This window comes from Oncorhynchus gorbuscha, linkage group LG13 (assembly GCF_021184085.1).
Source record: "Oncorhynchus gorbuscha isolate QuinsamMale2020 ecotype Even-year linkage group LG13, OgorEven_v1.0, whole genome shotgun sequence".
NCBI lineage: Eukaryota > Metazoa > Chordata > Actinopteri > Salmoniformes > Salmonidae > Oncorhynchus > Oncorhynchus gorbuscha.
Window position 1 is genome coordinate 78,005,506 of NC_060185.1, and position 72,089 is coordinate 78,077,594.

The window sequence follows — 72,089 nt, forward strand, 5'->3', positions numbered from 1 at the left end:
GAATGTTGTAATAGTAGAATGCACAAGGTGCAATTTCGAAATTGGGAAGTGCATCATCAGTTCCTCTTGTCAGGTCAGTCATTGCATTACTTACAGTGCTATTAATAACTTGTTTGATATGTCCAGATCAACAAGCCCATGTCAGCTAACGTTTTTTATATTTTGTTTTTTCAGGCCATAGATATTGTTTTAATTTTAGTCACTCAAATATAATAATAATATATAATAATATATGCCATTTAGCAGACGCTTTTATCCAAAGCGACTTACAGTCATGTGTGCATACATTCTACATAATATCACATTACTACACACTATACATGGCAAAATGTATAGAATTGCAAGAACATTTGCTTTAAAACTATAAAATGTTCTTTGCACCCCATGACAAAATGTGTAGAACTGCAGGAAATAAGCTTTAAACTTGCAAAATTCTCTCCACCAACAAGAGGGGTGTGAAACGTTTGTGTCATGAACAGTGCTTGTGCCCGTAGAAATAGACATGGTGGGTGTTCAGTTGATGAGGCTGGTAACTCATCAACTGAATGGACCTGTTCGTATTCATCCATAAATCTTTGTTAGATATCTATTGATTTGTTCTTCACACAGAAGTGTGACACAGAGAAATTGCCTTCCTGGTCTGTATTAGCAGTGACTCCTTCATTTATACTTGAATTATCTGTTTTACTTTTGCAACATAAAAACATATTTCTAAGTCAGTCTCAATGCTTCCTTAAATTTTTTTTATTTAGGCAAGTTTACATGATGTCTATACAGTACATGTACTCAGAGGCAAGACAATGGTGAGTCTATGTACAGAGTAGAGAGCGAAATGTGACAATTTATAGTAAAATATAGCACATTACAAAACAGATAAATACAGACAAATCCAGTGGATCAACTCAGACAAAATGTGATAGTTATTGCTTGGGCACAGAGGGCCTTTCATTCCAACAGTTGGTTGACAACCTCTTTTGTGATTGGGAATGTCAACACACAGTTCACCTGATATCTGTTAGCTAATTGGTTCCTCCCATTGATCAGGATGACAGGGAATATGGAGTGAAATCTGACGATGTCTGCCACAGAATCAAACATCTAGGGAGAAAACAAAGCATTAATGTAAGCCATGTAAGGATAAGCTTGATACTTAAAGTGTCATAGAGTGATACTTATAGCAACAATCCATATCGATGAAACTGCCACGTCCGTTTGCAGTATTACAACAACAAAGATGTTACTTTAAAACAACAAACACAGTTTTTGTTCATTGCACGTGTGGTAGAACAGCAGCGTATATAGGCCTACTACCATGTTTTGTTTTTTACTGTGATGCTGGAGGCTCATTTCCTCAAAACAAAAACAATAACAAAGCGGCCTGCGGCGGCCAGTGGCGCTGTTTCGGCCATGGCAGATCTCTGCGTTAAAGTCAATTCAAATCTACTCAAGCAAAGTTAAAGTAAAGTCTACTAAGGTAAAGTACTCATTCTTACTTGTCTACTCACATCATTGGCACTTTGCCCAGTCCCAAGGACATACTTGGAGGTGCTATCAATGAACCGAATTTTAACGTTGAAAACTCTCTTGTCATGAAACACTGCTAAGACAAAGGGTTCGCTCTTCGTGTTCCTTGAGCAATTCCGCACCAAAAATGCCCCATTCTGTTAGGGAGACATTTGGGTAACACTTTATTGAAAGAGTACATATACACTGACTTCATAGTTACAACCCATACATAACACATTCATAAGCAGTACGTAATCATTTTATATAGATTGTATTATTAATATTACTTAATTACTACTGTACATTAAAATATACTGTCAGAGTTGTGTGTATAGGTGGCAGGGAAGTCAGGCGCAGGAGAGTCAAACGGAGTGTAAATGGAGTCTTTTAATGTAAGTCCACTTAACATGCTCCAAACACTAAATGCGTACATACATAAACGAACATGGGTACGAGGACCCGTCGCACACCTATACAACATAAAACAACACTTGACATAAAACAATCTCTGACAAAGACATGAGGGTAAACAGAGGGTTAAATACACAACAGGTAATGAATGGGATTGAAAACAGGTGTGTGGGAAGACAAGACAAAACCAATGGAAAATTAAAAATGGATCAATGATGGCTTGAAGACCGGTGACGTCGACCGCCGAGCACCGCCCGAACAAGGAGAGGCAACGACTTCGGTAGAAGTCGTGACATATACAGTGCTCCCTTTGTGCCTCGTTACATAAATAACACCTCACATTACAAACCTTATTCACCAGGTGTAAGGCATGTTCAGCCTCTGCTCGATCACAAGCTCCTATGTACCAGTCTTGTTCATTGTATGTCTGGAAAAAAATAAAGCATATTGTAATTTCATAAACGGGCCAATCATGTAAGCTACAGTACATTGGCATTTTCTGTCATAGTTTTGGTTCTTTCATTACTTCCAAGTAATCTTCAAGCACATCATTGTCTTGTTTGATTTGGTGGATATCACCCATTTGGAGATGTGCCTGGTGTATTCAGGCAGCATACCTGACACGGTCTTTCCTTGGGGACAAAGTCATGCTGCTCCACGTCATCTTTGGTTTGAGGCCACTCATGGTGTTGTTGGCGCTTCACTGAGGACTCTTCTACATGGCATAAAATAAGACAGGCTTTCAATTGCATTCATCATACCCGACACAGTAGTTTATTTTCTATAGGTACATTGGAGATAAATGCAATTAAAATATACAAAATGTTGAGATGACAAGGTCTTATTTACCTGGGATATGGTGCCTTTGTTGTAACCTAATTCAAGAATCAAATAATGTGTTATCTTAAACATAGAAAAATACTCATGAACTATTGTAGTGGTTGTAAAGACCTTCACGAAAATTCCTCCCTAGTACCTTATGTCTGTGTTGAGTTGAGATTCAAGGTTCAGTGAATATCTTTGGATAGTTTGCTCTCTCCTTAAACAATTACCTAAAATATGTTAACATTTCTATTATTATTACAACCTTAGAGTGTTTGGTTTCTTTAATATGGAATTTAAATAGTACTCACTATTTGAGGGTGTATTGCATTCCACCTATAATTAATTTGAAGCATACGTTATACGTGATGAACGTGAAGCAACCATCCTTAATAGCTATTCATTTACGTGTTAGTAAGTTTGAGCAAGAATGTTTTATGGACCGCTAACACTGCATCCATGTAGATAGATTCACCCAAAAATAGACGTTTAGCTAAAATTAGGCATACAATATGTGATTTAACCTCTTACATTTTCTTGTCCTCTCTGTCTGCTGGAGAGGAAAAGAGACAGACCCATTTTACAATTCTCTTTCAATTGGAAATATAACTATAGGTGAACGTAATTTCTGAGATGGGTCATGGTGGAATCACATTCAACCAACAGGTGGCACTAATACTCCATATAACATTGCATTAGTGTCCCCTTAATGTCCCTATGGTGTTAGGTAGATGGACAATAACTCACTCTCTCCTGCAGGGCCTCTGGAGGTTCAGCCCAGACAGCTTGTTCATTAGGTCCTTAGGTAAGGATGGTGGGGACCTGGAACCAAACAGTATTAAAGTCTCAACAAAGGTTTCAAAACGAACATACTGGACTTAGAAACATAATACTGATAAATAGATTAGAGGGACTATTACCTTGGTGGGAGTAGCATGTTCTGGAAAAGAGGAATATCAAGAGGAATGTATTTTAAATTTGGCACTCTTTTCCAGTTTGGAAAATGTTTTTTTGTTTGTAAATCTTACGTGTCAGCCTCTTGGTCTTTCCCAGAGCTTTTTAGTTTCTGCCTACAAGACAGAAACTAAAACAAGAAGCTCCCGCGTTCAGGTCTGTTCAACGCTGGTCCGACCAATCTGATTCCATGCTTCAAGACTGCTTCGATCACTCGGACTGGGATATTTTCCGCATTGCGTCCAACAACAACATCGACAAATACGCTGATTCGGTGAGCGAGTTCATTATAAAGTGCATTGATGATGACGTTCCCATAGCAATGATTAAAACATTCCCAAACCAGAAACCGTGGATTGATGGCAGCATTCTCGTGAAACTGAAAGCATGAACCACTGCTTTTAACCAGGGAAAGGTGACCGGAAACATGACCGAATACAAACAGTGTAGCTATTCCCTCCGCAAGGCAATTAAACAAGCTAAGAGTCAGTATAGAGACAAAGTAGAGTCACAATTCAACGGCTCAGACACAAGAGGTATGTGGCAGGGTCTACAGTCAATCACGGATTACAAAAAGAAAACCAGCCCTGTCACGGACCAGGATGTCTTGCTCCCAGGCAGACTAAATAACTTTTTTTTGCCCGCTTTGAGGACAATACAGTGCCACTGACAAGGCCGCAACCAAAACCTGCTGACTCTCCTTCACTGCAGCTGATGTGAGGAATACATTTAAACGTGTTAACCCTCGCAAGGCTGCAGGCCCAGAAGGCATCCCCAGCCGCGTCCTCAGAGCATGCGCAGACCAGCTGGCTGGTGTGTTTACGGACATATTCAATCAATCCTTATCCCAGTCTGCTGTTCCCACATGCTTCAAGAAGGCCACCATTGTCCCTGTTCCCAAGAAAGCTAAGGTAACTGAGCTAAACGACTACCGCCCCGTAGCACTCACTTCCGTCATCATGAAGTGCTTTGAGAGACTAGTCAAGGACCATATCACCTCCACCCTACCTGACACCCTAGACCCACTCCAATTTGCTTACCGCCCAAATAGGTCCACAGACGATGCAATCTCAACCACACTGCACACTGCCCTAACCCATCTGGACAAGAGGAATACCTATGTGAGAATGCTGTTCATCGACTTCAGCTCAGCATTTAACACCATAGTACCCTCCAAACTAGTTATCAAGCTCGAGACCCTGGGTCTCGACCCCGCCCTGTGCAACTGGGTACTGGACTTCCTGACAGGCCGCCCCCGAGGTGGTGAGGGTAGGTAACAACATCTCCACCCCGCTGATCCTCAACACTTGGGCCCCACAAGGGTGCTTTCTGAGTCATCTCCTGTAGTCCCTGTTCACCCACGACTGCGTGGCCATGCACGCCTCCAACTCAATCATCAAGTTTGCGGACGACACTACAGTGGTAGGCTTGATTACCAACAACGACGAGACGGCCTACAGGGAGGAGGTGAGGGCCCTCGGAGTGTGGTGTCAGGAAAATAACCTCACACTCAACGTCAACAAAACAAAGGAGATGATTGTGGACTTCAGGAAACAGCAGAGGGAGCACCCCCCTATCCACATCGATGGGACAGTAGTGGAGAGGGTAGTAAGTTTTAAGTTCCTCGGTGTACACATGACAGACAAACTGAATTGGTCCACCTACACAGACAGCACCGTGAAGAAGGCGCAGCAGCGCCTCTTCAACCTCAGGAGGTTGAAGAAATTCAGCTTGTCACCAAAAGCACTCACAAACTTCTACAGATGCACAATCGAGAGCATCCTGCCGGGCTGTATCACCACCTGGTACGGCAACTGCTCCACCCACAACCGTAAGGCTCTCCAGAGGGTAGTGAGGTCTGCACAACGCATCACCGGGAGCAAACTACCTGCCCTCCAGGACACCTACACCACCCGTTGTTACAGGAAGGCCATAAAGATCATCAAGGACATCAACCACCCGAACCACTGCCTGTTCACCCCGCTATCATTCAGAAGGCGAGGTCAGTACAGGTGCATCAAAGCTGGGACCGAGAGACTGAAAAACAGCTTCTATCTCAAGGCCATCAGACTGTTAAACAGCCACCACTAACATTGAATGGCTGCTGCCAACACACTGACTCAACTCCAGCCACTTTAAAAACGGGAATTGATGGAAATTGATGTAAAATATTTCACTAGCCACTTTAAACAATGCTACTTAATATAATGTTCACATACCCTACTTTACTCATCTCATATGTATATGTATATACTGTACTCTATATCATCTACTGCATCTTTATGTAATACATGTATCACTAGCCACTTTAAACTATGCCATTTTGTTTACATACCCTACATTACTCATATCATATGTATATACTGTACTCTATACCATCTCCTGCATCTTGCCTATGCTGTTCTGTACCATCACTCATTCATATATCTTTATGTACATATTCTTTATCCCTTTACACTTGTGTGTATAAGGTAGTAGTTTTGGAATTGTTAGGTTAGATTACTCGTTGGTTATTACTGCATTGCCGGAACTAGAAGCACAAGCATTTCGCTACACTCGCATTAACATCTGCTAACCATGTGTATGTGACAAATACAATTGATTTGATTTGATTTGAGCTTTTGTTTGAAATGCTGAATAGTATTATATTTTTAACAGTGTAAAACATTTACCTGTTCTGTAGGCTCCATGACTTGTGCTCTGTCATCTGTAAAACAACAGCTCTTGAACTGGATTACCTTTGCTGTGCTATATCACCATCTTGACATCATGTTTATGAATTGGAATAAATGCAGTCATTTTCTGCATGCACCGATTATTATCAATTATCCCAATCAAAACTCATATTAATGGATGACATTATTATCACCAATGGTTACTGATGAGTGGCGCAGCGGTCTAAGGCACTGCATCTCAGGGCAAGAGGTGACACTACAGTCCCTGGTTTGAATCCAGGCTGAATCACATTCCACTGTGATTGGGAGTCCCATAGGGCGGTGCACAATTGGCCCAGCGTCATCTGGGTTTGGCTGGGGTAGGCCGTCATTGTAATAAGAATTTGTTCTTAACTGACTTGCTTAGTTAAATAAAGATAAAATGACAACTCCTGTTTGGTGATTATTACCTAACTGGGTCCTCCTTGGTTTTCTGGGCTTCAGTTGGCGGTTGACAGAAGGTCCGGTATTTCCTATTCAAAACAATGCCATGGATCCATTGACCAAACTTGAAACATGACCAAGGAATGTCTGTATTGGAACTCTCTACCAACTCTTATATGCACTTCAATCAGTAATTATTTGGGTTTCAGTTACCTGGAGAAGTACAGGGGAGGCCTCTTTTAGGATGCCGTGGGGGTATGATAGGGCTGCCCTACAAGCAAGACAAAACATGGCAATAAACATTAATATCATGTTTAAATAATGGGTTTAAACTCACTGTTGATTGGATGTAAACTGGCAAATTGTGCGATGTAAAAGAAGAACTGAGTAAAATCACGTACACTTGAAGTGGAGCTGATACTCTGAGCGTAGGAGGATCTGGAAATGTCCCTATCTTTAAAGAAAGAATATAATTATTATTAATCTCAACATTATTATTAGTAACATTATTACTACAGAGCAGCTGTGGGGCCCCTGACTGTGGTATTACTACAGAGCAGCTGTGGGGACCTTGACAGTAATATCACTACAGAGCAGCTGTGGGGCTCCTGACTATCATATTACTACAGAGCAGCTGTGGGGCTCCTGACTGTGGTATTACTACAGAGCAGCTGTGGGGCTCCTGACTATCATATTACTACAGAGCAGCTGTGGGGCTCCTGACTGTGGTATTACTACAGAGCAGCTGTGGGGCTCCTGACTATCATATTACTACAGAGCAGCTGTGGGGCTCCTGACTGTGGTATTACTACAGAGCAGCTGTGGGGCTCCTGACTATCATATTACTACAGAGCAGCTTTGGGGCTCCTGACTATCATATACTACAGAGCAGCTGTGGGGCTCCTGACTGTGGTATTACTACAGAGCAGCTGTGGGGCTCCTGACTGTCATATTACTACAGAGCAGCTGTGGGCCCCTGACTGTGGTATTACAATATAGCAGCTGTGGGGCCCCTGTGGTGTTACTACAGAAAAGCTGTGGGGCCCCTGCCTGTGGTATTACTACAGAGCAGCTGTGTACCCCTGCGGCCCCTGATTGTGGTATTACTACAGACCATCCATAATCCATGAGGAGTTTACTGACACAACTCATGCTATTCTCTCCCCGTTAATTTCAGGATAATTGTATCTCTCCCACAGTGTGGATTTGATTGGCCTACAGATGGCTCTAGAGATCCACACAGAGGCCTCTCTCAGCAGCATGAGATCTCACTTACAGCTCCGCTTTCTGTCTCACATTGGGTTTGGATGTCACACTTGTTCTTGCCCACACTTTATTTACTTACTTCTTATTAGACTGGTGCACAATGGAGCTTCTAATCTAGACTAAATCTACTTTGTGCTTGAATGTTTTAAAACGTCTCGTAAAATACACAATGCAAAGTAAAACTTTTTTTAATTTTTTTTTTTTACATATTACATTTTAAGTTTAATTATAGATATACAGTATGTTAATTATAGGTACTTTGTATTTGTCATGTGTGGATAGCTAATCATACCTTTAATACAAGATGGAAGAGCAACTTCTCTGTTTTCTACTTTTTACCTGCTCTAATTCTATTATTCTATCTAATAGATTGTCAGGGACTAGAGTTCGTACCTGCATAGTCTCTGTCTGACTCGGAGGCTCTGGCAGGAAGGATGTGCACCAAGAACTCTTCTTCATGGTTATCAGGGACATGATACTCACCCTCCTCCATGTTGCTATAGCGACCATATCTCTGTTTGGTCATGTTGCCTCTCTTCTAAGGTTCCTGTGGAGAATGAGAAGGAGCTACTTCAATGTGAGATTCTCACATACTGTAGACTTCACACAAACTGCATGAAACTGGTGACTCGTTACCTAATAGTTTGTTTTTGTCTGGTGTATAGCAGAGTCATCATTCGCTCCACATAAAGTACCATCAGGATGTTTCAGTAAAACCTTTGCAGTCTGATCAGAAATGTCTCAGAAACGTCATTATTCATTTACTGTAACTGAGTCTACTGTGGTGTGAGTGCTGGTGTTGGGCCATGTTTTAACATGACTGTGCTGCAACCCAGAAGAAGACAATGCCCTCTTCACGCGGCCCACCACATTAATGCCACAATAATGCTTTACGCTCACTTCACCCACTTTGACTAAACACGCCACAATGTGACAGATGGTGGAACTGGCAGCGTGGGTGGTGGAGGGTTGGAGGGCAAAGGACATTAACAGAATTTGAGAGGCCTTGACCGACAATACAGTGATATCTCTCCCGCGTCTGAAAATATATGTCTGAAATGAAATGGGACTAGACAAACAGACACACAGACAGTTGGTAGAAGGGACAGACTGACTAACATGAGAGAAGAGATGCATAAGGGAATTTACACTATACATTCACTCTCAAAAGTGGTTGAATGTAGTACTTCACCGAGGCCCTATCAGTAAAGACCTACAGTTGAAGTCGGAGGTTTACGTTCACAGCCAAATACATTTAAACGCAATTTTTAACAATTCCTGACAATTAATCAGAGTAAAAATTCCCTGTCTTAGGCCAGTTAGGATCACCACTTTATTTTAAGAATGTGAAATGTCAGAATAATAGTAGAGAGAATGATTTATTTCTGCTTTTATTTCATTCATCACATCCCCAGTGGGTCAGAAGTTTACATACACTCAATTAGTATTTGGTAGCATTGCATTTAAATAGTTTAACTTGGGTCAAACGTTTCGGGGAGCCTTCCACCAGCTTCCCACAATAAGTTAATTGTGAAGGCATGGTCGCAAATGGGTCTTCCAAATGGACAATGACCCCAAACATACTTCCAAAGTTGTGGCAAAATGGCTTAAGGACAACAAAGTCAAGGTATTGGAGTGGCCATTACAAAGCCCTGACCTCAATATTTGTGGGCAGAACTGAAAAAGCATATGCTAGCAAGGAGGCCTAGAAACCTGACTCAGTTACACCAGCTCTGTCAGGAGGAATGGGCCAAAATTCACCTAATTTATTGTGAGAAGCTTGTGGAAGGCTACCTGAAACGTTTGACCCAAGTTAAACAATTTAAATGCAATGCTACAAAATACTAATTGAGTGTATGCAAACTTCTGACCCACTGGGAAGGTGATGAAATAAATAAATGCTGAAATAAATCATTCTCTCTACTATTATTCTGACATTTCACATTCTTAAAATAAAGTGATGATCCTAACTGCCCTAAGACAGGGAATTTGTACTCAGAATAAATGTCAGAAATTGTGAAAAACTGAGTGTAAATGTATTTGGCTAAGATGTATGTAAACTTATGACTTCAACTGTATGTTTTATAGGCTCCTTTATACGCAGCCTTGTTGATTAGATTTTACACTTCGCAGCCACCGGAGTTGAACACGTGACTACAGTTAGCATTGAATTGTGGGTTATATCAACCCCACTAGTGATCAAAGTTCTTCACTAGCTCCCTCGACCTAAATCTAGGGCCGAGGGGGCAACGTTTGTGAATTGGACCTCTACTTAAGACGGCAATCAAACTGCATCCGGTTTCGACGTGGAGTCCCCAGAGGGAAAGTCGCTTATGCAAGGGTTGAGGAGGTAAAATTAACGTGTTTGGACTACAGCCCTCATCACAGGAAGGGTTGCAAGCTCTAACCCTCCCCCCCCTTCCAGGTTCATTGAAGTGGAACCAACAGGTCAGCCATTACTAACCATAATCACAGCAGACTCATAGCTGGTCCCTCTCTTCAGCTAACGATGAGGCCAAGCACATAATTAGCTTGGCATTTAACACAAGGCTGCACGTTCCAAAACAGCCCGTCCTTGGAACCTTTCATCCACTGACCACATGCAGAAGTACTGTGGGAACGTCCCAAATGGCACCCGCACTATAGAGGGAATAGGGTGCCATTTGGAACGTACACTTAGTATTCTTTATGTTTGAAAGAGGACTTTCATTGGCCTCATTCTTGTTTCATACCATCTTACATTCCATACCTTTATCCTCTGTATAAATACCAGACGACAGACTCTCTGCCCTACGGTGTGTAAATGGTTTGACAAGTTAAGAAATTAGCATGAGCACCTTGAAGTGGGGCACCTGATGGAATAAAATAGGTGACAATGGCTGGCAAGACCGTTTCAGAGAACACAAATATATATTTATTGTGATATTAAGCAATGTTCAGATGGAGATGATATTAGTAGATGCACATCACAACAGACACAGTCGACTGAAGGCTACAGAGCTGGTCTGATCAGATAAGAGGCACTAGACCATTAAATGTTATAATTCAACCATATTAAAAAATATATACATTTGTAATATTTGCTTTTTTTTCCCAGTGGGGAAATAATATGCTTTTTCTGAAACTATAACTTTATCATTTTTTAAAGAGCAAAATATAGAAATAGCCAATGGTGCATCCTCCAACAGTGCCATCATCAACCATCAACCAAACAGAGGAGAAAGTATGCATAACCATTGCCAAAAGAATCTCACTAAATATCAGTCACAGCCAAATCCCCATGAAGGGATGAACCAGAGAATGTTTGCTTATATAGTACAGATGATTGAGATGCTACATCCACATCCCACGAGAAAATTGCATACGGAGGGGAAAACACAGCCATTAAAAAACAAGCAACACTTTCAGGAGTTTTTGGCTACTAAGCTCTTAGAGTCATGGGTTTTCACAGCCTGCCTGTTCTCTTTGTTTTCACATTTATTTTCGACTAGAGCCTATCAATTATCTTTGGCTACTGATGCTGTTGCTTTTTGCATGTTCACCAACTGAGACAGATGCTGAAATGAGAAACAGAGCAGAGAGTGGATGCCATGCATTTACTCTCAAAGACAAACTACCTTGTCAACATGCTTAGGCCACAATTGTAGAACAAGCCCAATAAGGGGTTCACAGACTTGTTACTACTCTGTAACCAGTAACATTTAGTACCCACCAATGTTTTATTTTATGTGGTATTACCATCATTCCTTTAGTCTTACCCGGATGTCATTGCACAGAAGTCTACTTGGCTAATTTTAGCCTTGCAACAACCAAAAATGACTTCCTGTGTTGGTGAGCAATGAGCATCAGCTACAGCATACCACCCATGGCCTCATTTCTTCTTCAAGCGATTGTGGTCTGGCTAGAGAGATTTGGCCTCAATAGTGTCAGCTCAGAGAACAAACATCTGCACAAACATACATAAATGCACTATGAGTAGTCAAACTGAAAATACAGATTTATTTGCTTTTGACCGGACATTTGACTATCTGATTGGACTTCTTTTTTGACAATTTGAGCTGTCTGCTGCCCAGTATTTCGTAGGCGGACATTTTGGTGAAGTAGCTTCAGTTAGACATGTTCTCCACTTGTTTGATGTGGATGTGGACTTGAACTGGTATAAATAAATGCAGGTATGTGCTTATCCCTTTTACATCCCTTTTCCTGTGCAGTATTCTCATCATGCTGCCGCCCACAGCTGAGTATCATGGTTTCGAAATTGCACATTGAAAGTAACTGTGGAGCACCAATAACAGGGCTAGATCGACAATCTGTGAAACCAATTTACCATCTGAAACAGAAGCCGGGGAGACATGTTTTCTACAGGGAGGATTATTCTCCACTCATATATTTCTCAGATGATACTTCTCATCACACAGAACATTCAGTAATTTGGGTTAAAAATAAATGGCCTGGAGAAGCCTTCTCTTAACAGGTATTGCTCTTAATTTAAGCCTGAGCATCGTGACATTTCAACATCTGCTCTCCAAAGTGCAAGGGTGGTGTTGTGACATTTACTTTTTTCTCATTAGATTAACTCTCCATCTGTGCCTACGTCTATTTCAGGAGTGTCAACTCGCACCCATTTATGAAGAATAGTATATTCAAGCCCGGAGATGAACTGCTTGTAGGAATGGGATTAAAGTCTTGCAAGAGCGTTTGTAAGCTTGAATTGTAGGTTTAAATTTAGCTCATAAATACAAGTTCCCACATACAAATCTGGGTTAACTTTTTACATGAAAGTTCCAAAAATAAATAGGCTGATCTTCCAATCAAATGGCTTTATTGTTTATGCCTCCATCTTAAAGAGAAACCAGGAAGGTGTTACAGAAATGCTTACCTTATAAGTAGAACACAAAATATTGCACCATTGTCCACCCACAGTACAATCCAGGCCTCAGTATGGATACTTTAGAACGTTTTGGCCCTGTTTTTGATGAGAACAGTTTTAGGACACCACAATGTCTCTGTGTCTGTCTGCAGTGTAACCCGAAAGCTCTGCAGCAGCAGTACAGGTGCACAAGGTCAGCCTCTTTCCTGTGGTTTCCTTTGCGATGGTATAGTCTCATTTCCTCTAAAACGATTACCATCTGGCCTCTCATATTCTCACTGATGCTTATCTGTGATCTGTGAGCTACACCTCCTCCCTCCTCCACGACACACACCACCCTCATCTCTCTGTCAATCTGGCACCTCATCCCTGTGCCAAGACCCCCCCCACCGTACTCCGAACCTGTCACTGATACAGAAGATTCAGTTACCCAGCCTGGGAGGGGGTGAGGTGGTGGAGGGTGGGTGATGGGACGGGACTGGAGGGTGGAAGGGGGTGATGGGGGGTGAGGTGGTGGAGGGGGGTGGGGGTGCGGTGATGGAGCGGGGTGAGGTGATGGAGGGGTGGGGGTGAGGTGGTGGAGGGGGCTGAGGTGGTGGAGGGGGGTGGGGTGGTGGAGGGGGTGAGGTGGTGGAGGGGGTGAGGTGTTGAAGGGGTGTGAGGTGGTGGAGGGGGTGAGGTGGTGGAGGGAGGTGAGGTGTAGAAGGGGTGTGAGGTGGTGGAGGGAGGCGAGATGGTGGAGGGGGTGAGGTAGTTGAGGGGGTGAGGTGGTGGAGGGGAGTGAGGTGGTGGAGGGGAGTGGGGGTGAGGTGGTGGAGGGGGTGAAGTGGTGAAGGGGTGTGAGGTGGTGGAGGGGGTGAGGTGGTGGAGGGGGCTAAGGTGCTGGAGGGGGTGGGGGTGAGGTGATGGAGGGAGGTGAGGGTGAGGTGGTGGAGATGGGGTGAGGTGGTGAAGTGGTGGAGGGGGTGAAGTGGTGAAGGGGTGTGAGATAGAGGGGGTGAGGTGTTGAAGGGAGGTGAGGTGGTGGAGGGAGGTGAGGTGGTGGAGGGGAGTGGGGGTGAGGTGGTGGAGGGGGTGAAGTGGTGAAAGGGTGTGAGGTGGTGGAGGGGGCTGAGGTGCTGGAGGGGGTGGGGGTGAAGTGATGGAGGGGGTGAGGGTGAGGTGGTGGAGGGGTGAGGTGTTGGAGGGCTGTGAGGTGGTGGAGGGAGGTGAGGTGGTGTAGGTGGGGTGAGAGGGTGGAAGGGGGTGAGGTGGTGAAGTGGTGGAGGGGGTGAAGTGGTGAATGGGTGTGAGGTGGTGGAGGGGGTGAGGCGGTGGAGGGGGCTGAGGTGCTGGAGGGGGTGGGGGTGACGTGATGGAGGGGAGTGAGGGTGAGGTGGTGGAGGGGGTGATGTGTTGGAGGGGTGTGAGGTGGTGGAGGGAGGTGAGGTGGTGGAGGGGGGTGAGGTGGTGGAGGGAGGTGAGGTGGTGGAGGGAGGTGAGGTGGTGGAGGTGGGGTGAGAGGGTGGAGGGGGTGAGGTGTTGGAGGGGTGTGAGGTGGTGGAGGGAGGTGAGGTGGTGGGGGGGGTGAGGTGGTAGAAGGGGCGTGAGGTGGTGGAGGGGGTGAGGTGGTGAGGTGGTGGAGGGGGGTGAAGTGGTGAAGGGGTGTGAGGTGGTGGAGGGCTTACGCATGATACCACTCTATCAGGCTGTTACAACTCAACAGGATACACTAGATGTGTTTGATGAAGGTGATAAAATACATGCACCAATTGAAGATGAATGTATAGATATGCAGAGACTTCTTAAGAGTACCAGCTCAACTGGTTGTCAATCAAATTGATGCAAGGAGGATGTGTAATTGAGCTGACATTTCGGTAATATTTAAAGTGTATGCATTCTTTGGTTGCATTGGATTAAAGCGTCTGCTAAATGGCATATATTATTATATTATAGATTTATCAAAGAATCCAGGAATAGCGCTTTATAACTTGTTATAAACCGGGTGTTTTGAGCCTTGAATGTTGATTGGCTGAAAGCCGTGATATAAGCCGTGACGGAAGTTTTACATACACCTTAGCCAAATACATTTACACTCAGTTTTTCACAATTCCTGACATTCAATTCTAGAAAAAAATCAATGTCTTCGGTCAGTTAGGATCACCAGTTTATTTTAAGAATGTGAAATGTCAGAATAATAGTAGAGAGAATGATTTATTTCAGCTTTTATTTCTTTCATCACATTCCCAGTGGGTCAGAAGTTTACATACACTCAATTAGTATTTGGTAGCATTGCCCTTAAATTGTTTAACTTGAGTCAAATGTTCCAGGTATCCTTCCACAAGCTTTCCACAATAAGTTGGGTGAATTTTGGCCCATTCCTCCTGACAGAGCTGGTGTAACTGAGTCAGGTTTGGAGGCCTCCTTGCTCGCACACACTTTTTTAGGTACGCCCACAAATTCTCTACAGGATTGAGGTCAGGGCTTTGTGATGGCCACTCCAATACCTTTACTTTGTTGTCCTTAAGACATTTTGCCACAACTTTGGAAGAATGCTTGGGGTCATTGTCCATTTGGAAGACCCATTTGTGACCAAGCTTTAACTTCCTGACTGATGTCTTAAGATGTTGTTTCAATATATCCACAGAATTTTCCTACCTCACGATGCCATCTATTTTGTGAAGTGCACCAGTCCCTCCTGCAGCAAAGCTCCCCCGTGCTTCACGGTTGGGATGGTGTTCTTCAGCTTGCAAGCCTCCCCCTTTTTCCTCCAAACATAACGATGGTCATTATGGCCAAACAGTTCTATTATTGTTTCATCAGACCAGAGGACATTTCTCCAAAAAGTACGATCTTTGTCCCTATGTGCAGTTGCAAACCGTAGTCTGGATTTTTGTTGGCGGTTTTGGAGCAGTACCTTCTTCCTTGCTGAGCGGCCTTTCAGGTTATGGACTCATTTTATATGACTCACTTTCGATATAGGACTCATTTTACTGTGGATATAGATACTTTAGTACCTGTTTCCTCCGGCATCTTCACGAGGTCCTTTGCTGTTGTTCTGGGATTGATTTGCACTTTTTGCATGATGTCAAGCAAAGAGGCACTGAGTTTGAAGGTAGGTCTTGAAAAACATCCGCAAGTACACCTCCAATAGACTCAAATGATTTCAATTAGCCTATCAGAAGCTTCTAACGCCATCATTTTCAGAAAATTTCCAAGCTGTTTAAAGACACAGTCAGCTTAGTGTATATAAACTTCTGACCCACTGGAATTGTTATACAGTGAGTCATAAGTGAAATAATCTGTCTGTAAACAATTGTTGGAAAAATTACTTGTGTCATGCACAAAGTAGATGTCCTAACCGACTTGCCAAAACTATAGTTTGTTAACAAGAAATTTGTGGAGTGGTTGAAAAATGAGTTTTAATGACTCCAACCTAAGTGTATGTAAACTTCCGACTTCAAATGTATCAGACCGTATACCACGGGTATGAAGAAAATGGCTTTTTAATTACTGTTCTAATTACTTTGGTAAGAAGTTTATAATAGCAATAGTCATACATCACACCTTCTATGGCCTTACTGCTCAAATTACAGCATGTAGGAGCCTTTATAATGTCTTAAATTGAGATTTATGATATGTTTATGATTGTGTTTCTTAATGCACCTTTTCAACTATCTAAAACTTGCTGTTATTTAGTCGAATCATAATGAGATGGTTATGAAACATTATAAAGGGGTCAAGACTTACAATGCGTTACAACTGCATGATGCATTATGCCTGGATGTGTTAAGTAAAGTGTTACAGGCCCACACTGTAAACATTTATCTTAAACGTGTGCCTCAAGTTGCTGGGTCTTGGCTTGTGTAAAAAGGTTAGTGTGAAAATGACAGTAAAGTCCCACAGTAAACTTGGGTTAAGCTAGTGAGGTGACGTGTCACAGGTGGGAGAGGTATCATTTTTACCTTACAAGCTGTCCAGAAGCCCTCTGTTCCCCACTCCATTGCACTCTGAGAGATACATTTGTTTGGATGTGTGTGTGTGTGTGTGTGTGTGTGTGTGTGTGTGTGTGTGTGTGTGTGTGTGTGTGTGTGTGTGTGTGTGTGTGTGTGTGTGTGTGTGTGTGTGTGTGTGTGTATATGTAAGTCGCTCTGGATAAGAGCGTCTGCTAAATGACTTAAATGTAAATGTAAATGTATATGTGTGTGTGTGTGTGTGTGTGTGTGTGTGTGTGTGTGTGTGTGTGTGTGTGTGTGTGTGTGTGTGTGTGTGTGTGTGTGTGTGTGTGTGTGTGTGTGTGTGTGTGTGTGTGTGTGTGTGTGTGTGTGTGTGTGTGTGTGTGTGTGTGTGTGTGTGTGTGTGAACCGAGCAGGAGGGCAGGCAGTCTGGCCAGTGGGTTATCTCCCTGATAAGACTATTTGATTCAGCAGCGTTAATAATTAACGCTGTGAAGATAGAGATCTGTAGACAGCGGGCAGGAGGCTGTTGGAGGGATAACAGGGAGGGGGTGGTGGTTGTGGCTGGAGCAGCATTACTCTGACCTTTAGCTAGATAGCAGGAAATACTTTGTGAATATCTGCAAGAGATATTGTTGCTATTATTTGTATGTTTATGAGGTCCGAGATTGTTATTGTAATCATGGTTTCACACAATAAAGAATTCAGCATTCAGATTGGTTTTTCATCAAAGAAAAAAATAAAACTGTCTAGTATTGAGGGTCTGAGGTAATTGGATCGAAAGTTTCAGGTAAAAGTGCACTTCCCCTGTGCCTGGGCGTGGTTGTTGTTGTGGAGGCCATACTTCAGGAGGGAATATCTCACATCCTGCTGAACTGTAAAGTGGTACCTGTATTCAGTGTTTGAAATGATGTGGTCCTGTCCGTCAAAAAGTAGTAGCAAAAACTGGCAGTAAAAGCTACTATGTTACTCCTGTGTTCAGACGCATACCAGATTTAGCTGTCTGAAAGCACCGTGAACCTGTGGGTGAATGACTCAGGGTAGCTAAGGTATCATATCTTACACAACAACATACTTGCTTTCTACCCATGGACAACAGACTTGACAACAGTACAGGTGCATCAAAGCTGGGAGGGAGAGACTGAAAAACAGCTTCTATCTGAAGGCCATCAGACTGTTAAATAGCCATCACTAGCACATTAGAGGCTGCTGCCTATAGCCATAGACTAGAAATCACTGCCCACTTTAAGGAATGGAACACTAGTCACTTTAATAATGTTTACATATCTTGCATTACTCATCTCATATTTATATACTGTTTTCTATGCTATTCTGCTGTATCTTAGTCCATTCCGCTCTGACATCGCTCATCCAGATGTACAGTTTATAGTTTTAATTCATTCCTACTTAGATTTGTGTGTATTGGGTATATGTTGTATAATTTGTTAGATTTTACTTGTTAGATTTTACTGCACTGTTGGAGCTAGATACACAAGCATTTCGCTACACCCGCAATAACATCTGCTAATCACGTGTATGTGACCAATAATATTTTATTTGATTTAGCCATGGACAACAGACTTGACCTCTAGCCATGGACAACAGACTTGACCTCTAGCCATGACAACAGACTTGACCTCTGGCCATGGACAACAGACTTGACCTCTAGCCATGGACAACAGACTTGACCTCTAGCCATGGACAACAGACTTGGACAGACTCTAGCCATGGACAACAGACTTGACCTAGCCATAGCCATGGACAACAGACTTGACCTCTAGCCATGGACAACAGACTTGACCTCTAGCCATGGACATGGACAGACTTGACCTCTAGCCATGGACAACATGGACAACAGACTTGACCTCTAGCCATGGACAACAGACTTGACCTCTAGCCATGGACAACAGACTTGACCTCTAGCCATGGACAACAGACTTGACCTCTAGCCATGGACAACAGACTTGACCTCTAGCCATGGACAACAGACTTGACCTCTAGCCATGGACAACAGACTTGACCTCTAGCCATGGACAACAGACTTGACCTCTAGCCATGGACAATAAAAAAACACTCCACCTGCACCTCCTCCACATAAAAAAAACAATAGCTGCATCTCAACACTCTGATGTGGCCTCCTCTCATTGTCTACTTCTGTAATGAACAGGAATGGCAAAACTGTTGCTTTCATCTATCCTTTGTGTCCAGATCATTGCAGATGAAGGGAAGGAAAAGGTGAGAGGACATTAATGTAGATTAGTGAGATCCAGCCAATGTGTATCACACTGAACCTCCTCCACTTGTTACACTGTGTTAAACAGTGAGAAAAGCTAACAGACCTTAACCTTAACACATGGAAACTAGCATTCTATTCAACATTAATCACACAACACATGCATACTCAGGCGTCGCCATACAGCACAGGGCCTACTACACCATTCGTCATTGTGGTGGGGGCATTGTGGTGGAAGCCTACACGCCAGTGAGGGAGCCTGAATTCAGGTCAGATCGCAGTCAGAGAAGTCTCCCAGATTATGCTTTGTTTACCCCAATCATTCCTCACGCTGTGGCGCGGAGTCCCTGGAAGATGTGCCTGGGAAGAGCCAAGCTAATGATGTGAATGCTTTACTGCTGATTATTAGCAGGATAGTGTGATCTACGCTAAATGTTAGCACTCATCTAAATATTATGCCCAAGCGTCGGACATAACTAGCGCCCCGAGGCCAACATCTAAACTAATCTGATTGTAATGCTAACTGTTAGCACTCATTCAAATCAAATTTAGAGTATCTCACTTGGCCTTATGTAAGCTCTAGCTGAATTTAAAGGTCTGATGCAGCCGTTTTTATCTCAATATCAATAATTTCTGGGTAACAATTAAGCACCTTACTGTGATTGTTTTCAGTTAAAATGGTCAGAAAGAAACAAAAATAGCTTCTTAGCAAAAATACATTTCTCAAGCAAGAATGTCACCAGGCAGACCAAAACTCCATACCACCAAAACAGGCTGAAATTTCAGGCGGGCTTTTCAAACAGCTCTTACACTAAAATGGCATTAATATCATTTTCACAATTTCACAGTATTATTCCAACTTCATAGTCTGAAAATATATATAAAACACATGAAATTCATGTTTTTGACTGCACTGGGCCTTTACTGCTAATGCAAGCTAGCTTTCCATAAATTGTTTGTGTTTATCATATCACCTGGTGCCCGAAAGTCAGCTCCAAGGCTAAAAGGGTATGCTTTCAGCACCAACAAAGTAAGCTAATTGACAGAGAAAGGAGACGTCTAGACTGTAAAATGTCAAATGCATCTCTGGAGGAAATGCACAAGCTTTTGTTATGACAGAGTTTAATTTTCTCTCTGCACTTAAAAAGATGGGACTTGAGTAACAATAGATACATACATTCAAAATGTTAAGCTTGCTATGCTCGGCAGAGATGTCAACAGGATCTGGTTTCAAATGATTTTGTGTCAGCCCTGAATCTTTTGCGTTGCTGCAACGGTGTAAAAAAAGTGTCCTCTGAAAGCATTGCTTAGTTCATAGAGCTGTGGTTACCTGAAACTCCCAAAGTCATCAAAGCAGTGTACTGCCACTTACACGTTCTGGGAATGGTGCTATGTCTTGCAAGATCACTTCATAATTAATTAGTAATCTACATAACAAATTGAATATAATAGCATGGATAATGTTAGGCTACTCTTATACCAAAAACAGTACGTAATTTATTATGACAATTTGCCCCTCATGTGGCCAGAACTCAACAGCAGGTGTCATATGTCTAAAATATGCTGTGATTAAGTGGCTGTGTTGAACTCCATCTGCTCTAACATTAGATTAAACAAGTAGTTAGACTACTTAGCCTACATAATTCAAGAAGATTGAAATGCATGAAACGGTTGGCATGCATGCAGCATGGACGTTTCAGCTGTAAAATGTGAGTAATTATCATTCACAATTGACAGTGATGGCCTAATTTGCAATAAGGCAGGCCTAATTTGGTGTTTTAGGATTTAAAAAAATATAACATTTTCATTGAGCCACTTATGTGTAGGCATAGGCAACCATGCTTTTTGGATGATACATTATACATATATTCTAAAATGATTTTATACACTAGACTACATGTTGGTACCAACTTTCATTCAGAAATGATGACGTAATAATAATTTTAAAAATGGTGCTATGGTAAACAAACAGCACTGGTTAGAATAAGTGTAAAGCATTTGCCATTTGTAGTCATCTGATAATTCCAGCTCTGTTTGATTGAGCCAGGATCATTGTGCTGCAATGAACAAGCATTGGAACTCGTCTTGATAAATCAATCAATGTCAGATTTTTGTTTTGAATGAATCTCTGTTTGGATGTTTGGTTACAATTAGGCTAGGAAATGTTAAGGTGAGTGGTCATGATCATTAGTCTAGCAATCGAAAGCTATGCAGATCTTCTCTATCCGCAAACATGTTAGGCCTATAGCCTTCCATGATGTTTTTCTGAACTTTCCAATACATTTCTGATGCAAATTTACATTTTACACCCTTCCCATAGAATATTCAAGTAATTTTACATATTTTATTATTGGTTTAAAAGGTCATAAGGCCTACATCGTTTTAATAATAATATAGCTGAAACCCCTAGCCTATTGGATTCATTGAATTACTGAATTTATTATCTTGTAATTGTATTATTTAGAATATTCTTGTAACAGTAGGCCTACCTACACAATAACCTCATATGGGGTTACTGACTAAAATCCATTTGAATTAATAATAAGAAGTGTTGATTATTTGGCCTTGGGGAGAGCACAGTGCATGGAAGAAAACATAACACCTCAGGAAGTGGTGCTGGAAGTGCTGCAGATAAATTGATTTGCCAAGTTATATAATTACTAATGTATCTATAGAAATAAATATTAAATAAATAAATACATATTTGAAAATACCACACCGGAGAGCATATTTTAGCCACAGAGGATCAATAGCTTATTAAAAAAATTGCTGTAGATTGTGTTTTGTCACATTAGGAGCGTATAGGCCTACAGTTGGGAAGCCCGCAATTGGGGAGCCTGCACGGCAAATATCAAACAGCTGATTGTTGAGTTGTGGCTGTCAATGAACAGAAGGAGAAGCTAAAAGGTATTATGCAACATTTCTAAATATAATTGCGTGGAAAAACAGTTTGGATAAGTGAGTGCCACTGAAAAGCTGGTGGACTATATAATTCCCTCATATTGTAGGCCTAAGATCTGTGTATCCACACTTTCATTGGCCTATGCTATTGGTTGCATTTAAGACATGGGTCGTTCATTTTATTGATCTCAGTATGTCAATGTCAGAGTAGCTTGTCATTTTGTGTGGCATAAACAAAATATTATTGTAATATCTCCAGTCATATAAAATGAAGTAGAATTGTTTTCTCAGACACGCCAACCCCTCAGCTCCTGGTATTCAGGACTGAGCCCAGAATGTTATGAAATTCTGGTGAAGGCCCTGATGCTAGGTCAAGTTGATTCCATCTGTGGTTCTTTAAAATAGAGAATCGGTACTCGGACTGAGGCTGTCTGAAAGTGGGGAAACACACCAACAAACCAAACCTTAAGAAGAAAAGATCCACTTCCCAAAACAGTGTTTTCGGAGGCAAGCAAGCCCTGTTTTGTTTTGAACATGTATATCCTCCTTTGCATGTAGTACTTGGTAAACAGCTTTTGAGTTCATGTTTTTTCTACTCAAATTGAGTAAGCAGAGACAAAATCAGCTGAATAGCTCTAAATAGGGGAAAACAGTCAACAGATTTGCACAGAGAGAGAGAGAGAGAGAGAGAGAGAGAGAGAGAGAGAGAGAGAGAGAGAGAGAGAGAGATAAACAAAACTAAATGATAGCATTGTGAATACTCAAACAAACAAAGCTCTCGTACATTATTCAACCGTAAACACAGCATGTACTCACGCACTTCCCTATCCAGCCATCACTATCCACTTGTCCCACATGAACAAATACTATAGTTTACTACGGTATAAATACTATAGTATTCACTGTAGGGTTTTTGCAGACTTTACTGTAGAATATACACTGTAATGTTTTTGCAGACTAAAGTCAGCAAAAACACTACAGTGAATACTGTAGTATTTACTGTAGTATACTGTAGTATTTACAGTTAACTATAGTATAAATACAGTAGTAAAATAAAACTGTAGTATATACTATAATAATTCATGTATTATTTTTAGGATTGTAGTATACTGTAGCATTTACTGTAGTGTATTTGCAGAGAGAACTGTAGTATTTACTATAGTGTTTTTATCTTATTATCTTTGACATAGAAGTGGAGGTTTTCTCCTTCAGTAAACCTACTGGAGAAATACTAAAAGAGCAATTTTTCCATGACCTGTAGGAACGGATATCTCATCACTTACAGTATACTACAGTAATGTACTAGACTATAGTACATTGTAATATGTTTTCATGTGGGGTGAGTCACCTGCTAAAATAATAGTCAAGTAGAGAGTGCTCAGCTTCAGTGGCTCCCAATGAACAGATATCAGCTGTAATTGATGGGGAGTCTGAGGCCCAGGTTAATTACTTAGGGTGAGTCCCAAATGGCACCCTATTCCTTTTATAGTGCAAAGATCTCTATGGGCCCTGGTCAAAAATAGTGCACTGCTAAGGGAATATAGGCTGCCATTTGAAATAAACTCTATAGTACCTGGACTGTTCCACTCTGGTCTTTACCAGCTTGACCACATCCCCTCTGGGCTTTAGCAGCCTGACCACCCCCACTCTGGTCTTTACCAGCCTGACCACCTCCACTCTGGTCTTTACCAGCCTGACCACCTCCACTCTGGTCTTTACCAGCCTGACCTCCTCCACTCTGGTCTTTACCAGCCTGACCTCCTCCACTCTGGTCTTTACCAGCCTGACCACCTCCACTCTGGTCTTTACCAGCCTGACCACCTCCACTCTGGTCTTTAGCAGCCTGACCACCTCCACTCTGGTCTGCCTGACCACCTCCACTCTGGTCTTTACCAGCCTGACCACCTCCACTCTGGTCTTTACCAGCCTGACCACCTCCACTCTGGTCTGCCTGACCACCTCCACTCTGGTCTTTAGCAGCCTGACCACCTCCACTCTGGTCTGCCTGACCACCTCCACTCTGGTCTTTACCAGCCTGACCACCTCCACTCTGGTCTTTACCAGCCTGACCACCTCCACTCTGGTCTTTACCAGCGGACCACATCTCCCTGAGCTTTACCAGCCTGACCACCTCCACTCTGGTCTTTAGCAGCCTGACCACCTCCACTCTGGTCTGCCTGACCACCTCCACTCTGGTCTTTACCAGCCTGACCACCTCCACTCTGGTCTTTACCAGCCTGACCACCTCCACTCTGGTCTTTACCAGCGGACCACATCTCCCTGAGCTTTACCAGCCTGACCACCTCCACTCTGGTCTTTACCAGTGGACCACCTCCACTCTGGTCACATGTTAAATTGACTGTGGGGAGTTAGTTATCTGTCTCCCGACGGTGTTGTGTTCCAGCTCTCAGACTCTGCTGTAGCATCCAGTATAAGTACCACTGCATCACTCTGGTCCCAATCCATCCACATTATCTTCAGCAGGGAGAACTTCTTTCATCACCACTCAGTGTCTGAGAGCAGGACAACCAATCAATCCACATAATCAATGGTTTCACTATGGGTGGTCCTATTTAGTGTACTGTTGTATGTACACCTCTAAGAAGGAGAGGGTATTAGAGAATATAAATGAATGGTTAGGAATGTGCTTTTAATTCAACAGGCATAAGATGGAGGGTAGCCATTTGTGGGATGTACAGTGTATTACAATAATCATTTGTGAAATTACATATTGACTTAACAGTGATAAATGAAGTATCAAAGAAAGTCACGGTTGGCAGAATGCCCTGGAACGTTTGTAGGGTACAGACACCTGGGCTGGAAGTGCCTCTTAAGATGTATTCTATCAGATCTGTCCAGAGAACATCTTCTGACAGGTAATATTTCAGGATCCTGTTAAATCATGTAACACCATAGAAATAGAATAACTAGAAGGGCCAAAGCCCCTCAACCACGGCAATCTGAATGCTAAACTTCCTGCATTTATTTCCTGCTTTACTCCTATGGGCACACTAAATATAGCTGCCAGTCCACCTATCACAGAAATGTACTGTAAGCTGTGATCATATCTGAAGTCCTTCTCCATGATTATAGGCTGAATAGTGTGAGAGAGGGGTTAGGCTGAGCAGACTCACTCAAGTTCATCACTGTAATGAGATGCGGTATCTTGAAAGAAGCTTGGACAGTGGCATTGTTTGATCTTGCGTTTGTTCACTACTTCCTACTACCACTGGGTGGTGTTAATTTACAAGTCACTATTCCTTCAGTTTTCCTTGTCATAGAAGGGGAAAGTCTTATTTTGGCAACATTTTGACAGACAAATGTTTACATGTGGTTGTAGTAGACATACTTATCCTACTGATATGTCTGTTCCAAACATTGCAAAGCATTCCATCAGAATTCTGAGGCAGAAGCCTTGAGCTACCATACAAAAGGATATTTGTTGAAGTTTGGTACAAAGCTAAAATCGAACATTATAAAGGTGGACAACACAGGGTGATAATGACATAAAGCTCTTGTAGAAAAAAAATGCCATAGTGGGTCAATTTAGGGCTTATGGAGTTTAGGAAGCTACAGGCGCATATGTCTTCCTCCCCAGGCTTTTTTCTGTCTCAACATGATGAGAAAACAATTCAACTCCCCCAATTCACCCTATTACAGTTGAATTACATAGAACTGTAAACCTCCAAAGTCATATAGACAAACGTTAAGAATGTCCTATTTGAACCAGGCTGTTGTGAGGTTTCGTAAGCCAGGATGAGGCCTTCTTTGAATTGTGGTGCTCAGTGTAAACTGCGATGAAGAGACTCTTCCACTGGAAGAAGAATAATGGCTTGTGGTGAGCACCATTAGGTGGGGAAAACACACACACACACACACACACACACACACACACACACACACACACACACACACACACACACACACACACACACACACACACACACACACACACACACACACACACACACACACACACACACACACACACACACACACACACACACACACACACACACACACACACACACACACACACTAAACTGGAAAAGAAGTTTGAACTTTTGTGCCCTTACCGACAGTTTTGTCAACTTTGAACAAGGTGATGTATTTGGAGCCCTATCGTGATTTCACAATGGAAATGTTTTGTTGTATTTTCCCTTTTCTCTGTAGTCTCCTGTGGCACAACTCAACCACAAAGTTCAGATGGATGTCTAAAACCAAAGAACATAAATACTTTGAACTAAGCCCAGTCTTGGATGCTCTGCCACCATAGGCAAGACAAAAAAATCACTGTAAAACAGGTATAGTGTATAATGTCAGCAAACAAAGTAATTTTATGAATGCCCATCAAGGTGGTACAGTTTGTAAAACATGCTTTTGCATTGGCTTTATTAGTCGTGATTCCTGACAAAGGGTTAAGACTAATCAATTTGGCTATTTAAGACCTGAATATCAGCTACCCACATTTATCAGGAATTATCTTGACCCTATTCGCAATGAGAATCAATGTGTTTATACAGCAAGAAATGCAGAAGTATTATCGTCTTCGGTATGATCTGCTCATCCAAAATGTATGAATACAAACTTGAGATCACTGATTATCATGACAATTTAGCACAGAGTGAAACTCCCGGAAACCAGTTGTGGGTAACCTAATTTCATTCCATATTGTCCATGTCATTTTGACCTGTCCTGTTTTTATGATATGGTGTTTGTTAACATGCTAAGTCATATTTCCATCGAAGTGCATTTTTATTTGATAGGACACCATCTAGGCCAGAGATCATAAATTAAACGGATGGTATGGGGGCCGAAACAATAATTGCAAATAATTTGGCGGGCCGCCAGTTGGGGAACCCTGATTTAGGCTATTTGATCAGAGACAAGTGCGTGATGTAAAAACTGTCTGTCTCATTACATTATCATACATTTGGTCTCCAGTCTGAATGGCTACAGAAAAAAGACATACTGTAGGCTACTACTCTTTCTATTGTAGGCCTATAGGATTCATTATTTATGTTGACTTTGACGGATCATTGGTGGAGGCGCGTGGCAACTGGACATGGATAAGCTAAATATTTAGCGCTCCTGCAGAACTGCTTATAATGGGGAGGCATCAGCGCTCACCTAAATAGCCCATATGCCAATGGGTGAGAGAAGTTATCATTATTTTTAGGCAGAATAATGTGAGGTGCTATGTGCTGTTGGAGTTGCATCTTGGTCAGTTTAGCTCGGAAAATGCCACCCTCATCAATTTGCCGCCCTGCGCGGAAGTCTAATTCTTCATAATCCTGCCTTGTTTTTAACGCGGATCATTACAAACTTCAACTCTTACCCAAAATAACTACTATCCCACTCAATATTCCAAATGTAGCCACCTTCTATGCTTGAAAGTCAACTGTTAAAGCTTGAGACTTATAGATACAACATGGCGGCATCACAAAGCTAGAAATGGTAGACTACATTTGATACACAAAGCTACACCTTTTTCAAACGTCCATGATCCTGAAAATGTACATGGTTTCATAGACCTACAATGGACAAATGAAACGCTCTTCATTTCCCTTGCTTGTTGTTGCATGTCTGAAAATACATTTCACTGAGATGTACAACATGGTATGTGAGAGAAGGATGGGTTTTGAGGCTGTACAGATAGTGAGGGTTTCCAAGCATAACATTAACCTTTCAATTTGAATCCTCTCGGAGCAGAACTGTGAAATTATTACATCAAATCTAATGCATTTCAAAAAACATACAGTGAACACGCTTATGTTGAGGGAACCATTAAATGATAATGCCATTTTGTTCCAGTACATGTCATAACACATATTGCCTCCTCCCATGCTTCAATGATTATTGGATGTATCTATGATCATATTCTTGAGGCCTCACTCATTCAAAAGGTCAAAGGTTACCACCACAAAAATATAATTATTGGAATGTTGAACATCCTGCTTGTCTTCCCTAAATACGCCTCCCACCTATCACGGAACATTGACTTGAATGGGAATGTCCATTCTAGTAATTCTGTTTCTATGGTTACTGCAACAACACCTCCCCTTTTATAACGGTTCAATATTTACATTGAGTCACAGCTCATATAGACACTCTACAGCATGGATCTGCAACTCTTGTCCTGGAGAGAGACTGGGCAGGCTTTTTATTCCATCCCGGCACTAATCTTAGCCTCAACAGCCAAATCTTGTGTGCACACACAGCAGCTATTCAATTCATATGCCACAAGAGGCAATGCCAGAACTAACACACCTGTTTCAAATAATCAACTATTGATGGTCTCCAGTAGCTGTCCAAGACCAGAGTTGGAGATACATGCTCTAGTTGGGGGGGAGACCCCTACTTTACAGTCTGACTCTGGTCGGGTTACATTCAGTTCTACCACACAGCAGAAGTAGAAGCACTGCTAAACTTCGGAATGGTAAAAATGTGAATCTTTGAAAGGAGAAAAGCGAAGACTTTAACAGAGCTCTCCCTAACTCCCTCTGCTTTCTTAATCCAGAGACCCTTGCCTTTCATCTCCACTCCCCATCACAGTACCACTGGAATTACAAATAGGTATGAATTTTTATCCGCCCGCTTTTCTCTCAGTGGAGTATTAACAATCGCGCCCCGCGTCGCAAATGGCATCTCCGAGGTTGGGGCGGACCTTAATTCCTCTGCGAAGGGCACACGAAGTAAATCCATTTCTCTGGCGACGCGGTTCACTGAATAACAAATCACGGGGGCAGACACTGCTTTCCCTCCTGTTAAAGAAGCCGATTGCAAGGAGCTTCTCCCCTCACAGGAGGCTGGGCCTGTAACACTGTGGTTTATCACTGGGAGAAGGAGAACACAAACACAGGGGTCATGCTGCCTGAGGGGACAGAAAGAAACATGCACACACGCACACACATGCATACACACGTGCACACACACCTTTGCATTCCAAAATGCTCCCACTTACGCTTTGGTTAAATATATGGGTATTTTCACACCGTGAAGTCACATTTACACCAAAAATCTTTAACTGAATAAACTGGAGATCCTTCTGATGGGAGAACACGTGAATTTCATCATTCAACATCATCCTGACCTTGACATTTTCTCAGTATCATCAGGAAAAGCTCCCAACACTACTTCCTCCTCATACCTCAGAGTGCAAAAAATATACATTTCCTTCTGTCTCTATCTAAAACAAATTATTTTGATGGAATACCAGCCACTTGTCAGAACCTGTGAAGTCAGTTCATGTTTTTATAAAACAGCTTATCTGGTTACATGACCAGCGTAATGTTATTTATACCCTGCAAACAAAATGGCTACGGTGTTTTCGATCCTGATAAGGGCCTCTCTTCCAAGGAAATAGTGACAGAAACCTTATTACAACACTGTGATTTACCTTATTTATTCCTGTGACCTAGAAGAAGTGGTGTTTCAATCCACTGTGCTGTTCCATGCACAGACAATTTGATTTACTATGCTATATGCAATGAAGTGAATGTTCCTAATGCATTACCGTATGGTCCTCTTCCCTGTATGGTTCTGGGTGGATTTTCCAAACAGGTAATACAAACAAACAACACCCTGCCGGATCTGAGAAGGAAATGCCAATCATCGCATGATAATGTCAAATAGCTCGAGTGCCATTCTCCCTCTGCGTTGGCAAAGTCCTTTGTTGATGTTGTCAAGCCAAACAATTTCGACTTTGGCAAGGCAGCGATGTAGAGCGGTCGACTGCTGGAACAGTCATGCACTCAGGATAATCACGGAGTCCGTTAGTAACATTCTCATAGGGTTATCAAATCTCCCACCAAATCAGGGCAAAACTCTATTATTTTGTTTGAGCGAGGTGACCATGTTTCCTGTCTGAAACCTGAAAAGTGTGTGAGACTAAATACATAATGGAATAGTGGAGGACTATTGATTGGAAGGCTGAGCACACGTGGGACGATGAGGTGCTAAGAGCCTTTTAGAGAGTTGCTGGATACTATCTGTATCTTTCTTTCTCTCTCACATGACACACACACACACACACACACTTCCAGGGAAATCGGGAAATATGCTCTTTCGCAGACATTGCAGTGACACACACACAGCGGTAGGTGGACACGCACACATGGTCACATGAACAAGGAAAGATAAATGGATGACTTAGAATGACTCACACATCAGATTATTAAATAAGGATGACTGAGAACGGGTCACACATCAGATGATTAAATAAGGATGACTGAGAACGGGTCACACATCAGATTATGAAATAAGGATGACTGAGAACAGGTCACACATCAGATTATTAAATAAGGATGACTGAGAATGGGTCACACATCAGATTATTAAATAAGGATGACTGAGAATGGGTCACACATCAGATTATGAAATAAGGATGACTGAGAACAGGTCACACATCAGATTATGAAATAAGGATGACTGAGAACAGGTCACACATCAGATTATTAAATAAGGATGACTGAGAACAGGTCACACATCAGATTATTAAATAAATATGACTGAGAACAGGTCACACATCAGATTATTAAATAAGGATGACTGAGAATGGGTCACACATCAGATTATTAAATAAGGATGACTGAGAATGGGTCACACATCAGATTATGAAATAAGGATGACTGAGAACAGGTCACACATCAGATTATGAAATAAGGATGACTGAGAACAGGTCACACATCAGATTATTAAATAAGGATGACTGAGAACAGGTCACACATCAGATTATTAAATAAATATGACTGAGAACAGGTCACACATCAGATTATTAAATAAGGATGACTGAGAACAGGTCACACATCAGATTATTAAATAAGGATGACTGAGAATGGGTCACACATCAGATTATTAAATAAGTGGCGGGGTAGAGATCATATACGGATGACTGAGAACAGGTCACACACCAGATGATTAATTAAGTGGCGGGGTAGAGATCATACACAGTGAAATGATGCAGCTAGGAGGACTTAAAGTCCTTTGTTGATGTTGTCGAGCCAAACAATTTCGACTTTGGCAAGGCAGCGATGTAGAGCGGTCGACTGCTGGAACAGTCATGCACTCAGGATAATCACGGAGTCTGTTAGTAACATTCTCATAGGGTTATCAAATCTCCCACCAAATCAGGGCAAAACTCTATTATTTTGTTTGAGCAAGGTGACCATGTTTTCTGTCTGAAACCTGAAAAGTGTGTGAGACTAAATACATAATGGAATAGTGGAGGACTATTGATTGGAAGGCTGAGCACACGTGGGACGATGAGGTGCTAAGAGCCTTTTAGAGAGTTGCTGGATACTATCTGTATCTTTCTTTCTCTCTCACATGAACACACACACACACACACACTTCCAGGGAAATTGGGAAATATGCTCTTTCGCAGACATTGCAGTGACACACACACAGCGGTAGGTGGACACGCACACATGGTCACATGAACAAGGAAAGATGATTAATTAAGGATGACTGAGAACAGGTCACAGATCAGATGATTAATTAAGGATGACTGAGAACAGGTCACAGATCAGATGATTAATTAAGGACGACTGACAACGGGTCACAGATCAGATGATTAATTAAGGATGACTGAGAACAGGTCACAGATCAGATGATTAATTAAGGATGACTGAGAACAGGTCACAGATCAGATGATTAATTAAGGATGACTGAGAACAGGTCACAGATCAGATGATTAATTAAGGATGACTGAGAACAGGTCACAGATCAGATGATTAATTAAGGATGACTGAGAACAGGTCACAGATCAGATGATTAATTAAGGATGACTGAGAACGGGTCACAGATCAGATGATTAATTAAGGATGACTGAGAACAGGTCACAGATCAGATGATTAATTAAGTGGCGGGGTAGAGATCATACACGGATGACTGAGAACGGGTCACAGATCAGATGATTAATTAAGTGGCGGGGTAGAGATCATACACGGATGACTGAGAACGGGTCACAGATCAGATGATTAATTAAGTGGCGGGGTAGAGATCATACACGGATGACTGAGAACGGGTCACAGATCAGATGATTAATTAAGTGACGGGGTAGAGATCATACACGGATGACTGAGAACGGGTCACAGATCAGATGATTAATTAAGTGACGGGGTAGAGATCATACACGGATGACTGAGAACGGGTCACAGATCAGATGATTAATTAAGTGGCAGGGTAGAGATCATACACAGTGAAATGAAGCAGCTAGGAGGACTTATAACACCCTGGCACCAGCGCCTGCAGTGTTGGTGAAAAACCAAGCCCTTCATAAGCAGTCAGTCACTGGGCCGACTCAACAGTGTGTGAAATTAAGAGGGGAATAGAAGTGGACAGACATTAAGTCAGTCTGTGACTCCCCCTCACCCACTTCTCACAGACCAGACAGCAGCTAATGCTGCCCCGGAGCCCAGGGACTGCTATCACACAACAGGGCTGGAGTTCCACTTCTTGTCATTTAGTGAAGCTATACAATAGACACCAGAAGACATGGAGACCCACGTAGAGCGAGTTCCTTTCTCAGCACTTCTACAATGAGACACTGGAGAGAGTTTACTGAAGTTATTGACCCTTGCAAGATCATGTCTATTTTTGATTTTACCTTCATTTAACTATTCAAAACATTGATCACAATTTACAGTATATATAGCAACATTATGCCAATGATGTAATTGCAGTGTCAGTATTGTTATGTTGCAAATTATGTACCAGGTAATTTGGGCAATATACCACGGCAAAGGGCTGTACCAGGCAATCCGCCTTATGTCGTGCCTAAGAACAGCCCTTAGCCGTGGTACATTTTTATGCAATAAGGCCAAAGGGGGTGTGATATATGGCCAATATACCACGGCTAAGGCCTGTGTCCTTATATATCACAAGCCCCTTATGCCTTATTGCTATTATAAACTGGTTACCAATGTAATTACAGCAGTTAAAATACATGTTTTGTCATACCTGTGTTATATGGTCTGATATACCACCGCTATTAACCAATCAGCATTCAGGGCTCAAACCATCCAGTTTATAAGGGCCAATATAAGACATCCCCTCGGGCCTAATTGCTTAATTATACTATGCTCTTCCATATAAACAATTGATGTAACTGTGCAATCTAAACAATAATTGCAGGGGTAAGGGAAGGTTATTGACAAATTAAGAGATGTATATGTAATAAAACTGCAATGAAGTTATGGATCAAGCATTTCACTGCCAAGAAATGGTAAGATTAAAAAATATACTATTTTCCTACAAACTGTTTCACTCACATCAGATTGATTGCAGACATATTGTAACCGGGTGTTCTTCTCAAAGTTTCCTTTAGAGGTGCAAAAACAAATAAATCAATATGACAGCAGAGAGGTACAGTTGAGCAAGATTAACTCAATTTCCAACTTCTAAAAGTGAAGTTTATAGACTCCTGCTAACACACTAACACAGTGGTAGTACTCAACCAGAGTGCTGCTGTTGACCCTAGCCAACTTCCATTGTAGAGCAGTGGTGGTGGGTTGTAAAAAAGCATCTTTAACGTATTACAACTGTATACTGTAAATCTAATTCTAATTCAGTAAAATTAAAGGTATTGGTATTATACAATAAGCTATACTGAAATAACACTGCAATAAAAGTAAAAGGCTACTTTTCATCAAATGTAGACAGCGAAGATGTTAAGAATGCCTTCAGAAAGTATTCACACCCCTTGACTTTTTCCGCATTTCGTTGTGTTACAGCCTGAATTTAAAATGGATTCAATTGAAATGTTCCACAATCCAGGTGTGGAAAGCTCTTAGAGACTTACCCAGAAAGACTAACAAAGGTGCTTCTACAAAGTATTGACTCAGGGGTGTGAATACTTACATTAATAAGATATTTCTGTATTTCATTTCCAATACATTTGTAAATATTTTCTAAAATTATGTTTTCACTTTGTCATTATGTGGTATTGTGTGTAGATAAGTGAGAATTTTTTTTTAAATTAATTTTTAATTCAGGCTGTAACACAAAAAAGTCAAGGGTTATGAATACTTTCTGAAGGTATTGTATGGTACTTCTTCCTAGCAGCTAAGTATGTTAATATGGGGGTATGTTTGAGTTATTATGTGGGTATGTATGTGAGTTAATATGGGGGTATGTTTGAATTAAAATTGTAATATGTGGGTTTGTTTGTGAGTTGATATGGGTGTGGGTTTGAGTTAATATGTTAATATAGGGTATGTTTTGCTAATATGTTAATATGTTGGTATGTTTGAGTTAATATGTGAATATATTAATATGTGGATCTGTTTTGTTAATATGAGGGTATGTGTGTGAGTTGCAAACAAAATCCCTCTTTCTGAAACCCTAACTTTGTCAATGCAGGGAGGAGCCAGATTTACATACGAAACGTTGAGGATAGAGTGACACTATTATTAAGGAAATTCTGTTCATTACACTAATGATAAAAGACTCAGTTGCCAAGGTAATATGTAAAATAGTCTCTTTATACTCTAGAACTGTGAGAGCAAGAGCCATTTACCAACTCGAAGTAAGAAAGTAGAAAGTTGGACTTGGATTCACATACTGTCAGTGAATCATGCATATGATGGTAGGAAATTAATATTGTCTGTACAATTCAATAAGTCAATTATGTTTAAGTAATGGATTCAAAGTAAAATATTTTGATCTACAATAAAAAAAAAAAAATATGTTCTTGTGTGCAGTAGGTGTAAAAAAAAAGTGAAAAATTATGAGAATACTCATGGGTTGTTCCACAAATTCATGGTATCTTAGACAAAAACAACTTTTGATTTCACACAATTTTAACATTCTGTCATAAAGAGCAAATGTTAATCTTCATAAAAACACACATCAGGTATGAAGGTAAGATCCAGATGCAGACCACATCGAATAAACACTAATAATTCAGTAATAATTCAACAGGGGCAGGCAATAGACAGGTCAAGATAGGCAAAGGTACAGGTCGGCAGGCAGGCTCTGTGTCAGGGGCAGGCAGAGTGGTCAGGCAGGCGGACTCGGAGTCAGGACAGGAAAGGGACAAAAGCAGGAGGGCGAGAAAAGAGAGACTGGAAAAAGCAGGAGCTGAGACACAAAACACTGGTTGACGCGAACATACAAGATGAACTGGCAACAGACAAACAGAGAACACAGGTATAAATACACAGGGGATAATGAGGAAGATGGGTGACACCTGGAGGGGGGTGGAGACAATCACAAAGACAGATGAAACAGATCAGGATGTGACAACACGTGTTTAATCAAGAGATTAAATAAAACATTTATTATTGTAAGTGTCTATTAAGTGCCAAATAAAGTAACAGGGTTACAGGGTTAACCACAACAGAGTTGATGTTTTAATTTTAAATCAGCCATCAATCCCCTTGTAACAGGGGGAACGGAAGCTTGTTGTGTGCAACAGGGAGTGGCAATTGAATACAAGCTTCACCCAAAAAATGCAATTGTTAAAACTTTCTAGCTTGTCTATCTATGGGTAACAGGGTTGACGTGTTGTGCTCGACCCGCTCAGTTTTTCACCACAAACACCAGAAAATGGACAGAAAAATATAACTAGATTTGACTATTAGAGTTTCAATGTTTCTTTTGGAAAAAAATACTTTAAAAGGAAGAGTTTCATCATATAACAATGTGAGTTCAGTTCAAGTAACAGGGTTGACCTTAAAATGAGGGACAAACAGACGTAAATGAATCATTTATCACATTTAATAAACTGAAGATTATTCTTCAGAAATGACTTTGTCAAAGCAACAAAATAACCAATCCTGTTGAATTTTGGCACTTTAACAAGTCTTTATCCATATAAAAAAAATCAGATTTATTGAAATCTCCATGTGGTCGGGATGCAAAAGGCACTCTTTTCGTGGAACGCTCGCCCCTCATATTTCCACAGTGCTGATTAGATGTTTAACATCAAACAGAGACAGCAAACAGAATAGCCTACAATCCATGGTCGTAAAAGAGGTAGACTCTGACCATCTGTAAAAGGGAGGTTTGAAATTGCAATGAGAATGTATAATGTTGATGTTTCCATAGCCCCGCCTATTATACCAGATGACGAAGCTTTGGGAGTGTCCAATGACATAAGCCCTCTGTCCACTAAGATAACACTAGCTAGGGTGGAGACCCTAGTCCTTATCAGGGTCGGCCCAGTAACAGTAGACACAAATACTGAGCAAACAATCTACTTCCTCTCCTTTCAGTTTTCTGTCAAATGCTTTCTCTATGATATAAATCAAATCAAAGTTGATTTATCATGTACACAGATTAGCAGATGTTAAATCAGGTGCAGCTACATGCTTTGTTCCTAGCTCCAGCAGTACAGTACATTTTTAATAGTACAATACTATTACACAAATAATACCAAAACAAAAAAATAAGTAACAAGAGATGAAGAAATATATATACCGGAAACATGGTGTTACAGACAGAACAGAAGTAGGAAAAGGTACAGTGTGTACAGCAGTTGTTATATAGGATGAGCTACAGTATGTCGAGAATAAATTACACTTCAACAGAGTAATGCTACAGCAACGCTAATCTTATCTGTTACTAACTAAAGAAGCGATTTCAGAACAATAGACAGTATGTAAATATAATGTGTTCAATGACTATGTACAGTACATATGTAAAGTATTCAGACCCCTTGACTTTTTCAGCATTTTGTTATGTTACAGCCTTATTCTAAAATGTATTAAACAACTAAACATGTCCTCATCAGAGAGGTCAAAGGAATTGTCCGTAGAGCGCCGAGACAGGATTGTGTCGAGGCACAGATCTTGGGAAGGGTACCAAAAAATGTCTGCAGCCGCCATCATGGGGCAGCAGGTAGCCTAGTGGTTAGAGTGTTGGACTTGTAACCGAAAGGTTGCAAGATCAAATCCTTGAGCTGACAAGGGAAAAATCTGAACAAGGCACTGTTCCTAGGCTGTCATTGAAAATAAGAGTTTGTTCTTAACTGACTTGCCTAGTTAAATTAAGGTTAAAAAAAAAGTAAAATGAAGAAGTTTGAAACCACCAAGACTTGTCCTAGAGCAATTGGGGGAGAAGGGCCTTGGTCAGGGAGGTAACCAAGAACCTGATTGTCACTCTGACAGAGCTCTAGAGTTCTCCTCTGTGGAGATGGGAGAACCTTCTAGAAGGTCAACCATCTCTGCAGCACTCCACCAATCAGGCCTTTATGGTAGATGAAACGTTTTGGCCTGAATGCCAAAGAGCCTTCCCCAAACTGTTGCCACTAAGTTGGAAGCACAGAAACATCTAAAATGTCATTGTATGCTGTAGCATTAAGATTTCCCTTCACTGGATCTAAGGGGCCTGGCTAGAACTGTGAAAAACAGCCCCAGACCATTATTCCTCCTCTACCAAACTTTGCAGTTGGCATTATGCCATCAGGCATGTACCATTATCCTGGCATGCGCCATTCGTCCATCAGACTACCAGATGGTGAAGCGTGATTCATTACTCTAGCGAACAATGGCGGCAAGCTTTACACCACTCTAGCCGATGCTTGGCATTGCATATGGGGATCTTAGGCTTGTGTGCGGCTGCTCGGCCATGGAAACCCATTTCATGAAGCTCCCAACTAACAGTTATTGTGCTGTTGACTGGGGCAGCTCTAACAGGGCAGAAATTTGACAAAATGACTTGTTGGATGATACCACGATGAAAGTCACTGAACTCTTCAGTAAGTCCATTCTACTTACAATGTTTGTCTATGGAGATTGCATGGCTGTGTCCTTGATTTTATATACCTGTCAGCAACGGGTGTGGATGAAATAGCCGAATCCACTCATTTGAAGGGGTGTCCAAATACTTTTTTATGAATAGTGTATCATTCAACATGGGTTCTTATGGTAATTCAAATCAAATTTAACATTCCTGTATTTTTCTTTTGGAACAATGCCAAGAACACAATGCAACTCGAGATCATATCTTAATGTCTCAAACAAGTTAAAAACAAGGACATTTTGTGGCTACTTCTTGTACTCTGGGCTATAGAATGTACAGTACATATTGGATGTACAATCCAAGATAGGATGCCTAAACTATGCTTCACTGAAATGCTCTTTAAAAAAAGGCTAAAGCAATTACATTTTTCCACACTAACCTCTGACAGACTTGGGCCTCTCACGATGCTTGATTTAGCGATTCAGCGCTGTGCGGGAGTGATACGGTTTTAGCTGGCAGAGCTCCGAGCTCTGGACAAACTTTTGACCTAAAGCCATTTTGTAGGTTGGCTGAAGATAGCACCCCATTGGAGGAAACTCTCTTATTCCACAGACACTCTTGAGATTGAAGGATATTGACTGAGGAGAAAAACTAATGGAATTCCATTGACCTGTTGTGAACTGCATAATGTTACAAAATCAGATCAATGTCTGCACTCTTTCTTTTCAGTGCTTGTCTCTCTCTAGGGGACTTTTAATGCTTAAAGTTGTACTTGTTGGGAATCAGAGTGAAAATGTCGACAAATGTGCCAAATAGTGTTCTGAAACACTTCAGGGTTTTCAGATTGGATCTGTCAGAGCTGTAGCCTTGAGCCAAGACTCCTTGTATATTGATCATTTCACTTTGAACTTACAGAGAGAAACCAGGTTTGAAGTTGGCCTAGAATATTAATAGACTAGGTATACAGAACATTCTGACAGGTTTTTGTAAATCTTTTAGCATTAACATTCTTGTAAACCTAATCACAATTATGTTACTTTGTCATCACACAAACTAAAGTACACTTATTTTTCTACCTCACATACCCCAAACCATTCTCACCTCCAATTCAAGCCTCAAAGGCCGGATACAGCCATTTCTATATCAATATCAAATAATTTCTGGATAACAATGAAGTACTTAACTGTAATAGATTTCCACTAAAATAGGCAAAAAAGGCTATTTAGCAAAAAATTGTTTCTCAAGCTAGAAAATGGAAAAGCATTCTTTATTGGCAGAGAGGTTTGTTATTGGTTTATAGCATTCATAAAGTTACCATTGGATTTAAAAAATACCAGATTAACAAAGTTTGTAGATTCAACAGACGTTTTGGAATTTATAATTCATCGCTCTCAAATGCACATTTCCATGCATCAAGAAACAATGATGTGCTACCTTTTTGTAGCATTTCTGACAACGCTAACATTTTTTTCCAGCCAAATCTCAGAGTTCTATCAAACCAGGCCAGAAACTTGGTCGCTCAGCATCTCGGAAACACAAACAACTCGCTGTCTGCACTAGCCAGGAACCAGACAGCCTTAATAAGAAGTGGTTGAGGACAAACCTAGGCTACAATAGATAGCTACTGTATATGTTGTATATATTAGTGAGCTGAATGTGGTTCTGTTTTGATTAGCTAACATTAGGTAGCTAGCTATCCAGCAGCTGTAATGTTAACTAACTAGCTAATGTAACATTATATCACAGATAGAAGAAGATCAGTCAGAAGAGAACTAACGTTGGTGTAAGGACCGACACTGGAGACGAGAAGAAAGTACAGGAAGTGAAAATTTAATGGAAAATGGACATCAAACAAAACACGGACAGCATCTGGACAGGGAGCAGGCGAGACAGTACCCCCCCTCTAGGGGTGCCACCCGGCATCCCACCTGGGCGAGCCTGATGGGCCAACCGAGGCATGGGCGCTGGACTAGCCGGCTGACACATAGAAGCCCGACGAGCTGGCTGAGGTGTGGGAGCCCAATGAGCCGGCGGATGCGTGGGAGCCTGACGATCCGGCTGAGGCGTAAAAGCCTGATGATCCCGCTGAGGCATGACATGGGATGGGAGCCTGCCGATCCAAACGAGGCATGGAAACCTTTCGAGCAAGCTAAGGCGTGGAAGCCAGACGAGCCAGCTGAGGCACCCCCGGTTCCATCGGCTGCGGCACCCGGACCCGATGTCACCACCAAAAACAATAAACAAGAATTCCCTGATGCTTCAAATAGTACATGGTGAACAAAACTGAAGAACAGACAGATATAGAAGGGGCAATAAAACATGTGAAGGAATCCAGGTGAGTCCAATGAGCGCAGATGCACGAAATGATGGTGACAGGTGTGTGTAATGAAGAGCAGCCTGCATTAGCTAACCAACAAGCGAGGAAAGCTAGCTAGCTATATTTTGCCAAGGACGTTTAAAAAAAAATAAGGCTGAAGTCATCTGTGTAAACAAAGAAATAAGCTAGTGAACATCCTTTCCTGCTATAGCCAGTTAGCTAGCCAACTAGCTAGCCAGTAGCAAATCATTGTTGATTTTTATTTATTTATTTATTTCACCTTTATTTAACCAGGTAGGCAAGTTGAGAACAAGTTCTCATTTACACTTGCGACCTGGCCAAGATAAAGCAAAGCAGTTCGACAGATACGACACAGAGTTACACATGGAGTAAAACAAACATACAGTCAATAATACAGTATAAACAAGTCTATATACAATGTGAGCAAATGAGGTGAGAAGGGAGGTAAAGGCAAAAAAGGCCATGGTGGCAAAGTAAATACAATATAGCAAGTAAAACACTGGAATGGTAGTTTTGCAATGGAAGAATGTGCAAAGTAGAAATAAAAATAATGTGCAAAGGAGCAAAATTAATTAATTAATTAAATACAGCTGGGAAGAGGTAGTTGTTTGGGCTAAATTATAGGTGGGCTATGTACAGGTGCAGTAATCTTTGAGCTGCTCTGACAGTTGGTGCTTAAAGCTAGTGAGGGAGATAAGTGTTTCCAGTTTCAGAGATTTTTGTAGTTCGTTCCAGTCATTGGCAGCAGAGAACTGGAAGGAGAGGCGGCCAAAGAAATAATTATAAATAACTTAGCTAACTACACTACCAGTGAAACATGAGTAGAACACCTACTCATTCAAGGGTTTTTCTCAATTTTTTACAATTTTATACATTGTAGAATAATAGTGAAGCCATCAAAACTCTGAAATAACACATATGGAATCATACAGTTACCAAAAAATGTTAAACAAATCAAAATATATTTTAGGTTTTATATTATTCAAATGTATTTGTATTTATTTATTTTACCTTTATTTAACTAGGCAAGTCAGTTAAGAACAGTGGGTTAACTGCCTGTTCAGGGGCAGAACGACAGATTTGTACCTTGTCAGCTCGGGTGTTTGAACTTGCAACCTTCCGGTTACTAGTCCAACGCTCTAACCACTAGGTTACCCATTGCCTTGATGACAGCATTGCACACTCTTGTCATTCTCTCAACCAGCTTCACCTATCCCACATATGCTGAGCACTTGGCTGCTTTTCCTTCACTCCGTGGTCCGACTCATCCCAAATCATATCAATTGGGTTGAGGTCGGGGGATTGTGGAGGCCAGATCATCTGATGCTGCATTCCATCACTCTCCTTCTTGGTCAAATAGCCCTTACACAGCCTGGAGGTGTGTTGGGTCATTGTCCTGTTGAAAAACAAATGATAGTCCACCTAAACCCAAACCAGATGGGATGGCGTATCGCTGCAGAATGCTGTGGTAGCCATGCTGGTTAAGTGTGCCTTGAATTCTAAACAAATCACAGACAGTGTTACCAGCAAAGCACCTCCACACCATAACACCTCCTCTCCATGATGTTTTGCTATCACAGACTGGAACATGTTCCGGGATTCTTCCAATGGCATTGAGGAGTACACCCAATCAGTCACTGGCTTTATCATAAGTGCATCGAGGACGTCGTCCCCACAGTGACTGTACGTACATACCCCAACCAGAAGTTATGGATTACAGGCAACATTCGCACTGAGCTAAAGGATAGAGCTGCCACTTTCAAGATGCGGGTCTCTAACCCGGAAGCATACAAGAAATCCTGCTATGCCCTCAGATGAACCATCAAACAGGCAAAACGTCAATACAGGGCTAAGATTAAATCATACTACACCGGCTCCAATGCTCGTCTTATGTGGCAGGGCTTGCAAACTATTACAGACTACAAAGGGAAGCACAGTCGCGAGCTGCCCAGTGACACGAGCCTATAGCCGACGTGAGTAAGACCTTTAAACAGATCTACATACACAAGGACGCGGGGACAGACGGATTACCAGGACGTGTGCTCCGGGCATGTGCTGACCAACTGTCAGGTGTCTTCACTGACATTTTCAACATGTCCCTGATTGGATCTGTAATACCAAGTAGACCACCATTGTCCCTGTGCCCAAAACACGAAGCCAACCTGCCTAAATGACTACAGACCCGAAGCACTCACGTCCGTAGCCATGAAGTGCTTTGAAAGGATGGTAATGGCTCACATCAACACCATTATCCCCGAAACCCTAGACCCACTCCAATTTGTGTACCGCCCCACAGCCGATTCCCAACTGGACAAAAGGAACACTTATGTGAGAATGCTACTAATTCAAATGGTTTTAGAAGCTTCAGAGTGTTTTCTATCCAATACTAATAATAATATGCATATATTAGCAATTTAGGACAGATTTTGATGCAGTTCACTATGGGCACGCAATTCATCCAAAGGGGAAATACTGCCCCCTATCCTTAACAACAACACAATGTAACTCCAAGTCAATCACACTTCTGTGAAATCAAACTGTCCACTTAGGAAGCAACACTGATTGACAATACATTTAACATGCTGTTGTGCAAATGGAATAGACAACAGGTGGAAATTATAGGCAATTAGAAAGACACCCCCAATAAAGGAGTGGTTCTCAGTTCCTATGCTTCCTGGCTGATGTTTTGGTCACTTTTGAATGCTGGCGGTGCTTTCACTCTAGTGGTAGCTTGAGACGGAGTCTACAACCCACACAAATGGCTCAGGTAGTGCAGCTCATCCAGGATGACACATCAATGCGAGCTGTGGCAAGAAGGTTTGCTGTGTCTGTCGTAGTGTCCAGAGGCGCTACCAGGAGACAGGCCAGTACATCAGGAGACGTGGAGGAGGCCGTAGGAGGGCAACAACCCAGCAGCAGGACCGCTACCTCCGCCTTTGTGCTAGGAGGAGCAGGAGGAGCACTGCCAGAGGCCTGCACAATGACCTCCAGCAGGCCACAAATGTGCATGTGTCTGCTCAAACGGTCAGAAATAGACTCCATGAGGGTGGTATGAGGGCCCGACGTCCACAGGTGGGGGTTGTGCTTACAGCGCAACACCGTGCAGGACGTTTGGCATTTGCCAGAGAACACCAAGATTGGCAAATTCGCCACTGGCGCCCTGTGCTCTTCACAGATGAAAGCAGGTTCACACTGAGCACATGTGACAGACGTGACAGAGTCTGGAGACGCCGTGGAGAACGTTCTGCTGTCTGCAACATCCTCCAGCATGACCGGTTTGGCGGTGGGTCAGTCATGGTGTGGGTTGGCATTTCTTTGGGGAGCCGCACAGCTCTCCATGTGCTCGCCAGAGGTAGCCTGACTGCCATTAGGTACCGAGATGAGATCCTCAGACCCCTTGTGAGACCATATGCTGGTGCGGTTGGCCCTGGGTTCCTCCTAATGCAAGACATTTACATTTACATTTACATTTAAGTCATTTAGCAGACGCTCTTATCCAGAGCGACTTACAATTTGGTGCATTCACCTTATGACATCCAGTGGAACAGCCACTTTACAATAGTGCATCTAAATATTTTAAGGGGGGTGAGAAGGATTACTTTATCCTATCCTAAGTATTCCTTAAAGAGGTGGGGTTTCAGGTGTCTCCGGAAGGTGGTGATTGACTCCGCTGTCCTGGCGTCGTGAGGGAGTTTGTTCCACCATTGGGGAGCCAGAGCAGCGAACAGTTTTGACTGGGCTGAGCGGGAACTGTACTTCCTCAGTGGTAGGGAGGCAATGCTAGACCTCATGTGGCTGGAGTGTGTCAGCAGTTCCTGCAAGAGGAAGGCATTGATGGTATGGACTGGCCCGCCCATTCCCCAGACCTGAATCCAATTGAGCACATCTGGGACATCATGTCTCGCTCCATCCACCAACGCCACGTTGCACCACAGACTGTCCAGGAGTTGGCGGATGCTTTAGTCCAGGTCTGGGAGCAGATCCCTCAGAAGATCATCCACCACCTCATCAGGAGCATGCCCAGGCATTGTAGGGAGGTCATACAGGCACGTGGAGGCCACACACACTACTGAGCCTCATTTTGACTTGTTTTAAGGACATTACATTAAAGTTGGATCAGCCTGTAGTGTAGTTTTCCACTTTAATTTTGAGTGTGACTCAAATCCAGACCTCCATGGGTTGATAAATTTGATTTCCATTGATAATTTTTGTGTGATTTTGTTGTCAGCACATTCAACTATGTAAAGAAAAAAGTATTTAATAAGAATATTTCATTCATTCAGATCTAGGATGTGTTATTTTAGTGTTCCCTTTATTTTTTTGAGCAGTGTATACAGTGCCTTGCGAAAGTATTCGGCCCCCTTGAACTTTGCGACCTTTTGCCACATTTCAGGCTTCAAACATAAAGATATAATGGGACACAATCATGAAGTGGAACGACATTTATTGGATATTTCAAACTTTAACAAATCAAAAACTGAAAAGTTGGGCGTGCAAAATTATTCAAATCCCTTAAGTTAATACTTTGTAGCGTCACCTTTTGCTGCGATTACAGCTGTAAGTCGCTTGGGTTATGTCTCTATCAGTTTTGCACATCGAGAGATTGAATTTTTTCCCATTCCTCCTTGCAAAACAGCTTGAGCTCAGTAAGGTTGGATGGAGAGCATTTGTGAACAGCAGTTTTCAGTTCTTTCCACAGATTCTCGATTGGATTCAGGTCTGGACATTGACTTGGCCATTCTAACACCTGGATATGTTTATTCTTGAACCATTCCATTGTAGATTTTGCTTTATGTTTTGGATCATTGTCTTGTTGGAAGACAAATCTCCGTCCCAGTCTCAGGTCTTTTGCAGACTCCATCAGGTTTTCTTCCAGAATGGTCCTGTATTTGGCTCCATCCATCTTCCCATCAATTTTAACCATCTTCCCTGTCCTTTCTGAAGAAAAGCAGGCCCAAACCATGATGCTGCCACCACCATGTTTGACAGTGGGGATAGGGTGTGTTCAGGGTGATGAGCTGTGTTGCTTTTACGCCAAACATAACGTTTTGCATTGTTGCCAAAAAGTTCAATTTTGGTTTCATCTGACCAGAGCACCTTCTTCCACATGTTTGGTGTGTCTCCCAGGTGGCTTGTGGCAAACTTTAAATGACACTTTTTATGGATATCTTTAAGAAATGGCTTTCTTCTTGCCACTCTTCCATAAAGGCCAGATTTGTGCAATATACGACTGATTGTTGTCTTATGGACAGAGTCTCCCACCTCAGCTGTAGATCTCTGCAGTTCATCCAGAGTGATCATGGGCCTCTTGGCTGCATCTCAGATCAGTCTTCTCCTTGTATGAGCTGAAAGTTTAGAGGGACGGCCAGGTCTTGGTAGATTTGCAGTGGTCTGATACTCCTTCCATTTCAATATTATCGCTTGCACAGTGCTCCTTGGGATGTTTAAAGCTTGGGAAATCTTTTTGTATCCAAATCCGGCTTTAAACTTCTTCACAACAGAATCTCGGACCTGCCTGGTGTGTTCCTTGTTCTTCATGATGCTCTCTGCGCTTTTAACTGACCTCTGAGACTATCACAGTGCAGGTGCATTTATACGGAGACTTGATTACACACAGGTGGATTGTATTTATCATCATTAGTCATTTAGGTCAACATTGGATCATTCAGAGATCCTCACTGAACTTCTGTAGAGTGTTTGCTGCATTGAAAGTAAAGGGGCTGAATAATTTTGCACGCGCAATTTTTCAGTTTTTGATTTGTTAAAAAAGTTTGAAATATCCAATAAATGTCGTTGAAGCCTGAATTGTGGCAAAAGGTCGCAAAGTTCAATTGGGCCGAATACTTTCGCAAGGCACTGTATATTGATTTCAATTGTTCCCGACTGAGTGAGCGTTCATGTGCAAAGGATTAGCATTTCAATTGTTATATTTATTACTTTGTAGAAACTTCTTAGTCGACCCCCACTCCCCTTTTGTCTAACAAGCCGCCATGCCGGTTTAGCCCACTAGGGCACATTCTCCTATCATTACATTTACCTTGTTTGTTTGTTTATGCATTTCTGTGAATTACTTAATTAGTAATCAATAAATAATTTAAGACAATTGATGTATGGATGACTCATAGTGAAGACTGGGTTCGTGCAGATAACCAACAATTTACGAAGTTTGGAATGAGACTAACGTGAGGAAAGTAAATAATTAATTAATTCGAAGACTAATTGATCAGATAAAATATCTGAAAAGTTAGTGTAGGAAATGAGAACTTTGTAATCTGAATATTTTTCCTTGGTGCCCCGACGTCCTAGTTAATTAGTTACGTGATTAATCAGTTGATCGCGTAGTAACTAATTACAGAGAAGCTTTGATAAAAACTATCAGTCTTCAGTAAATGATAGTAAAGACACGACAGTAGCCAGGTGGAAAGCATGACCAGCCGTAGAAAAATGCATATTGAAATTCTGAATTATTGTGGATTTATCGGTAGTGACAGTGTTTCCTAGCCTCAGTGCAGTGGGCAGCTGGGAGGAGGTGCTCTTATTCACCATGGACTTTAGTGTCCCATTACTTTTTTGAGTTTGTACTACATGATGCAAATTTCTGTTTGAAAAGCTAGCCTTAGCTTTCCTAACTGCCTGTGTTTATTGGTTCCTAACCTCCCTAAAAAGTTAATGCTAATGCAGAACGCCACAGGATGTTTTTGTGCTGGCCAAGAACAGACAGGTCTGGAGTGAACCAAGGGCAAATTCTATTCCTAGTTCAACATTTTTTGAATGGAGCATGCTTATTTAAGATGGTGAGGAAGGCACTTTTAAAGAATAATCAGGCATCCTCTACTGACGGGATGAGAATGTCATTTCAGGATACCCGGGCCAGGTCAATTAGAAAGGCCTGTTCGCAGAAGTGTTTTAGGGAGCGTTTGACAGTGATGATGGGTGGTCGTTCGACCGCAGAACCATTACGGATGCAAGCAATGAGGCAGTGATCGCTGAGATCTTAGTTGAAAACAGCAGAGGTGTATTTGGAGGGCGAGTTAGTTAGGATGATGTCTATGAGGGTTCCCGTGTTTAAGGATTTGGGGTTGTACCTGGTAGGTTGAGGGCATCAAGCTTAGATTGTACGATGGCCGGGGTGTTAAGCATGTCCCAGTTTAGTTCACCGAGCAGCACGATCTCAGAAGATAGATGGGGGCAATCAATTCACATATGGTGTCCAGGGCACAGCTGGGGACAGAGGGTGGTCTATAGCAGCGGCAACGGTGAGAGACTTGTTTATTGTTTCTGTTCTTTTTGGTACAGACCTGGATAGTAAGATAGAACTCTGCAGGCTTCTAATGTTAGCATGCATGAAACCAAGGCTTTTACGGTTACAGAAGTCAACAAATGAGAGCACCTGGGGAGTAGGAGTGGAGCTAGGCACTGCAGGTCCTGGATTAAACTCCTCTAAGAGGCTGTTTGAGAACAATACCAACATAGCTACTGTAGAATGTCAAAGCTGTGTGATGGAAAACCTTGGTAGTGCATGGTTGAATTGGCATTGTGGTGCTCATGTGAATTTCCTATTCTCACTTTGTTTTTAATATATCCAGATGTCTGTAACAATGGGTGTCACTACTCACAATTCTCAAATATCGTGTCAAATGTGCTACGTTTGGCTGGAGTCATCATAAAAGGGGGAACACTAATGAAACCATGTGACAACCATGAGATAACTACAAACACATCGCAGTAAAACATTGCACATTGCAATAAAAACGTTTAACAACATACAAAAGCATCTCTATGCTGTAGTCTGCAAAGCATTTGTAAGATTTCCAAATAGCCATTGGCTTTGAATGTTGTATCCTCTTTGTTCAGTTGTCACAGCTCTCTCAGAAACGCATAAGCATCTGTGTGCCTAACCATTTTAAGATGGAAATTTAACAAAAACACAAGATTAAAGATGTACACAAGATTCAAATTAAACCATGACGATTACTGATCATGAGTCGTATTTATACGTCAAAATGTAAATTATACTTTTCTGGAATGGGGTTTCTGACCAAGAACGGAGATATAAACACAATAAGACATGCAGGAAGCAGTGAATAACAAAGTCTGCCATCTCCAAATTGTAATGGGTCAATTATTAAAAAGATTGCATTACCACAGCCCAAGTGGGATGCTTACCTCACCATCACAGGTCATTGGTTTTCAGGATTCATGGGTGAAAGGATCTGGTCAATGTAGCCAATGGATTGATTTTCCTATTTTTATTCAAGGATCCTTAAATTAGACTTTTCTCCTTAGATACAGTGACAGGATACAATTTAGAGCTCAGCTCACCAATAACAGGCAGCCACCGTCACCTGTTTTCCATTTTCTTGATTTGACATTTGAGGAGATTAAGTTCTTGAGTGATGTGCTCATGAAACATTGAACCATGGACATACAATTTCTCAAGGTCCATAGTAGTGGTCAGATCCTTTACTAAGTACTTTGTTGAAGCACCTCTGGCAGCGATTACAGCCTCGAGTCTTCTCGACACTACATGCTTGGCACACCTGTATTTGGGGAGTTTCTTCCATTCTTCTCTGCAGATCCTCACAAGCTCTTACAGGTTGGATGAGGAGAGTCACTGCACAGCTATTTTCAGGTCTCAACAAAATATGTTAGATTGGGTTCAAGTCCAGGCTCTGGCTGGGACCCTCAAGGACCTTCAGAGACTTGTCCCGAAGCCACTCCTGAGTTGTCTTAGTTGTGTGCTTTGGGTTTTGAGCACTGAGGTCCTGAGCGCTTTGGAACAGGTTTTCATCAAGAATCTCTCTGTACTTTGCTACGTTCATCTTTCCCTCAATCCTGACTAGTCTCCCAGTCCCTGCCGCTGATAAACATCCCCATAGCATGATGCTATCACAACCATGCTTCACCATAGAGATGGTGCCAGGTTTCCTCCAGACTTGACGCTTGGCATTCAGGCCAAAGAGTTCAATTTTGGTTTCATCAGAGCAGAGCATCTTGTTTCTCATGGTCTGAGAGTATTTAGGTGCCTTTTGGCAAACTCCAAGCAGGATTTCATGTGCCTTTTACAGGGTAGTGGCTTCCGTCTGGCCACTCTACCATAAAGGCCTGATTGGTGGAGTGCTGATTGATGGTTGTCCTTCTGGAAGGTTCTCCCATCTCCACAGAGGAACTCTAAAGCTCTGTCAAAGTGAATATCGGGTTCTTGGTCGCCTCCCTGACCAAGGCCCTTCTCCCCCGATTGCTCAGTTTGGCCGAGCGGCGAGGTCTAGGAAGAGTCCTGGTGGTTCCAAACTTCTTCCATTTAAGAAGGATGGAGGCCACTGTTTTTTGAGGACATTCAATGTCGCAAAAACGTTTTGGTAACCTTCCCCAGATCTGTGCCTCAACACAATCCTGTTTCAGCGCTCTACGGACAATTCCTTCAAACTCATGGCTTTGCTTTTTGCTCTGACATGTACTGTCAACTGTTGGACCTTATATAGACAGGTGTGTGCCTTTCCAAATCATGTCCAATCAATTGAATTTACCAAAGGTGGTCTCCAATCAAGTTGTAGAAACATCTCAAGAATGATCAATGGAAACAGGATGCATCTGAGCTCAATTTTGAGTCTCATAGCAAAGGGTCTGAATACTTATGTTATGCAGGTGAATGAGGACCCAAAAGCGACTTGGCGAAAACAGAGTCTTTAATCCAGTTTAAGGAAATAGCAATACTCCTAGACAAATCGGAGCGGTAAATAAAGCATAAGAAACAATTTCACTCGTAATCACGAGAACTGACTGGAGACTCGATAATGAACTGCAGGTTGCCTCGGGAAGGCACTTGACCGTAGCAGACTCAGACACCTGCTCACCACGCAGCATCTGAGGGAAACACGACACGACAGGGCGATACAAAGACACAGCAAGGTGAACAGTATACAAGGATCCGACAGGACAGAAACGGAAAACAAGGGGAGAAATAGGGACTCTAATCAGGGGAAAAGATAGGGAACAGGTGTGGGAAGACTAAATGATTGATTAGGGGAATAGGAACAGCTGGGAGCAGGAACGGAACGATAGAGAGAAGAGAGAGAGGAAGGAGAGAGAAAAAGGGGAACGAACCTAAAAAAGACCAGCAGGGGGAAAACGAACAGAAGGAAAAGCAAAATGACAAGACAATATAAGACAAAACATGACAGTACCCCCACTCACCGAGCGCCTCCTGGCGCACTCGAGGAGGAATCCTGGCGGCAACGGAGGAAATCATCAATCAGTGAACGGTCCAGCACGTCCCGAGACGGAACCCAACTCCTCTCCTCAGGACCGTAACCCTCCCAATCCACTAAGTATTGGTGACCCCGTCCCCGAGAACGCATGTCCATGATCCTACGTACCTTGTAAATAGGTGCGCTCGACAAGGACGGGAGGGGGAGGGAAGACGAACGGGGGTGCGAAGAAAGGGCTTGACACAGGAGACATGGAAGACAGGATGGACGCGACGAAGATGTCGCGGAAGAAGCAGTCGCAAAGCGACAGGATTGACGACCTGGGAGACACGGAACGGACCAATGAACCGCGGAGTCAACTTACGAGAAGCTGTCGTAAGAGGAAGGTTGCGAGTGGAAAGCCACACTCTCTGGCCGCAACAATACCTTGGACTCTTAATCCTACGTTTATTGGCGGCTCTCACAGTCTGTGCCCTGTAACGGCAAAGTGCAGACCTCACCCTCCTCCAGGTGCGCTCACAACGTTGGACAAACGCTTGAGCGGAGGGAACGCTGGACTCGGCAAGCTGGGATGAGAACAGAGGAGGCTGGTAACCCAGACTACTCTGAAACGGAGATAACCCGGTAGCAGACGAAGGAAGCGAGTTGTGAGCGTATTCTGCCCAGGGGAGCTGTTCTGCCCAAGACGCAGGGTTTCTGAAAGAAAGGCTGCGTAGTATGCGACCAATCGTCTGATTGGCCCTCTCTGCTTGACCGTTAGACTGGGGATGAAACCCGGAAGAGAGACTGACGGACGCACCAATCAAACGACAGAACTCCCTCCAAAACTGTGACGTGAATTGCGGACCTCTGTCTGAAACGGCGTCTAACGGGAGGCCATGAATTCTGAACACATTCTCGATGATGATTTGTGCCGTCTCCTTAGCGGAAGGAAGTTTAGCGAGAGGAATGAAATGTGCCGCCTTAGAGAACCTATCGACAACCGTAAGAATCACAGTCTTCCCCGCAGACAAAGGCAGACCGGTAATGAAGTCTAGGGCGATGTGAGACCATGGTCGAGAAGGAATGGGGAGCGGTCTGAGACGACGACCGGCAGGAGGAGAGTTACCTGACTTAGTCTGCGCGCAGTCCGAACAAGCAGCCACGAAACGGCGCGTGTCACGCTCCTGAGTCGGCCACCAAAAGCGCTGGCGAATAGAAGCAAGAGTGCCTCGAACACCGGGATGACCAGCTAACTTGGCAGAGTGAGCCCACTGAAGAACAGCCAGACGAGTGGAAACAGGAACGAAAAGAAGGTTACTAGGACAAGCGCGCGGCGACGCAGTGTGCGTGAGTGCTTGCTTAACCTGTCATTCAATTCCCAGACTGTCAACCCGACAACACGCCCATAAGGAAGAATCCCCTCGGGATCAGTAGAAGCCACAGAAGAACTAAAAAGACGGGATAAGGCATCAGGCTTGGTGTTCTTGCTACCCGGACGGTAAGAAATCACAAACTCGAAACGAGCGAAAAATAACGCCCAACGAGCTTGACGAGCATTAAGTCGTTTGGCAGAACGGATGTACTCAAGGTTCTTATGGTCTGTCCAAACGACAAAAGGAACGGTCGCCCCCTCCAACCACTGTCACCATTCGCCTAGGGCTAAGCGGATGGCGAGCAGTTCGCGGTTACCCACATCATAGTTGCGTTCAGATGGCGACAGGCGATGAGAAAAATAAGCGCAAGGATGAACTTTATCGTCAGACTGGAAGCGCTGGGATAGAATGGCTCCCACGCCTACCTATGAAGCGTCAACCTCGACACTGAATTGTCTTAGTGACGTCAGGAGTAACGAGGATAGGAGCGGACGTAAAACGTTCTTTTAGAAGATCAAAAGCTCCCTGGGCGGAACCGGACCACTTAAAACACGTCTTGACAGAAGTAAGAGCTGTGAGAGGGGCAGCAACTTGACCGAAATTACGAATGAAACGCCGATAGAAATTAGCGAAACCTAGAAAGTGCTGCAACTCGACACGTGACCTTGGAACGGGCCACTCACTGACAGCTTGGACCTTAGCGGAATCCATCTGAATGCCTTCAGCGGAAATAACGGAACCGAGAAAAGTAACGGAGGAGACATGAAAAGAGCACTTCTGAGCCTTCACGTAGAGACAATTCTCTAAAAGGCGCTGGAGAACACGTCGAACGTGCTGAACATGAATCTCGAGTGACGGTGAAAAAATCAGGATATCGTCAAGGTAGACAAAAACAAAGATGTTCAGCATGTCTCTCAGAACATCATTAACTAATGCCTGAAAAACAGCTGGCGCATTGGCGAGACCAAACGGCAGAACCCGGTACTCAAAATGCCCTAACGGAGTGTTAAACGCCGTTTTCCACTCGTCCCCCTCTCTGATGCGCACGAGATGGTAAGCGTTACGAAGGTCCAACTTAGTAAAGCACCTGGCTCCCTGCAGAATCTCGAAGGCTGATGACATAAGGGGAAGCGGATAACGATTCTTAACCGTTATGTCATTCAGCCCTCGATAATCCACGCAGGGGCGTAGAGTACCGTCCTTTTTCTTAACAAAAAAAAACCCCGCCCCGGCCGGAGAGGAAGAAGGCACTATGGTACCGGCGTCAAGAGACACAGACAAATAATCCTCGAGAGCCTTACGTTCGGGAGCCGACAGAGAGTATAGTCTACCCCGAGGAGGAGTGGTCCCCGGAAGGAGATCAATACTACAATCATACGACCGGTGAGGAGGAAGGGAGTTGGCTCGGGACCGACTGAAGACCGTGCGCAGATCATGATATTCCTCCGGCACTCCTGTCAAATCGCCAGGTTCCTCCTGAGAAGTGGGGACAGAAGAAATGGGAGGGATGGCAGACATTAAACACTTCACATGACAAGAAACGTTCCAGGATAGGATAGAATTACTAGACCAATTAATAGAAGGATTATGACATACTAGCCAGGGATGACCCAAAACAACAGGTGTAAAAGGTGAACGAAAAATCAAAAAGAAATAGTCTCACTGTGGTTACCAGATACTGTGAGGGTTAAAGGTAGTGTCTCAAATCTGATACTGGGAAGATGACTACCATCTAAGGCGAACATGGGCGTAGGCTTGTCTAACTGTCTGAAAGGAATGTCATGTTTCCGAGCCCATGCTTCGTCCATGAAACAACCCTCAGCCCCAGAGTCTATCAAGGCACTGCATGTAGCACCCGAACCGGTCCAGCGTAGATGGACCGACATAGTAGTACAGGATCTAGATGGAGAGACCTGAGTAGTAGCGCTCATCAGTAGCCCTCCGCTTACTGATGAGCTCTGGCTTTTACTGGACATGAATTGACAAAATGTCCATCAAATCCGCAATAGAGGCACAGGCGGTTGGTGATCCTCCGTTCCCTCTCCTTAGTCGAGATGCGAATACCTCCCAGCTGCATGGACTCAGTCTCTGAGCCAGAGGAGGGAGATGGTTGCGATGCGGAGCAGGGAAACACCGTTGACGCGAGCTCTCTTCCACGAGCTTGGTGACGAAGATCTACCCGTCGTTCTATGCGGATGGCGAGAGCAATCAAAGAGTCCACACTGGAAGGAACCTCCCGGGAGAGAATCTCATCTTTAACCACTGCGTGGAGTCCCTCCAGAAAACGAGCGAGCAGCGCCGGCTCGTTCCAGTCACTAGAGGCAGCAAGAGTGCGAAACTCTATAGAGTAATCCGTTATGGATCGATCACCTTGGCATAGGGAAGCCAGGGCCCTAGAAGCCTCCCTACCAAAAACTGAACGGTCAAAAACCCGAATCATCTCCTCTTTAAAGTTCTGGTAATTGTTTGAGCAATCAGCCCTTGCCTCCCAGATAGCTGTGCCCCACTCTCGAGCCCGGCCAGTAAGGAGTGAAATGACGTAAGCAACCCGAGCTCTCTCTCTAGAGTATGTGTTGGGTTGGAGAGAGAACACAATATCACACTGGGTGAGAAAGGAGCGGCACTCCTTGGGCTGCCCGGAGTAGCAAGGTGGGTTATTAACCCTAGGTTCCGGAGGCTCGGCAGACCAGGAAGTAACAGGTGGCACGAGACGTAGACTCTGGAACTGTCCAGAGAGGTCGGAAACCTGAGCGGCCAGGTTCTCCATGGCATGACGAGCAGCAGACAATTCCTGCTCGTGTCTGCCGAGCATGGCTCCTTGGATCTCGACGGCAGTGTTACGAGCGTCTGTAGTCGCTGGGTCCATTCTTTGGTCGGATCCTTCTGTTATGCAGGTGAATGAGGACCCAAAAGCGACTTGGCGAAAACAGAGTCTTTAATCCAGTTTAAGGAAATAGCAATACTCCTAGACAAATCGGAGCGGTAAATAAAGCATAAGAAACAATTTCACTCGTAATCACGAGAACTGACTGGAGACTCGATAATGAACTGCAGGTTGCCTCGGGAAGGCACTTGACCGTAGCAGACTCAGACACCTGCTCACCACGCAGCATCTGAGGGAAACACGACACGACAGGGCGATACAAAGACACAGCAAGGTGAACAGTATACAAGGATCCGACAGGACAGAAACGGAAAACAAGGGGAGAAATAGGGACTCTAATCAGGGGAAAAGATAGGGAACAGGTGTGGGAAGACTAAATGATTGATTAGGGGAATAGGAACAGCTGGGAGCAGGAACGGAACGATAGAGAGAAGAGAGAGAGGAAGGGAGAGAGAAAAAGGGGAACGAACCTAAAAAGACCAGCAGGGGGAAAACGAACAGAAGGAAAAGCAAAATGACAAGACAATATAAGACAAAACATGACAACTTATGTACTGAATACTTATTTACTTATGTGAATAAGGTATTTCTGTTCTTTGCTTTTAATACATTTGCAAAAATGTCTGAAAACCTGTTTTCAATTGGTCATTATGGGGTTTTGAATGCTGATTGATGAGGTGTGTTTTTTATTGAATCCATTTTAGAATAAGGCTGTAACATAACAAAATGTGGAAAAAGTCAAGGGTTCTGAATACTTTTCGAATGCACTGAACAAAAATATAAATGCAACATACAACAAATTCAAAGATTTTACTGAGGTACAGTTCATATTAGGAAATCAGTCTATTGAAATAAATTAAATAGGCCCTATATGGATTTCACATGACATGATATGCATCTGTCGGTCACAAATACCTTTAAAAAATGTAGGGGCATGGATAAAAAAAACCAGTCAGTATCTGGTGTGAGCCCCATTTTCCTCATGCAGCGCGACATACTGTATCTCCTTCGTATAGAGTTGATCAGGCTGTTTGATTGTGGCCTGTTGAATGTTGTCCCACTCCTCTTCAATGGCAAAGTTGCTAGATATTGGCGGGAACTGGAACACGCTGCCGTACAAGTCGATCCAGAGCCTTCCAAAGTTGCTCAATGGGTGACAAGTCTGGTGCGCATGCAGACCATGGAAGAACTGGGACATTTTCAGCTTCCAGAGACTGTATACAGATCCTTGCGACATGTGGCCGTGCATTATCATGCTAAAACATAAAGTGATGGAGGCTGATGAATGGCACAACAATGGGCCTCAGGATCTCATCGTGGTATCTCTGTGCATTCAAATTGTCATCGATAAAGTGCATTGTGTTTGTTGTCCGTAGCTTGTGCCTACCCATACCATAACCCCACCATGGGGCACTCTGTTCACAACGTTGACATCAGCAAACCGCACGCCCACACAATGCTAGACATGCTGTCTGCCATCTTCCCAGTACACACTTCTCCAGCGTGCCAGTGGCCATCGAAGGTGAGCATTTGCCCACTGAAGTTGGTTACGGCGCAGAACTGCAGTCAGGTCAAGACCCTGGTGAGGATGACGGGGCACGCAGATGAGCTTCCCTGAGATTGTTTCTGACAGTTTTTGCATGAATTCTTTGCTTGTGCAAAACACAGTGTCATGTTTTGTCATTGATTATCATGTCTTGTCTCTGTGCTTCCCTTCTATTCGTTTCCCTCTGCTGGTCTTATTAGGTTCTTTCCCTCTTTCTATCCCTCTCTCTCCCCCTCCCTCTCTCCCTCTCTCGCTCTCTCTCTCTATCGTTCCGTTCCTGCTCCCAGCTGTTCCTCATTCTCCTAACTACCTCATTTACTCTTTTCACACCTGTCCCCTATTTTGCCCTCTGATTAGAGTCCCTATTTCTCCCTCTGTTTTCCGCTTCTGTCCTTGTCGGATCCTTGTATGATGTTCGCTGTTCTGTGTCCTTGTTCCGCCCTGTCGTGTTTTACCTTCTTCAGATGCTGCGTGTGAGCAGGTGTCAATGTCAGCTACGGCCGGTGCCTTCCCGAAGCGACCTGCAGTCTGTGGTCGCGTCTCCAGTCATTCCTCTCTACTGACGAGTGGATTTCAGTTTTCCTGTTTTTGCTTTCACCTAGATAATATCCAGGATTATCGCTTTTGTCTAAGACTGGAATAAAGACTCTGTTTTCGTTAAGTCGCTTTTGGGTCCTCATTCACCTGCATAACACACAGTTTCATCAGCTGAACATGTGGCTGGTCTCAGACAATCCCGCAGGTGAAGAAGCCGATGTGGAGGTCCTGGGCTGGCGTGGTTACACATGGTCTGAAGGTGTGTTAGACATACTGCCAAATTCTCTAAAACGACATTGGAGGCTGCCTGTGGTAGAGATTTGAACATTAAATTCTCTGGAAACAGCTCTGGTGGACATTCTTGCAGTCAGAATGCCAATTGCACGCTCCCTCAAAACTTGAGACATCTGTGGCATTGTGTTGTGTGACAAAATTGCACATTTTATTTACCTTGGCAAGTCAGTTAAGAACAATTTCTTATTTTAAATGACAGCATAGGAACAGTGGATTAACTGCCTTGTTCAGAGGCAGAACAACAGATTTTTACCTGGTCAGTTCGGGGATTCAATCTTGCAACGCTCTAACCAATAGGCTACCTGCCCCCACTATACATTGGGGGAATATGCATTTGCTAAATAAATAATAATGTACTTATATGCAGAGTGTAATGATTGGCACAGTTTGTAAATCAACTTTTTTTTCGAATTCTTAACTTAAAATGGAATACACCTCTGAAACTCTATGGCTCAGTGTCCACAAATAACCAAATATGCTCCCTTTTCAAATTGCAGAGATCAGAGAGAACAGAGATAAGTGAAAAGATGTTATCTGGGCGGAGAAAATACTGCCTGTGTGCTATTAGCTGCTGAAAGAAACCCTCTAACATTCCAAAATGTAGCTTAGCATGTCTCATCCACCTGGAGCGGGGATGTCTCATCCAGTGCATGTTTTTGGGAATATACCAGCGCTGTTCAGGGGTCAGAACAACACATGGTTTCAATCAGGTGCAACTCTACACTGTCAAATAAAGACAATGGAAAAAACAGACTTTTGAACTGTGTTTTTATTTTTAATACTTACTTTAATACATGAATGATTTCACATCATAATAGTTTCCTATTTGATCATTTGTCAGTTATCATGGTTTCTTGGACAATAGAACCAATCTTTCTTCAACAGAGTTGTAAATGTAATGAAACATGAGAGTTGGCCAGTGTCCAAATACACTCTCTCATAATGTCCAGCAAATAGGAGCATTTTGCTATTAATGTAAAGTTGCATTCTGTATTTCTGTTAGTCTAACACACTTGGGGGAATGCTTTTCATTTTAAGCCATATCAGTCTTAAGTCAGACCCTAACGCTTAAACAGATTATTCCCTGCCAATTCCTATGAAATAAACACACACACACACACACACACACACACACACACACACACACACACACACACACACACACACACACACACACACACACACACACACACACACACACACACACACACACACACACACACACACACACACACACACACACACACACACACACACACACGTTCCCTGGAGAGGGAGCCGGGGCTATCTGTGGGCCCAGTCATTCTCTACACAGGCAGAGGTGTCTGGTAGCAACAGGACTTATCCTTGGCCACCAGGGCTTATGCCTCTGTCAGGGAATGCCATGCCAGGGAATGACTGATAACACAGCATTGCAATGACTGGATTGCACTGTGCACTGGATGTGTCAAATATGAAGGAACGACTGCAAATACATACATCATCACGAGCTGCATAGCCCTGCTTTACCACTCAGTACATCCATTAATGTCTCATCAGTTCGTAAAGGGAAAAGGCAGCACACAGAAGGCACAACCACATTTGAGTTTAACTGATCCCTTATTTGTTGTGATGACAAGTTAGGAAATTAAAATGCCCAAAGATATTTTATTTGATTTATTTCACCTTTATTTAACCAGGTAGGCTAGTTGAGTTCTCATTTACAACTGCGACCTGGCCAGGATAAAGCAAAGGAGTGCGACACATACAACAACACAGAGTTACACATGGAATAAACAAACATACAGTCAATAATACAATAGAAATAGGCTATATACGATGTGTGCAAATGAGGTAGGAGAAGGGAGGTAAGGCAATAAATAGGCCATAGTGGCAAAATAATTACAATATAGCAATTAAACACAAGGAGTGATGTATGTGCAGAAGATGAATGTGCAAGTAGAGATACAGGAGTGCAAGGGAGCAAAAAATAAAAAATAAACTAACAGTATGGGGATGTACAGGTGCAGTGATCTGTGAGCTGCTCTGACAGCTGGTGCTTAAAGCTAGTGAGGGAGATATGAGTCTCCAGCTTCAGTGATGTTTGCAGTTCGTTCCAGTCAATGGCAGCAGAGAACTGGAAGGAGAGGTGGATGAAGGAGGAATTGGCTTTGACCAGTGAATTAGTGGTGGGAAATATAAAAAATGTGGCGGGAAATTGATGATTTGTAGGATCTCTATCAGGAGGGAAATTACTTGGAGCCCTAAGCTGTACTTAATACAGGTAATTCGATTGATTTGATCACCTGTCTCATGCCAAAATAGTTTTCATTCTGCATGGAAGGGAAAATGTGTGAAGGTTCTTCTCCTTGAATCCTCCAAAATGTTTAGAGCCAGGAGTCCTGGGAGATATTCCAAGTTTCAGTCAGCGATGACATGGTTTTTACAGGAATCCAGAGTCCCTATTCCACCAACTGTTTCTACAGAGTTCCCAGAGCAACTGGAGGGAACAGGGAGCCAGATTTGTTTTCTCCAGTCCATTATAAGTCTGTTGAAAAATTGCCTCTTAGAAAGATATCATAAGCTGGCAAATTAAATGTCTCTAATGCACTGTGTGGATCTCATTGGTAAAGTGGTATTACGCCATATCTAGGAGCATGTAAGGCACAAGGGACAACAGTGCCACTCAATACAACTAAGCCTGACTGCCCTCTTAAAAATAGCGTGACCAGTTGAGATTGTTAGACTGCCTCCTCAATTTGCCTTGCCATAGTTTAATCAAAGCTGCTCATTTAGAAGAGATATCCAGTATTCATCGAACACCTTAGGACATTTATAATGAATGACTGTAAAGACAACAGAAAAGACAGAGGCTTCTTAACCATTTTTTTTGGGGCCACCTTGTCCTCATCTCAAGGTCACCTTTTTATATATATATATTTTTTTAAATTGTTTACCTCTGTTTCTCCCCAATTTCGTGATATCCAATTGGTAGTTACAGTCAGGTCACGCCCTGACCTTAGTTATCTTTGTTTTCTTTATTATTTTGGTTGTGACAATGGTGGTTTGTTTAGTTTTTGTATGTCTAGGGTTTTTTGTATGTCTAGGGGTGTATATGTCTATGGTTGCCTAGATTGGTTCTCAATCAGAGGCAGCTGTTTATCATTGTCTCTGATTGGGGACCATATTTAGGTACCCATATTCATTGGGTATTTTGTGGGTTATTGTCTAAGTGTAGTTTCCTGTGTCTGCACTCATTGTTCATAGCATCACGTTCGTTTTGTTTAGTTTGTTTGTTTGTTTAAGTGTTCTTCCTTCATTAAAAGAAGAATGTATTCTCATCATGCTGCTACTTGGTCTCATTACTGACGAACGTGACACCATCGCTGCAACTCCCATACGGACTAGGGAGAGGCGAAGATCGAGAGCCATGCTTCCTCTGAAACACGACCCTGCCAAGTGGCACTGTTTCTTGACACACTGCTCGCTTAACCCGGAAGACAGCCACCAATGTGTCGGAGGAAACATGGTACAACTGGCTACAGTGTCAGCGTCCATGCGCTCAGCCCGCCACAAGAGTCGCTAGAGCGCAATGGGACAAGGACATCCCGGCCGGCCAAACCCTCTCCTAACCCAGACGACACTGGGCCAATTATGCGTCGCATCATGAGTCTCCCGGTCGAGGCCGGCTGCGACACAGTCCGGGATCAAACACGGATCTGTAGTGACGCCTCAAGCACCGCAGTGTCTTAGACCGCTGCGCCACTCGGGAGGCCCCAAGGTCACCTTTTCTAAGAGACGCTCCTTCATCTTGTTGGTGAATGTCACTTGAATATGGCTCACTGCAAATGGTGTTGCTGAGTGGTCAATGCTTTTCAAGATGAAACAGACATGTCTCCATTCACTCGTCTGTTTTCCAGAGAGGAATTGTGACAATTTACTTTTAAATGTATACTTTTGTCTTGAAATACAAACAGAGAATTGAATGATCAGTGTGTCAGTGAGCCTTCATCCACAGATACAAGGCATGTAAGGAACGTAAGCTTGAACATTCCTCTGTTATGTTCATTCTTCCTCTAAGGAACGCATTGTTTCAGTTGTAAAGAATAGGGCATTGAATAGTTCAGCAATAGCTTCCCTTCTAAGAATTTACACATTGATTTAGTCGGGGTCTGTCCCGGCAGGGTCACCCCTGAAAGTGTGTGTTCATGTATGTGTGTCTTGATGTGTGTGTGTGTGTGTGTGTGTCTGTGACAGAGAGAGGGGGAGAGAGAGAAAGAGAGTGTGTTTATGTTGGTGTGTGCGCTTCACATTTCTGCTGTCCTTCACACATTGAGTGGACAAACAATCTATTGTAATTAAAAGAAGGCTGCAGCCCTGGTAACCAGAGAAGGGGTCATACTCCATTGGATCACATCATCCCTTTAAAGTTCACAGTATGAGTGGCTGATTGTAATTCAGAGGAAACAAGCCCATCAAAAACAACAAGAGTGGACTGGCAGGGGAGAGATGGGAGAGTGTGTGTGTGTAGATGTCATCCAGAATATTCCATGGTCAGCAATGTGGTGTCATTGGGAGAGTGTACTAGAAGTAGTGCCAGTCCATTAGTCTGACTTGTATAGACTGACTTGTAATAGTCAGTTCCCCCACACTCTCTCAGCTTGCCCTCACCCAAGACCAATTCATTTAGCGATGTTAAAAGAATATCTACGACTGTAAGCCTTTGATTTGATAAGCTCCACAGCTGATTGGGATTGATGAGGCTTTCATGAACTCTTAATAGATGCTGTGTTAATATTCTATAAAGTGTGGGTAGACTTACAGTATGGTTACAGGTGGACTTTTAGGAGCATGTCAGAGAAAGGTTGTGTCCTTTCTAAACACTGAGAGATGTAGTTTCAATGGTAAGTTTGACAACAAAAAAAACATTTGAGAGAGCACTTAGCTTAGTAGGTGTAGGTTTTCAAAGAATCTGTGAACAAGCTTGTCTCAAGAGGCTCTCTCTCATGGTCTCCTGCTGGCTTCACTGCTGCTCGTCTCAACGACACCTTCCACTTAGTAGTCCGGCTCAGCAAAGAGGGGAGTGGATACATACAGGAAAGGAGGAGAGGAGAGTCCTTGTTTGACCTGGAAAGGTCAACAAAGGTCACAGATGAAAGATCATCTGTTGGAATGTATTTTTTGGAGGGTGCATATGAGCACCCCCCTACAGAGTTTTTACCCAGTTGAGTCCCCTTTGAAGGCTGTCTGGTGGCTGCCTGGAGGCCTGAAACATTTCCATCAAAGTCAAAAGCAATGTCACTCAAAACATAATGCAACCGTGAGCTCAAAAATAGTGATAATGTTACTAGGGATTTTCATCTCTCCCTATCTTCAGGCACTCTCTCTTTGCTTTGTATCTCTCCATCTCGCTTCCTTGATGTCTGTGACCTGCTTCGACATGTTCCGATGACGGCCGGTGATGGCATAACTCAACACTAACCACAAAACCATATGTGATCTCAGAGGAATTTATCCAGCATTGCTCTCCCCAGACTGAAAGAGGTAGTAAGAATGATTTGGTTTGCATTAAGGAGATTAAGAGGGTTATAAATCTGTCTGGGCAGTCCTGGAGGTGCTTTATGGTTCTATGTGGAACTAAGCTACCACAGAATTAAAAGGTGCAAGATGCAGAAATCACTCCGCCATTTCCTGGTTGCAAAAATTGCATAGTGTAGAGAATTATTGTACCATCTGAGAAATATATAAAATACAAATATTTGTAGCTTTTTGAAGGTGTTGTACAAAACCCGAATGTACCAAAACCAAAAATTAAACTTAACGGGAAGCATACACATAGCACACGTAGTACAGATCTACCGTTTCTTACACTTACATTCAATGAGAACGATAGATCTTCAACTCACATTTCTATGTGAATTGTGTTGGGTCGCCCAAAGTTATATAACTGCGTCTTTAAATTCAACACAATATAATGTGAACTGGTGGATCTACTTTTCTTAATTCAAATACCCAGTGTCCCATAATAGCAACAGAAAAGGTTTGAATGAATAATTAATTGCTTAAAAAAATATAATAGTATGGACACACCCTTAATCATAATCAACTTCTATTTTGATTAAACACAGTTTGACTTAACCTTACCTGTATCCTCCCGCTAGAACGCACTCATAACACAGATACCTTTCTCTCTACAAATATCCTCCTGCAACCATTTACATGAAAAATATACCAGACAGCATACTGTACAGCCATTGAATGTCACCATGATATCTAACATGAATGAAAGAAGCAACCAACTAGCATCTGTCCTCAGCACCCACTACTAACAAAGCAGAAGTGTCTCCCACAGCTGTGAAAGAGGGCTTCTGTCTACACTGGCTTAGACATATGCAGGGTAGCCAAGCAGGCATTTCAAGACTGAAATGTTTGTTAAAGATCCAATGTAGTATATAAACCCTGGATTTCCGATGCTATGTACTGGCCATTGAGAGGCTTTGAAGCCACCGGTCAGCCATATTGGCTCTCCCCAGTAGGAACAGTCCTCCATAGGAATGGAGTGCTATAAATCATTGGAAAGATCTCATCTAGACATCATGTTCATTTCCCTTAACCATAAAAATACAAATGACAAAACATCCAATACCGGACTCTGAATGTGTACATTAGCAGCCTGTAAAGCTTTTTTTCCCCCTTCATATCCTGAAAATTAAATAACGTTGTGGGATGAAATACGAGGTGTACATATAGAGAAAGACCAAAAACACATTATAGCAAAATACATCTTTATTATTGTGTTAATCCTTCACTATAGAAAAAAAATCTATTATAATATTATTTACAGTATACTGTAGTAAATGTGTACATAGCAATGACCATAATACGTATTCGACCCTTTGTTACTCAATGGCTTCTTAAACTATGTATCTATTCAGTATGAATGTGTCTGAAAAAAAAATACAAATAATAATCATAGCGTAGCAGCATATAGACCCTTCAGAACACTGAATAATGACTGTTAGCAAAAATAACATGTGTGCTACTGATGACAGCATATCAATGGAAATAGACAGGCATACGGTTCTTCAGATTGATGCTCAAAAGAGTTGTTGCAGACATGCAATCCTTAAAAATGGCATGTGACACGTTAACTTAAAATCGACCTTTGAATGCCCTTATCATTGATCACTCCATTGCTTTGAAGTGATTTAGAGCTAAATAATAATGCATGTGTCTGCCATGCACTACACAGAGAGGTGAGGACACCAGGTTATCGATGAAGCCAAAACAAGACAAAATAAACTTGTATTGACTTGCAAAAAAACAGATGTGCCAAGTCTGTCTTGATTGCTGCTGGTCAGAACACTTCCACACGTTTCAAATAATACAAATATATATCTAGCTTAAATCTCCCTTTTATATACTCTGTACAGCTTCAGGATCAGCTCTTTAACATGAGAATCAGAACTGTGGTTAATACTGGCCTGAATAACAACTCAGTTCCAGTTGAATGTTCGGCCCACAAGCTCAAAGAACTTCCTATTGGGTTCATGAAAGAATCGGTAGAGTTTGTGGAGGATGGCGGGAGCCACGTGAGGGTGAGCCCTGCCCTTAGAGTCATGTAAACAACGCTCTCGCCCGTGGTCCCTCAGGCAGTAGAAGCCTTTAGTCTTGTTAAAGTAGAAGTTAGATGCGTTTATCTGTGGTTCTAGATTCAGGAACCTCTCCACTCTCTTCATCTCCGGGAAGGGGTCCCTGATCAGCTTATCCCCGTCCACAACATGGATGCTCTTTAGGGGGAAGTAACGCAGCCAGTTCTGAAGGTGCAGGTGATACAGGCTACGGTTGAGAGCTTTGTATCCTAGGTTGATCTCCCCGTCCTTCACAAGCAACGACTCAATGGGCTGGTAGCGCTTGTGCTTCTGCAGACGGTTGTAGAAGACTTGGGTGTAGTCCGACAGAACCCGCTCGGTTGGGTCCCGGAGAATGAGCAGCAGCTTGATGCCTGGGTTCATGTCGTGGATGCGTTCAGGCACCTTGCTGGAGGTGAAGTAGGCAGGGGTTTTCTCCACAGTCAGCTGGTCAGGGAGGGCAAAGGGCATCTGGCTGAGATACCAGGGTATGCCCTTCTGGAAGTGACTCTCCCAGTCAAAAAAATGCACCTCGTTCTCGGCCGCCGCTACCGCGCTGTGCAGGCTGAGCATCTCGATGAGCGCCCGTGTGCCGCCCTTCCTCACGCCGATGATGATGATGTGAGGCAACTGCTTGAAGGTTCCGTTGGGGTGGCTGGTGGTCCCGGTGTCATTGAGTGCCAGTGGGGAAGAGGCGGTGGGGGACGGAGGGGGTCCCCGGTCACCCCTCTCCGCGGGCCTGGAGGGGATAGGGGGGGGCTGCATCGCGAAGAGAAGCAGCCCGAAGAAAAAGGCCGCCATGAGGGAGGTCCTCAATCTGGTAGATTTCAGCCTGGCTAAAGGAGCACAACGGTATCCAACATTGAAAGAGCAGCTGACTGAGGACGACGGTCCACTTGAGAAAGAACAATGGTGCCTCCTCTCTGTCGATCACAGCAACACTGCTAGGACAAAAGAACAGAGGCATCATTAGATGACACTTGACACTGCAGCTGATAAGTAAATAAATACATACATTTCCCCTAGGCTTAATATATACAAATACATTATATTGCCAAATGCCAGAAATAAATACATGGATGTTTACATTAGCTCAAATGAATCTATTAGGCTTCATGCAAGTGTACATTCTAGTGTGCAGAGAGCTTTACAGTTGAATAGTTGTCATGTGTAGACTACATAACTCATCTGTCACTCTCATCACAGTGTACACATCTTTCCAGAGTGTTAATAAATAAAAAACGATTGTATTGCATGATTAAATCATTCTGTAAAATTACCAATGTAGTGTAATAAGCATGATAGTTAATTGCAATATTACTCTGATTTGTTCAACAGAAATCAATAGGTTTATCCCAATCTCTGTTTAACCCTATGGCATTGCACCACTGTCTCTACAGATGCAAATCACCATTCAGACTCTCAAGACATCAATAAGGGGGAATTGAACCTGAGATTGTGACATATCATCGGGTACTTCAGATTGAAAACGGGGTGTCAATAGAATACTTCATTTTATAGTTGTTGAAAGGACGTGTCTGTAAAAATAAGAATTAAAGTGCAATAGCCTGCAGATGAAAATAAACGGAGTAAAAAATATTGTAAAGTAGGCAATAATAAACTATAACTTAGACTCTATATACGACAGCCAGGGTGCATATTTCAAACATTTACTGTCGGATCTGAAATGTTTGTAGACGTTTTTTTTTTAGCCAACATTCAAATCCCTACGAAACAAACGTGTGCATGCATTCCTCATCCGAGTTTTAGCAATCAGTTCTACCATTAGAATGCAATTGAAATCTTACCTTTGTATTTGTCGAACTAAAGTTCATTGAGCATTCCTTTTCACTGTTCTTAGTGAGGGAGAGTCCTTGAAAATGAAGTCAGGGATCTACCAGTTTGAAAATCTATTCCAGATACATTAGAACGTGAAAATATTGCTGCAGCTTAAATGGTCGTTAACCAACTTTGTTTGCACGTCCCTCTTCTGCGAGTGTTGCGGGCTTGTGTGGTTCCTCGTATTCCGAGTTATGGCTGGATAACGTAGGCTCACGCACCCACATTACGCAATGGAGACCACTCCCCCTCTCTGACTCAGTCTTCCGGCAATTTTATGGTAAATTACAGATAGCGTTTATGGATGTGATGATGAGTAAGTAGCCATCATATCTTTCTGATGACTTTCTGACATATATTTCAGGTGATGGTAGGGCAGCAAAGTCATGAAGTTTGATTTCTTGTCAAAATGCGACCGTGTGCTACAGGTACAGGTGAACAACACTTCAAACTGGAAAAACATAGTATTAGTTTATCAACTAGAGTACACTTTGAGAAATTATGAATCAGATAAATCCAGCATTGAAACATTTCCCATGTTTAAATATGTCACATTGTCACACAAGCCTATAAAACAACTTGACTTATGTCAATAATAAATAAAACATGCAAGATGGCTTAGCAGTCAGACATCTTTTGTCCTTCTTTTTGTCGTGACCCATGTATATACCTTTTTATATATTTTTATTTGCATATCTTTTTATATTTTTTTCTAAATCTCAACTTCAAAACACTCTCCTGCAACCTGCCTCACCCAATGTGGTGCGGACCTGTTTTAAAGTATTTTTATTAACCTCGAATCAAGGATCCCCCACCAGAAGCTAGCCAGCTCACTAGCTACTAGCTAGTAGTCAGCTAACCACTGCTAGAGGTCATCAGCTAACCATTAGCTCGGAAAGCTCTCTCCAGTTTGTACAATGCGACACAAACCAGAGTATACCGGACCTATTTTCTCTCCATATCCCCGGATTCCTACCGCAAGCTCTAGACATTTTCACCTGGATCATCGCAGCAAGCACCAATTAGCCTGGAGCTAGCCCATGCTAGGCCCTCTCTCCCGGCTAGCTAAAGAGGCACAGCAGCTACTCCTGGACTACAATACCTGGACCCCTTCTATTTCCATTACGGGGCACGGAACCCCACCGATTCCTCATGACTGGACTACGACGTAATCTGCTCGAGGGGGTACTCAACTGGTCCCTACATCGCGACATCCCCTGAATGTCCACCCGCTAGCCGCGGCCCGCTAGCTGCTAGCCGTGGCCCGCTAGCTGTTTAGAGCATATTGGACTGTTAGCTGTATAGATCCAGCCACTATACCTATTTTGCCAATTGGACTTGGACCCTTCTGCTACTCGGAACCATACTAATCCATCACGACTGGTCTATCGACTTCACCGCACACGGAGCCTAAAACAGACTTTCCTCCGTCGAGACATCCCTTTAAGGCCTTTCTGCTAGCTTGCTAGCCCCGGTCTGCTAGCTTGCTAGCCCCGGCCTGCTAGCTGTCTCCAGCCAGCCCAACCACTCACTCCTTCTCCTCAGGTCAGTCTGTTATATCTGGAGTATTTCTCCTGTCTTATCCGGTGTCCTGTGTGAATTTAAGTATGCTCTCTATAATGCTCTCTTTCTCTCTCTCAGAGGACCTAGGAGCCCTAGGACCATGCCTCAGGACTACCTGGCATGATGACTCCTTGTTGTCCCTAGTCCACCTGGCCGTGCTGCTGCTCCAGTTTCAACTGTTCAGTCTGCAGCTATGGAACGCTGACCTGTTCACTGGGATTACTATTATCAAATCAAATCAAATCAAATCAAATTTTATTTGTCACATACACATGGTTAGCAGATGTTAATGCGAGTGTAGCGAAATGCTTGTGCTTCTAGTTCCGACAATGCAGTGATAACCAACAAGTAATCTAACTAACAATTCCAAAACTACTGTCTTATACACAGTGTAAGGGGATAAGGAACATGTACATAAGGATATATGAATGAGTGATGGTACAGAGCAGCATACAGTAGATGGTATCGAGTACAGTATATACATATGAGATGAGTATGTAGACAAAGTAAACAAAGTGGCATAGTTAAAGTGGCTAGTGATACATGTGTTACATAAGGATGGAGTCGATGTTGTAGAGTACAGTATATACATATGTATATGAGATGAATAATGTAGGGTAAGTAACATTATATAAGGTAGCATTGTTTAAAGTGGCTAGTGATATATTTACATCATTTCCCATCAATTCCCATTATTAAAATGGCTGGAGTTGGGTCAGTGTCAATGACAGTGTGTTGGCAGCAGCCACTCAATGTTAGTGGTGGCTGTTTAACAGTCTGATGGCCTTGAGATAGAAGCTGTTTTTCAGTCTCTCGGTCCCAGCTTTGATGCACCTGTACTGACCTCGCCTTCTGGATGATAGCGGGGTGAACAGGCAGTGGTTCGGGTGGTTGATGTCCTTGATGATCTTTATGGCCTTCCTGTAACAACGGGTGGTGTAGGTGTCCTGGAGGGCAGGTAGTTTGCCCCCGGTGATGCGTTGTGCGTTATTATTTGACCATGCTGGTAATTTATGAACATTTGAACATCTTGGCCATGTTCTGTTATAATCTCCACCCGGCACAGCCAGAAGAGGACTGGCCACCGCTCATAGCTTGGTTCCTCTCTAGGTTTCTTCCTAGGTTTTGGTCTTTCTAGGGAGTTTTCCTAGCCACAGTGCTTCTACACCTGCATTGCTTGCTGTATGGGGTTTTAGGATGGGTTTCTGTACAGCACTTTGATATATCAGCTGATGTAAGAAGGGCTATATAAATAAATTTGATTTGAAATATGATACAACTCTCCTTCCGTGGCCTCCAACTGCTCTTAAATGCAAGTAAAACTAAATACACGCTCTTCAACCGATCGCTGCCCGCACCTGCCCGCCCATCCAGCATCACTACTCTGGATGGTTCTGACTAGAATAGAATATGTGGACAACTACAAATACATAGGTGTCTGGTTAGACTGTAAACTCTCCGTTCAGACTCATATTAAACATCTCCAATCCAAAATTAAATCTAGAATTGGCTTCCTATATCGCAACAAAGCATCCTTCACTCATGCTGCCAAACATACCCTCCAAAAACTGACCATCCTACCGATCCTCGACTTCAGGGATGTCATTTACAAAATAGCCTCCAACACTCTACTCAACAAATTGATGCAGTCTATCACAGTGCCATCCGTTTTGTCACCGAAGCCCCATATACTACCCACCACTGCAAACTGCTGGCCCTCGCTTCATATTCATCGCCAAACCCACTGGCTCCAGGTCATCTACAAGTCTCCTCTAGGTAAAGCCCTGCCTTATCTCAGCTCACTGGTCACCATAGCAGCACCCACCCGTAGCATGCGCTCCAGCAGGTATATTTCACAGGTCACCCCTAAAGCCAATTCTTCCTCTTGCTGCCTCTCCTTCCAGTTCTCTGCTGCCAATGACTTGAACAAACTGCAAAAAAATCACTAAAGCTGGAGTCTCTTACCTCCCTCACTAGCTTTAAGCACCAGCTGTCAGAGCAGCTCACAGATCACTGCACCTACATTTACATTACATTTAAGTCATTTAGCAGACGCTCTTATCCAGAGCGACTTACAAATTGGTGCATTCACCTTATGACATCCAGTGGAACAGTCACTTTACGATAGTGCATCTAAATCTTAAAGGGGGGGGGAAATACTTATCCTATCCTAGGTATTCCTTAAAGAGGTGGGGTTTCAGGTGTCTCCGGAAGGTGGTGATTGACTCCGCTGTCCTGGCGTCGTGAGGGAGTTTGTTCCACCATTGGGGGGCCAGAGCAGCGAACAGTTTTGACTGGGCTGAGCGGGAGTTGTACTTCCTCAGTGGTAGGGAGGCGAGCAGGCCAGAGGTGGATGAACGCAGTGCCCTTGTTTGGGTGTAGGGCCTGATCAGAGCCTGGAGGTACTGAGGTGCCGTTCCCCTCACAGCTCCGTAGGCAAGCACCATGGTCTTGTAGCGGATGCGAGCTTCAACTGGAAGCCAGTGGAGAGAACGGAGGAGCGGCGTGACGTGAGAGAACTTGGGAAGGTTGAACACCAGACGGGCTGCGGCGTTCTGGATGAGTTGAAGGGGGTTTAATGGCACAGGCAGGGAGCCCAGCCAACAGCGAGTTGCAGTAATCCAGACGGGAGATGACAAGTGCCTGGATTAGGACCTGCGCCGCTTCCTGTGTGAGGCAGGGTCGTACTCTGCGGATGTTGTAGAGCATGAACCTACAGGAACGGGCCACCGCCTTGATGTTGGTTGAGAACGACAGGGTGTTGTCCAGGATCACACCAAGGTTCTTAGCGCTCTGGGAGGAGGACACAATGGAGTTGTCAACCGTGATGGCGAGATCATGGAACGGGCAGTCCTTCCCCGGGAGGAAGAGCAGCTCTGTCTTGCCGAGGTTCAGCTTGAGGTGGTGATCCGTCATCCACACTGATATGTCTGCCAGACATGCAGAGATGCGATTCGCCACCTGGTCATCAGAAGGGGGAAAGGAGAAGATTAGTTGTGTGTCGTCTGCATAGCAATGATAGGAGAGACCATGTGAGGTTATGACAGAGCCAAGTGACTTGGTGTATAGCGAGAATAGGAGAGGGCCTAGAACAGAGCCCTGGGGGACACCAGTGGTGAGAGCGCGTGGTGAGGAGACAGATTCTCGCCACGCCACCTGGTAGGAGCGACCTGTCAGGTAGGACGCAATCCAAGCGTGGGCCGCGCCGGAGATGCCCAACTCGGAGAGGGTGGAGAGGAGGATCTGATGGTTCACAGTATCGAAGGCAGCAGATAGATCTAGAAGGATGAGAGCAGAGGAGAGAGAGTTAGCTTTAGCAGTGCAGAGCGCCTCCGTGATACAGAGGAGAGCAGTCTCAGTTGAATGACTAGTCTTGAAACCTGACTGATTTGGATCAAGAAGGTCATTCAGAGAGAGATAGCGGGAGAGCTGGCCAAGGACGGCACGTTCAAGAGTTTTGGAGAGAAAAGAAAGAAGGGATACTGGTCTGTAATTGTTGACATCGGAGGGATCGAGTGTAGGTTTTTTCAGAAGGGGTGCAACTCTCGCTCTCTTGAAGACGGAAGGGACGTAGCCAGCGGTCAGTGATGAGTTGATGAGCGAGGTGAGGTAAGGGAGAAGGTCTCCGGAAATGGTCTGGAGAAGAGAGGAGGGGATAGGGTCAAGCGGGCAGGTTGTTGGGCGGCCGGCCGTCACAAGACGCGAGATTTCATCTGGAGAGAGAGGGGAGAAAGAGGTCAGAGCACAGGGTAGGGCAGTGTGAGCAGAACCAGCGGTGTCGTTTGACTTAGCAAACGAGGATCGGATGTCGTCGACCTTCTTTTCAAAATGGTTGACGAAGTCGTCTGCAGAGAGGGAGGAGGAGGGGGGGAGGAGGATTCAGGAGGGAGGAGAAGGTGGCAAAGAGCTTCCTAGGGTTAGAGGCAGATGCTTGGAATTTAGCGTGGTAGAAAGTGGCTTTAGCAGCAGAGACAGAGGAGGAAAATGTAGAGAGGAGGGAGTGAAAGGATGCCAGGTCCGCAGGGAGGCGAGTTTTCCTCCATTTCCGCTCGGCTGCCCGGAGCCCTGTTCTGTGAGCTCGCAATGAGTCATCGAGCCACGGAGCGGGAGGGAGGACCGAGCCGGCCTGGAGGATAGGGGACATAGAGAGTCAAAGGATGCAGAGAGGGAGGAGAGGAGAGTTGAGGAGGCAGAATCAGGAGATAGGTTGGAGAAGGTTTGAGCGGAGGGAA

General features: G+C 43.2%; 2 protein-coding genes and 1 non-coding gene across 7 annotated transcripts; all 3 read right to left on the reverse strand.

The window, feature by feature from the left end:
* Positions 1–723: 723 nt before the first annotated feature.
* On the reverse strand, positions 724–13,150 carry LOC123993559 (cytokine-dependent hematopoietic cell linker). 4 transcript variants are annotated; one of them, XM_046295848.1, is made up of 16 exons: positions 12,937–13,135; positions 8,451–8,604; positions 7,193–7,245; positions 7,005–7,062; positions 6,818–6,880; positions 6,366–6,400; positions 3,660–3,679; positions 3,487–3,561; positions 3,271–3,292; positions 3,051–3,075; positions 2,894–2,969; positions 2,767–2,792; positions 2,535–2,632; positions 2,267–2,344; positions 1,506–1,661; positions 724–1,098 (listed from the first exon to the last, which is right to left on the reverse strand). In XM_046295848.1, exons 2-16 carry the CDS (start codon positions 8,581–8,583, stop codon positions 946–948), a joined length of 1,071 nt encoding a protein of 356 aa, XP_046151804.1. In that variant the 5' UTR covers positions 8,584–8,604; positions 12,937–13,135; the 3' UTR covers positions 724–945. The 4 variants fall into 4 exon arrangements, with proteins under 4 accessions (XP_046151804.1, XP_046151803.1, XP_046151802.1 ...); XM_046295847.1 differs by having other exon boundaries at positions 736–1,098; positions 1,494–1,661; positions 3,271–3,289; positions 12,937–13,145; XM_046295846.1 differs by having other exon boundaries at positions 736–1,098; positions 1,494–1,661; positions 12,937–13,144.
* Positions 13,151–23,190: 10,040 nt separating this feature from the next.
* On the reverse strand, positions 23,191–23,244 carry LOC123994270. The gene has a single exon (XR_006831616.1). It is a non-coding gene; the product is annotated as a U7 small nuclear RNA (small nuclear RNA).
* A 40,348-nt stretch (positions 23,245–63,592) lies between these two features.
* hs3st1 (heparan sulfate (glucosamine) 3-O-sulfotransferase 1) lies at positions 63,593–66,480 on the reverse strand. 2 transcript variants are annotated; one of them, XM_046296653.1, is made up of 2 exons: positions 66,264–66,480; positions 63,593–65,396 (listed from the first exon to the last, which is right to left on the reverse strand). In XM_046296653.1, the coding sequence occupies exon 2, from the start codon at positions 65,254–65,256 to the stop codon at positions 64,321–64,323; it is 936 nt and encodes a 311-aa protein (XP_046152609.1). In that variant the 5' UTR covers positions 65,257–65,396; positions 66,264–66,480; the 3' UTR covers positions 63,593–64,320. The 2 variants fall into 2 exon arrangements, with proteins under 2 accessions (XP_046152609.1, XP_046152610.1); XM_046296654.1 differs by having other exon boundaries at positions 63,593–65,399.
* Positions 66,481–72,089: the final 5,609 nt, after the last annotated feature.

What these genes read in the sequence shown, in the direction of transcription:
- LOC123993559 (XM_046295846.1), bottom strand. Translation starts at nt 8,583, where the DNA reads ATGACCAAACAGAGATATGGTCGCTATAGCAACATGGAGGAGGGTGAG. An exon ending in GTCAGACAGAGACTATGCAG is followed by an intron (nt 7,246 to 8,450) that starts GTACGAACTCTA and finishes CTTTCTTTAAAG; the next exon opens with ATAGGGACATTTCCAGATCC. An exon ending in ACAAAGGCACCATATCCCAG is followed by an intron (nt 2,633 to 2,766) that starts GTAAATAAGACC and finishes TATGCCATGTAG; the next exon opens with AAGAGTCCTCAGTGAAGCGC.
- hs3st1 (XM_046296653.1), bottom strand. Translation starts at nt 65,256, where the DNA reads ATGGCGGCCTTTTTCTTCGGGCTGCTTCTCTTCGCGATGCAGCCCCCC.